The 63,766-nt window shown below is 42.1% G+C and overlaps 1 protein-coding gene across 2 annotated transcripts; it reads right to left on the bottom strand.

Annotated features, from left to right (window-relative positions):
* Positions 1-3,715: 3,715 nt before the first annotated feature.
* Positions 3,716-50,833, bottom strand: ndst3 (N-deacetylase/N-sulfotransferase (heparan glucosaminyl) 3). Of its 2 annotated transcripts, none has more exons than XM_061059714.1 (15): positions 50,373-50,833; positions 47,229-48,502; positions 35,818-35,905; positions 32,782-32,936; positions 30,651-30,836; positions 24,605-24,733; positions 16,011-16,193; positions 14,854-14,950; positions 13,806-13,929; positions 13,088-13,262; positions 12,537-12,707; positions 11,263-11,372; positions 7,410-7,512; positions 6,216-6,326; positions 3,716-4,877 (listed from the first exon to the last, which is right to left on the bottom strand). In XM_061059714.1, the coding sequence occupies exons 2-15, from the start codon at positions 48,225-48,227 to the stop codon at positions 4,848-4,850; spliced, it is 2,661 nt and encodes an 886-aa protein (XP_060915697.1). In that variant the 5' UTR covers positions 48,228-48,502; positions 50,373-50,833; the 3' UTR covers positions 3,716-4,847. The 2 variants fall into 2 exon arrangements, with proteins under 2 accessions (XP_060915697.1, XP_060915703.1); XM_061059720.1 differs by having other exon boundaries at positions 3,716-4,882; positions 50,373-50,832.
* Between the last annotated feature and the right edge of the window lie 12,933 nt (positions 50,834-63,766).

Raw genomic sequence — 63,766 nt, 5'->3', positions numbered from 1 at the left:
CGAGAAGCTGCAAGGAATCATTGCAAAGACCACTAAACTCTTTCATGTGTTTGTCTTATTTAAATATGTGTGATTTAAAAAGAAAAAGACGGCTCGTGCTGTTATCGACGTTTTGAAAATTCCAGATTATTTGTGCAGCACGTTTAAAACAGCCTCAGCTGACCAACGTGCTGCACAGAGAAAGTGTTACAACAAAAGCAAACAAAGAAAGACTTTTTTAAAAATCAAATATTGGATTTTTTAAAGCTTATTTCAAAGGCCAGGTTAAAAGGTTGGGTATTGAGTTGTGCTTTTGAATGAATTGAATGAGTTAGCGTCTCTGATGATGAGAGGCCTGCCACTGAGAAGGCACAGTCGCCTCTGAGTTTCCGTTGAGCTCGAGGAAGACGAGGAGAGACTGCTCAGAGGACCTTAAAAGGGATTCAAAGTTTTGATGAATAAAAGGAGTGACTTAAAAAACAAGTTATAGCATTTTAAAATGGATTCTAAAGGTAGTCAAGTGAAGGCAGGCGAGTACAGGAGTGATGTGCTCCCGTTTTACTTGTACCTGTTAAATATCTGGCAGCAGCGTTTTGTACATACTGCAGACGTGAGAGGGAGGACTGACTGACTCCCATATAGAGGGAGCTGCAGTAGTCCAGGCGAGACGTAATAAAAGCACGTTTCACTAGGTCTTAGGTTCGTAGTTAGAGGAAGCAGCCTTTGACCACAGAGTTTATTTGTTTGTGGAATTTGAAGGTTGAGTCACGCCAAGATTTATAGCAGAGGGTTTTACTTAAGATGACAGTGGGCCAAGTTTTTGGGGGCAAACAGAACTACCTCAGTTTTCTGTTCATGTAGTTTAAACAAGGTTTTGTGCCATCCATTTTTTAAATGTCTTTGAAGCAGTCGAGCAGTGTTTTGTAAGTTATAAAGTTGTAGTGGTTGTGTAGATGTTGTTTGTGTATGTACCAAAGACGTTAAGAGACTACAGATGTAAATAGGCTTAGAGCTACCTCTGGCTACAGCTACTGTCCCTGTCAAAATAAACAAATAAACACATAAATGAATAAAATAAGCTTGACAAATAAACTTGACTTGACTTTGTAGTTGAAGGTAATCAATTTTTCGGGATAGATGGAAATTCATTGGCAGAAAAATCTAAATCTCTAGTATCTAGTGATCTTTAATGATTTAAGTTTATTTTACTTACTGACTGTCACATCGTATGTGTGTGAAAGCATACAGTACAACGATAATCATGGTGCATTACCACCATTTACAGACCATCTCTAAACTTTAAGCGTTCATTCAGCTGATTGAAGTGACACAGCAGTTTGAAATGTATTCAACATGCCGTTGCTGTTTGTCGCACACATGAATACAGTGCTGATCCCAGAATTCAAAGCATGCTCAAAGGGGGTTTTTCTTGGGGTTAACCTGTGTCCTTCTCAACTGTCATACCTAAATTCCTGAGAACTGTTTTCAAACAAGAACGCAGTTGTCCATATTGTCTAATAGCACCCTCCTGTGGTCATTTTCACACACTACAGATCTTTGGAAGTCATTGAGCACCGTGACATGAACCAGGATATTATGTGTAAAACATGATCAAAACAGATTTCAGTGTAATCAAATGTAAACAGTAAAATGTTTATTGAATATATCTTGTCTTGTGTTTCCTTCTATGTATTCTGATTTTTATTCATTTAATGTTTCTATCAAATGATTCAACTCATGAAGATTATAAAGAAGACACTTTGCATGAACATACAGGATAAATAAAGACACCAGAGTCTATTGGCCTCAGTTGTCTTTTTTCAATTTTCTCTCCCAGCCGAACCTCTTACCTCTAACCAGTTTGGGATATCTGGTGTCACCAGAGGTGGAGCAGAACAGAAGGTCTCATTATACATGGATAATTTATTTCTGCTCGTATCTGTTTCCATCCCTTTAACTCTGGCAACACTTGGGAAAAGCAGTTGGGAAAGATCTGAGGAAGATGATTAAACCTGAATGAGAGTGATCTCATGCACATCAAATTGGCTGCTAGAAACCCCCTCCCCCGACCAGCTGCTTTTGAAGCTTTATAGATTTGGGATTTGTGTTTCTTTCAGACCAATTATGTCTAGATCAGCAACCCTTGAGTGATTGTTTGTCTTGAGCAAAAGCAGCCATTTTCCAAACAATAATATAAAAAGCTATAATCTTAACTGCTTTTCATAATACAGATATAGATAAGGCTTATTTTTGTCAACACTGAATATGTTTAATAACTAAATGTACTTACATTTCTCTTAAAAATGGCCCAACCACTACATATGATGTATTTTTATCTTATTAATCAAGAGTTTAGTCTATGCAGTATCAACCAAATAACATCACACCCATGATATCATGTCCAAAAATGTGCTTTTTCACAGATAGCAGAGCAGTTTTGGTTAAAATAATGCTTTGCAGCTAACACCCGCCCCCGTGGACTCTGCAGGAAAGATCGGAGCCTGATTTCAAAGAACATAACTTGAATACCTGAAATCACTCAGTTACTTCTGCCTCCTTTCAAAGACACCAGGCTGGTGCAGGGTTTAAGCTAATGCAGCTAAAGATAAATGAGTATATGTCAGATTTTATCTGTACCACCATACAGGTTTTTAAGTGTCTATCTTAGCTTAAAATATCAAATAACGTTTGTTTTAACATACTCATCCTGTGTGACATTCCTGCGCTGTGAACCTGTCCTGCATGCATTCCTGCCACACTGGTATTTGTCACTATTGATTTATTATTAAGCAGTGCAGTCCTCCGTTCTGGATGCTTCTGCTTAGACCACCAAGGCATAAATCTGATGACGAGATGTCATTGCTCATGTCGTGACCTGTTTCTCTGGTAATGTCAAAGCTCTCCATCACATTTATAGGGAAGTAACCGTCAATAGCTCGACAATCATTCTACCTGGCAGCCCTTACTGCATGTTATTCCAGCACTTTCAAACATCCTCTTACATTGCTCACAGACTACCACCCTACCTGTTCCCTCAGGTCATCAAGTGAAGGTGTGTTAGTCATACCAAGAACTAGATCAAAGTCCGGAGAGGGGGCCTTTAGTTACTGTGCTCCTTCTCTCTGGAACAAACTGCCTGTTGAGCTGAGGTCCATCGCAAACTGTCTCTACTTTTAAACTAAAAACCTATCTATTCTCCCAAGCATACGAATAGTTACTGTGTGTGTATGTAAATATTATCCCTTGTGTCATTGGTTGTATGTGCAGTTTGTCTTTTTTGTGTTTCATTGCTATGTGATGTCTCTGATGTGCATTGGATGTGCGCCTTAAAAAAAGGTGATTTCTGTATCTTATTAATGATTGTTTAAATAACAGTTTTTTTCTTCCATTCCTGTGTTTGAGTCATCGAAGTAAAGCACACCCAGAATCGCCCCTGCTATTCACACGGGCTATTCAAAGATGGCACGTGCTCTGTACATTTCTTCGTCACCCAGAATGGTGAAATGTCCTGGTTTTTAGGCTTGAACACGTTTGTATAGGAGGTAAGCTGATGGGGACTATTGCAATACGTGACAGACATGAATTCTTCACACATCTCACTGTCATGTGTGACAAAAAGCCCATTGTTACAAAGACTGTGGGACTCTATGCTCAGCTGAAGGTGTGTCCCTGCACAACATGTGTCGCTTGGCATGGAAGAACACAAAAAAAAAAAAAAAACAGCTCATGATGTCAGTCATCTCCATGTCTTTAATTTTGGTTTCTGTGTTTGACATTTTGGGGTTTTTTTTGCATTCAAATTGAAGCTCAACAACGTAGGCCACTGGTTTTTTACAAAGGAATAAAAAAAAAAAGGAGGTTAAGACTTGAAGAATGAGATAATGATAAAACAAAGAAAAATAATTGCCTGCAGTTACAGAAGCTACTTAAAGGGTCTTGGAATGAAGTGTCTTTTCCATTAGGCTTGTTTCGGTCCCTTTTCATCCCGCAGAGTCATGTTTCCTCGATCCTTAGCGCTGAAATCGCGAGCGCTCGTGCTCTGCCAGACCGACATGGTGTTCTTCTGCACGCCTCGCCGCAGGAAAAGAATGAGTGGGCAAATGCATCTTGCTTCACCAGTCTATACTTTCCAGTGAATGCCTCGAGTGACATCTGTAAAGGGTGATAAATCTACCAGAAATTATCTTCAATTTAAAAAAAATAAAATAAAACTAAAGAACGACAACTTATGATGGAAAGTAACAGCCTGTCACTCACCCTGAGTCTATGCACTTCTTCTCCCTATTGATTCACTCTCATTGTGACAAAAAAGAGAACAAAAAGAGGAAGTCAAAACAATTCTACACGGGGTGCATTATTCCCTTTTTGAAAATACATGGAATGGATTTTAGTGCAAAGTCATATCTCTGGAAACCACGCACAGCCGACCAGCGCTGCCCTGGCATCGTAACTCAAAGATGAAATAAAACAATAAGAAGAGAAGTCACCATCAGAGTCTCTGCTGGTCTGCGGTTAAAAAGCGTTCCACAGCTCAGAACAGGGTGGGAGTATTGAAGAGTTGCAAAGATGCTTCTCTTCTACCAAAATTCTCTTCATCAGGTCTCAGTTTCTGCTGAGGGTGACCCAAAACTTGCATTTCTTTAGTCCCTCAGATGGTTCATCCACGGTTCAATAGTTCAGTTTCAGCCCGTCTAAATGTCTTTGCGCTCTCCTGACCTCTGTTTTCTCCAGCAGGGTCACAGCTCCTAAGTGAGACAAGGCTCCCTGTCCTTGCCGTCACCTCAGGGTTCACTCAAAGGCCGCAGACAGTCGCATCTGAAGGTCAGGCGCTGCTCCTGGTTTCTTCCTGGTCGTTGACCCATTGACCTTTATCCCCTGTTCATGGATGCAAAGGTTATCTAACCTTCAGAAAGAGGTAAAGAGAGGGATGGGATTTGAGAGGGAAACACGGAGAGGAGAGGGGGGTGAGAGAGGGAAGAATGAGTCATTTAATTCCGTTCTGTTTATTTATTGATTTAAATGTCAGCCATGGAAAAAGAAAGATAACATGCTGTGATGGCTGTGAATGGGTTTGAAAAGCGAGCAGACTTGTCAAGTGGCTCCCTCTGATGCATAAATAGTGAGTAACACAAACAAATCCTCAGACAAAAGAGACAAACCGTGTTGAGCACTGAGAGAGAGCCCTGCAGAGATCAAGGTGAGGTGGCTGTCAGGAACAGCACTTTCACGATGAATGTGCTTTGAATGCTTTGAAAGAATTCTGAAGTAAGACAGTTTAAGAAATATCTCACTTGTCTTAGCAACATCATTAAAATGTTGCCTCTGTTTTGAGTATTACCCCTTAATAATTTGAGCAAAACTTAGTTTTGTTGGAACTCTGTTTGTCTTGTAAAACTTTATTATCATTCACATTGTCACTGTATGTGGAATCCAGCAGTAACACTTTTTATTTCTTCAATGCAAGACTTTAAATATAGTTGTATATTTTGAAAGACTTCTGTTTGTTGTACAAGACAGCCCCCTACTGCCATTTTAGCACATTTTGAAGCAATGCTTTAGTTTAAAGTTTGTCAGCCATCGTGTGTGTGTGTGCGTGTGTGTGTGTGTGCCTTGCCTATTGACAAGCAGCACCTCTGCATAATTGTGTGCACCAATCAAATATAAAGCAGAGTTTTAAAGTCTGATGTCTGATGGGTTGCTTGCTTTTGTTACTAGAACGGCTGATAAAATGGTTAATTTCACGAAGATAGATGGATTAGATCTCGACCATATTCATATCTCGTCTCTATTCGGCTGTCCTATCCAATAAAAGCAAAAATGTTCCAAAAAAAAAAAAAAAAAAGTAAAATTCATTCGGAGAATTTAAAGAGTGCAACAGTTAGAAAAAAAACTCTATTGGTATGAAATGTAGACCTTACACAGACTCTCAGGGTCACGTCAAAAAAACAATTTTCAAAGTAATAATAGTTAACACGAGATCTAAAATGTCTTTTTGACACCCCCTCCACCTTTTTATGATGATCTTTTGAGGGTTAAATACTTCACAAATACGTTTCTACATACTCTAATTGTGACCGACAAAAAGCCGTTCAAGACGTCCTTTACCACTTTTCAACCTTTTCAGGAGCTTCAAGAACTTTTCTTTCACTGTCCCCCTGTTGTAAATTGGTTTATCCAATTTATCTCCCACTGTCTTAAATTGTGTGATGAGTGTCCCAGAGTTTAATGCTGCTGACCTTCTGAAGCTCCTCTCTCAGCCAGGAGGGAAGAGGCTGTCCGAGACGATGCAGCAGCTTTGACAGCTCCACGTTGTGTTCCCTGTAGTACCTGGAGAGATATGCATGAGCCTGAAGAGAGAAGAGAGGGGCGAAAGAGAGGGTTAGATAAATAGTACAAGGGAGAGCAGATATAAATCGGGAAATACGTGCAATGAATTGAGGAAATAAAACAATTAGGGAAATAGTTCAAGTTGGTGCGTTAGATGGCAAAGACAGGAAGAGGAGACAAAGTGACGGAAAGATGGTGGCAGGAGGGATGTAAAAGCGTTGTTTAGAAGGGGTATTAAGTGAAGAAAATAAAGGAGACAGCATGGGAGTAGGGGACAAACAAGAAATTGAGAGAGATTAATGATGTGCCACCATCATTAGATTAGTTTATTTCTCCACAATAGGACTTTAGGGCCGCTAAACGCAGAGCTTCAAGAACACAGCTCCGAAAGTATAGAGGTCAGAGAGAGGGAGAAAATTACATGAAGGATGCATGAGATCCATTATTTCTCTCCCTCCTGTGTGCATCCCTCATCTCTGCCTTTTTCCCCCCGTCGCCACTCCCTGGTGTTCCCCTCCATCCCCTCCATCCCCCCCCCCCACACCTTGTCCTCTCTCCCCTCTCCTTTCTGTCCCTCTGGTGGAAACTCAAATACAGTTTAATTACAGGTGACACATTAGCCATGTGTGATCACGTGTGGAGACAAAGTGTATCCCTGCGTGTTTGTCTTCATGCGAGAGCAAACGTGTGATTCATTGTCCGCACGTCTGCTCTCTCCTCTGTGGAATCAGTGGCCGGGACAAAGATTTATGGATTGGATTTTCTCCTTCTACCTTCTCCTCCCTCCGTCCTAACACCCCCCCCCCCCCCCCTCCTCCTCCCCATCTTCTCTCTTGCGGGTGTTGTGTCACTATTGAGTCCTCATAATTAGGTTGTAACTTTCTGGCAGGATCTGATTGGCTGACAGTTTCCACCCCAACGCGGAGTCCTGTGGGAAATTTTGCCACAGCAATGGAAAGCACTGTGGGCTGTCACTGTCAGTCAGACTGCTGCTTTCTCTTTATTATTTGTCTTTTTCGCCAACATGCCGTATCATTTTTATTCCAACTGGGATGAAATCTGTTTTAATTAAAATGTAGACTTTTTTTTATTTTTTTTTTTACCTCTGGCTCCATAGGAGGGTACTTTCTCCCTTTGCTTTTCCCCAAACACTTGGTCTTTCCTCCCTCAAGGAGCTGGCACCAAAAGCCCTTCTGAGGGTCGAACCTGGGAGAAGAGAAAAGGATGTCACGTCTTTGTGAGAAATTCAAAACGAGAGGGATAGCTCAGTATAAAGCAGAGTTTTCTTCCTTGAAGGAATTAAAGTTGAAAAAGTATGGCGCACGTACATTCACTCACACTCACATAAATGTCAGTACACATTGGGCACACTCTCTGTCTATCTCCTACTCTTTGCTATCGGTGTCTCTGCAACTGACACACTGTCTCCTCTCATCTCTCTCCGCCTCTCTCGCCCCCCCCTCCGCATGCTTCTCCTCTCCGTCGAGAAGCCTTGCTCTTTCTGGCTCTCTATCTGTCTCTCCATCTCTTTCTCGGTTATTTATACCGATGCTCAATGCAGACACGCGATACTGAAGGAATAAGTTCCTCTGATCTTTCGGCCTGTTATACAGTTGTTTTTGTTTTATAGTAACCGAGGGACTCCTGTTTTACTGCAATTGTGACAATGCATTTGAAAAATATTATAAAATATACAGTATAGCACATCTTCCTCGTTTTATCAAAAGCTTTTTTTTCAGTAAGTTTCAATCCATCCATCATACATCCTTTAAAAAAAGGACCTATCATGCAATGAAGACTGCCGTCAGACACACAAGCAGAAAAAGCCGACGATTATCTGACTGCTGCGGTTTCCAGGTAGATGAGCAGATTGAAAATATTGGTCACAAAACAATGAATAATGTTTCTTAAGGCTGTATGGGTTGTGTGTGGGGTGTTCTCCTCTCTCCCTTATTGATGCTGTGTTTTTTAATGAGGATCTTGTGCATAAGGGTAATGTGCATACTGTACATGTTGTTTGTGGTTTTCATTGGTGTGTGCTTCTCTGTTAACATGTTTTGTTTGACAAGTCTCTCCAATGGGAGTTTGAATGTAATTTTATCGAATGGTATCGTATTGTATAGTTACTTATCACATTTTATCGTATCATATTACATCACACTGCAGCGCCAACCGCACCGCAACGCATCCTTATTATAAAAAACATGGCTACCAAAGACATAAAATAGCAATGAGATGAAATCTAATCACTCGGGGATGTACCTATGTGCATGGTTGGGTTGTGTGTGGGGGTATTTCTCATCTTTCCCTTATTTATGGTGTGTTTTTTTTTTAATGAGGATCTTGTTCATAAGGGTAATGTGTACAGGTTGTTTGTGGTTTTTCATTGGTGTGCTTCTCTGTTCACATTTGTTTTTAGTTTTGTTCGCATTGTAACGTAGCATATCGTATGGCACCTCAATGCACCGCACCGCATCCTTATGATTGGAAACATGGACCAAAGACAGAAAATAGCAATGAGATGAAATCTAATCACTTTGGTTGGGAGCTTTTTTTGTGACTATATGTGAAAAACACAAAGTTAATCGTTAAGTAAATCTGCTGCCTCGATAACATTCCATATTGGCCAATGCAAAGCAGCTTAGTAAATATGTGCATTTGTTCTTGTGTTCATGTAGAATAAATGCATATACTTTGATTTATGCAGGGACATAAAGTAAATAGGCTTTATTTAAATGTATATGTGCATGTTTATACAACATGCATTAGCGTATCTGCTAATGCATAAAGAGCTGTTTATTTGTACAGCAATTTATCATTTTTACATTCTGTAATTTTCTATTTAATTATACAGTTCTGCACCTTGATCATGCAGCACAGTTATACAGCTAAATAAGAGGTGAAAAGATATATTACTGTTTCCATCTATTTGGCAGTCAGAGTACAGTTTCTGATGTGAATGTGACTGAAGGACGCAAATATTGTTATTTATCTGCACGCATCACCGGCGGATGAAAGAGAAGAATCAGTTAAGTGGTTCTCCTTCACTTTTCCTCCGACAGGACAGGAGGGAGAAAGGAGAGAGGGGGGATTAAATAAATAGGCTCCAGTGTTGAGGATCTGTCAGACGGCTGCCATGTCAAAAGACTGAGAGGGAGAAAAGAAAGATTAGGCTTTTGTGTGACTCTGTCTTCGCCCCAAAACACACGCACACACAAACCCACGCGCGCACACCTACACACCAACACAAACACGGCTTCGTTATTATTCTGTCAAAAGCATCTCTTTACGAATTATTTGTATGCATGTGAGCCCTGCGATTCAAGACAGAGGCACTCTCTGTCCCAATCGAAGCTATAAGTTCTCGTTGTCCGTGTCTGGAGATTTGAGGGCCTGCGAGCAGATTGCATTTTGATGAGTGGTGCTTGAAAAATAAACTCACTTGCAAAATATTTAATGGGGGACGAGTTGAAACAGAGGCGTATGCTAATTATCGTGACTTGTATTAATGCCCTTCTTATAAACTGAATATTCTGATGCTATATATTATCTGTATTAAAGAGTATGTTGTTGTTTTTCTAAATAATACCTCAAATGTGCCGAACACAAAACTTCTTAATGTCATTTTCTGACTGAAAGTAATACGCTGAGTTCACACAAATTGCATTACTTATTTGTCTTTGCAGCTGACAGCTGTGTCTTCAGGCTTCTTTTGTGATTGACATTGTGCAGGAAACTAACCTTTTCCTGCTATTATTTATTCAGACAGCAGTAACACAGACAGGAAGGCAGTGTATGAGAGGCAGTGAAAGCTCTGTTAGGGTTTGATCCCAGGCAGGCAGTTTAGGGGGCTTGCACTTCGACACTTGGCGGGGTTATTGTTGTCATGACTGGCTCAAAGGCCTTGGCAAATAAAGGAGGAGACGCCAAAAATAACACTTAATTAAGCATATTTTTTTTTTATGTCATTAGAGTCACTAGTGTAAGTGAGTAGGCGTGTGAAAAGTGTATTGTGCATGTGTTGGATGGAGAAGAGAGAGAGACAAAGAAACCAAAAAAGGCGCAGGAAGAAAGTTTCTCTGAGCAGACTAAGGTGGCAGGTTATAAAGTGACTGGACGACCATGCCCACCAATTACATGGACATGCAACACAAAAGAGAAGGCACGACCAATCAGGCCATCACATTGCTGTTTTTTTTTTTTTTTTCAAAAATGAGAATTCAGTTGTTATTTCAAAAAAAGATAACAAAAAAAAAAAAGAACTAACATTGCATATTATAACATGAAGTATTAATGTGTCCAGATGTGAATATCCCTTATGTTGGGAAGTAATACCTTAATAATCAGAATCAGAATAAATCTGAATCAATATGGCTAACCGTGCCATTTATTTATGCATCTCTCGACACTCATCTCCTTTAATGCTGTTTTAAGTCCTTCCAATTTACTTTGCTCTTATATCTACCGATGTCTGCCGTGTCTTCTATACTTCATTGTGTAATATTTCATGTAAAATCAGTGCCAACACCCATCAAGTCTCCAGTCCTTTTTTTCCTCTAATCGTGTCTTGTTTGTCTTATATCTATATCCTCTTTGCTCTCTCTGGAGTGATCACGCTGTTTTTGTAAAGCTGCTGCTGTTAGTATGGATGGTTCAAAGAAAGCTCTGAACTGACCATCTGCTTTTGTCTGATCTTTGGTGCCAGGTGATGTCACTGCCTGTTTCAGAGGATGACGCCACCTGGCACCACAGACGAAGAGGAGATGACCACTTTAGTTCCCAGCTGTTCACCAGTAGATGTCAGGCTTCACATAGATTTAAGTTTGGTGACATGTTACAGCTGGAGTATTAAAACACATTTTCTATTACAGCACATGCAAATGGGTGAACGGTGCCCTTACACTGCAGGACGCCAAAGACTGGAGAGAATAAAGAGGAGAGGACGGAGAGACTTACGTGAGGGCCTGGGAGTAGTTAAAGTGAGGAGTGACTCCCAGGAACTTCTGGACTTCATCCATCACTGCAGCAGGATCCGTTCTCAGCTGATGGCCGTCTATAATCATCACCTACACACAGACACAAAATAGTTACACAAGGTAGGTACCAATAACTACTTAGATAATGAGCTAGCCATTCACTCACAGCGGCCATTTTTCTCTTACACTGTGCTAAAGGTGGAAAGCTCAAATGCTCCTACATGTGGTTGTGCAGTAACCCATGTTAACAGATCCCATAGCTGAGCATACCTGACAAATCGCTCTTACTTAATCACTTCTGATATGATTGGCAACTGAAACTGAAAAATGTGTGCTTGAATAACAGGAAAATGGGACATTTTGATACCTCATTCACGAAGGTAACAGCTAAATTACAACATTTTACGCTACATTAGCAATCAGCCAATTCCTGTTCTAACTGTCAGCTAACATTTCAGTTCGCATTTCAGTTCGCAAACTCAACTAGGAATTTACACACCTTATCGTTGTGACACTTTTTATTTGCTAACGTCAGCTGTTGTCTAACAGTATCTTTTGGGACATGAAATACGTTGTTAACCATGAAATATGGCCTGATGTCTGTCTGGATTTTAAAATAAAACGGACTAAGAAATATTTTTTTTTATAATTTAACACATTTATACAATTCAGAAACCTGGAACGCAGCAGCTTGAAATTAGAACAGAGCAACTTTCTATGGCCGTTGAGGAAGCAGATATTGGGCAAAAGAATTGGGGCCTTCTTCTATCATTTGAACCTCTTTTTTTTGTTGTTGTTGGGGGGGGGGATAACATGCAGGAAAACAGCAACAGGTCAGATTTGATCCCGGGCCACCAGCTTGGAGAATCACACCCTCTGTAGATTGGGCGTGTGCACTAACCACTGCACTACCAGCACGCCCCATTTGATCCTCTTAAATCAACGCTCGAATTCTGAAGTTCTTAAACATCAGACTCTGACAGAAGATAGTATTTATCATTCCACCTTTATTGTGTATTGATACTTATTCCTACCTAACGTGTACAAAGTGTGAACACTACATTTAGATCAGTGAAAAACATTTTGTTACCACTCCAACAATAAACTCACTGACCAATATTTACTTTAGAAGAGGAAGTTAAAGAACAAGTATCATCTTCCAAACCAGTGTAAGGCTTTACCGTTACATACTGTATGAGGTGTGCATGTGTTTTGTCTAGCAGTGGAATATCCTGTGCTTGTGCATGTGCATACCTGGTTGGCGGGATAGTAAGTTAGCCACCTCTCCAGGTGTGTGGAGTAAAGACCCGGGATGAGGCAACGGTTCTGGAGGGAGCGGAGCTCAGCCGGTGCGCCTGGTCTCGCGCTGATGACATCATAGAAGGTGAACTGTAGGGCTGCACGGTCCTCATGAGCTCTTTGATGCTGGAGAGGTAATCAGAAATAGAGCTCACTTTTAACGCAGTCTCTCATCCCATAACTTTTCATGAGAGGGTGTTTTCTTTGTAAATGAGACATGAGGCCCACACACATATCTCCGTAACATTTAAGCCGGCACGTTGTTGACATTGATGTCTAATTAATGATCGAAAAATAAAGCACGTTATTCAAGACCTTGTGACATTTCCAGCATTAAAGCGTATGGATGAATCAGGCTAATTAATTTCACTGCAGACCGAAATCTGAGTGCAAAGACAATGTTCAGCATGTTGAGATAAAGCAAGCAGCTGCAGAGACTTTAAAACATTGCATGTACAGTCAGAGGCATCTAATATATTGTGTGTGTTTTTTTTGTGTGTATGCACCTGATACCAGCTGTAGGCCCTGTCAGAGGGGTTGATGAGCAGGGTGATGATCTTGGCCTTTGGCAGCAGGGCAGCAGCCCGCCGCGGGGAGTCCTCCGACGGAAAGTAGTTAGCGCTTTTCTCGAACAGGAAGTCAGTGCTAACATTAGAAGGCACGGGGAAAAACTCCATGTACCTGAGGCAACAGACAGGCAGAAAATCGAGAATATAAATACACATGCATACACGCAAAGATACACGGCTTACTGCAAACCCTCAAGTGAAGTGTTTGCAGATTTTTTTCAGACACGAGTGACAAAGTCACCAAAGTTATTGTCAGTTAATCCGAGCAAAGGCAATGAGTTTGAAACAAAGTTGACAATGTATTTTTAAACAGTGTCTAATGAAGAATTTTCAGAGTTGAGTCTTTTTCCGATGACTTCAGAGATTGCACCAGCTGTGTTTCTGTCATCTACGTAACCCATTATGGGTCAATTTAGGCAGCCATATGTCTGTTGGCTCATGTTTGCAGTCGTAAAAGATCATTTTGACGACATTTTTTTTTGTAGTTTTAAACTGCTTAATGTAGCATTTAAGTCTACACAAAGACATTACAGTCTGTTGAAATGAAAAAGGGTTGTTTGCAGTCTTTCATTTCACCTTAGCTTCTAGCTCATAAAAAAGGCAGAGGGGGAAATCAAGATGGCTGTGAGTGTGGGTCGGGTGTGTGTGCTCGCACCAGTCGATTCCTTTGTGGTAGTTATTGGTGTTGAAGAACTGGACCTCCTCGTAAGTCTTGGGACTGGGGAAGTTACTGGAGATGGAGGAATGCATGAGCAGGAAGAGATAAAGTGCTGTCGTTCCTGGAAGAAAGGGCATAATTCATAACTGGCTCATTAATTCAACCCAACAGAGATTTCTGTGTGTGTGTGTGTGTGTGTGTGTGTGTGTGTGTGTGTGTGTGTGTGTGTGTGTGTGTGCATGTGTGTGTGTGTGTACTTGATCAGTATGTGCAAGAGCTGTCATCCACTGATCCATACTGGATGATTTTTCCCTCTATGAGATTTATATCTTGCTGAGTTCACACTATATGTGTGTGTGTGTCTGCAGAGATCACAGGCCTCACCATCAAGTGATTCAAGACCATTTGACACCAATCAGCAGAGGGGCTCCGGTTGTGCCCTCTGTCTCACCCTCAGCGGCTCTTTCGTGCCCCATTCCCCTCGCACTGACTCCCACACATCATGTTACAACCTCTTCGACTCCCTTTTTCCTAACATCTCAGACGTGAGAAATTTCGGACATGTTAAAATTACATTTTAATGAACTGATGTTGTTGTTGGTCTGCTAAAGCTGCTATAGTGATCCCTCCTCCCATTTCAGAAACAGTCACCTGGTTAATTAGCATCATTTCAGAACCTCTTCACCTCTCATACTAAACAACAGCAATTAGAATTTCGGCAAAAAATAAAAAATGGAACCAAAAAGCATTTATATCGATTTTTAATAATGTCCTCCTCTTTTTGCCTCTTTGACGGAGACAAAGTAGAGTAAAAAAGGGAGAGGGTAGTGGCCCAGTACTGTATCTCTATGCATCTAAAGCAGAGATATGTGGGTGGAAGAAAGGAGGTAAGAACCTCTGCTTTGTCTTCCTCTGACAGGACCAAAGGAGCAGGGGGGATTAAATGAATGGGGCTGTGATGCTGTGGATTCAAACAACCGGGCACACAGACGGAGGCTCTTTTGTTGCATGTGTAAGTCTGAATGTGTGTTTGTGTGTGGCTCACCTGTTTTCTGTGGGCCTATGACCATAAACTTGGGTAGCCTGTCACATGTTTTCTCTTTAGACCAGATGTCTTTGTGCCGTTTGTCATCACAGGGGTTCTGCAGAGGCAAAGAAAAAAGGATTAGCTGGTTAAAGGGATTGCGTACGGATAATACAAGCAGGAACATACACGCCCATACATCCAGGGGGATTTACCAAGACGTAATGAAGATTATCTTATTGTTTCATGCGTAACACTATGACAATCGCACATGAGAAGACAAGACACCACAAAAAAGATAATCTAACGGTGCATATTTATTTCAATAAAGACAATTAAAAGGATATAGGTTATGACCCCTTTTTTGACAACAAATTTCAGAAATCCCTTAGAAAAAAATTGCAAATATAAATGATATAATGGGGGGACGAAGCCTCTTGGTTTACAAGTGAAGCAAATACAAAACATCTGGGTTTTTTTTCTAAAGGCCTACAGGGGGCAAACACACAGGATGTACATATAGGGGTTTGGATTGCATAGAACAAGTTGAGAAAATGACCCTACTTCTCAATTTGTTGTCTATCTCTGGACATTTTCCTAAATGATTAAATTGTCTCCGTTGCTTTGCGTTTTCAAATCTTGTTTCATACAGATGATATTAATTTAATAAATGATGATCTCATTGAGGGGAAAATAGGAAATAAAGCAAGTTATTCTTTAGAGTGGGGCTTAAACCAGGAGAGAGACATCCTGTCATCCAAGTGTGGTCACTTCTGGCTCCAAAAAGGAAAAGTTGTCAAATGTAAAAAAACTGATGAACTCGAAGCTCCAGTACATTCCTTTTCTAAAACAATGGGTGACGTCAAGAGGGCTGCATTCTTTCTTTTTATAATGCATCTCGTAAATACTTCTTCAGCAGACTAGCTCTTCTTCTTTTCCCGACATTTGAGACAAAGTCAGCAATGCGCAAAATGAACTCATTAAATTATCCCACTTTGTACAGTACAAAAGACAATGGGACCCACTTAGCTCATACAATCTGTTTTTTCTGCTGGATAGTTTTCAATCTACATAATAAGACTATTTTAATGCGCAGAAACGCAGCTGCAGATGCACAGACAGACAAGTGAAGAAACACACAAGCCAACACAGGTGGGCAAACGCCTATGCATACACACCTGCCAGAGTGGGTTCCTTTGTTCGGGAAACAGCTGGAAGTACTTGTGTGCGAGCTGCAGGGGCGGGAGCGTGTGGAGTCTCAGGTTTGTCCACGAGCGGAGAAAGGAGGCCAGGTTTACGAACGTGTACAGACCCAGCCGATCATTGCCGTAGTTAGACAGGTGGGTCATGAAAATACTGATCTAGAGTGGAGAAAACGGAGACAGAGCAGAAAATGGAGAGGGGAAAATAAACTTCTTTTTTATTTTTGTTTTGTGCACAATTGAGATGAAGTCAAAATCTAATTTCCCAAGTTCCAATGTGTGTGTGTGTGTGGGAAAAAAAAAAACGGAGGTAGAGCAGAAAATCTAATTACTCGAGTTGTAGCTGCAGTTGGAAAAGCACACAGATCATTTTTCAGTGTGTGATGGTTTTTAAGTCACTTACGGAGCAGCCGTCCACCGAGTATCAATATTTGCTATCGCTTTGCAAAGTGACACACTCACTTTTGTTACGTAAGAATATGAATTAACTTTCAGCGCCCAAAAAAAAAAAAAACAGTTTCAAGTACAGAGAGGAGGACAGATAAACTGGAGGGGACGCATTCAGCAACTCCTGATAGATAAAGAAGCTGTGGAGGCAGCACAATACTCCTCACACATAGCCACCGAATGATGGGCGAGATGCAGCTAAACACAAGGGAGAGTGTTTTGGGAGTGTGTCGGGTGTTTGTTCATGATGGTTAATGTGTGAGAGGGAAAAGGAAAGACTCAGGGGGGGGGGGGGGAGTGAAGGAGCGATAGTGTGTTGGTCCGGCCTATCTGTCCACGCCTCGGTGCTTTTATAGGCTGATCAAAGAGACAAGCTAAGATAGCTGCTACACACACACACACACACACATACACACACACACACACACACACACACACACGTACACACACACACACACACACACACACACACACACTCGTCTTTTGTGATTTGGAAGGGAAGTTGGGAATGGGAAGAGGATAAAACGGTAACATCAGCCATTAAGATATGAATTATTTGGTGAATGTGAGCATATGTGTGTGTGTGTGTGTGTGTGCATGGATGATTACTGTGTGTCAGTAAACTTGGCCTATGAGAGTGAACACACACACACACACACACACACACGCACACAAGCATGCACAGTGAGTTTCCTGGTGACAGAGGGCTGTCGGTGCTCCGCTCTAATGCTGAAGGTTCCCGTAGATACAAAGCGACACAATGTCGGGGCTTGATGGATCAGCGTCCGGTCGACCTGGAAAGCTGTTCAGAATATTGATGTGAGGATCATGCGTGCGTGTGTGTGTGTGTGTGTGTGTGTGTGTGTGTGTGTGTGTGTGTGAGTATGAGAGAGAGAGACACCGTGGGAGGGAGAACGAGGAAGCAGACGTGTGTGGCTCCTTGTGTGTGCCTGTGTGACAAAGAGCACGACACGGAAAGAAAAGAGAGCAGCAAGGGTATGCATGTCAGAGTCATTTTTTATGTGCCTGTGTGCGTCTGCGTAATTGTTTGTGCCAGTGCAATTGTGTGCATCTGCCACCGCCTTCTTATCACGCGCTCACTCTAAGTAAACCAGCAGTGTGCCCTCCAGCCTCGCCTGCTTCATATCAATCTGGCTGATGTCAGAGCAGCAATGTGGAACCACTGTCAAGGCTTCACCAAGCGCTCAAAGCAGGGGGAAACAACAGCAGCGAGAGCCAGGAAGAAATGTATGTGTCCTCTAAATTGTAATGTCAAAAAACCCAAAACATCCCTCTTTGAAGCATGAATGCAGAGCTTACTCTTGGAGGACGTGTAAAATTAATTTGACAGTGTTTCACTGGAAACATCTTTTCACATTCGAGACTGAGGGGGAACGCTTCCCAAAGCATGCTGCAGCAGTTTAGTGGAGGGAAAGTGAGGGCAGGATAGGCTTATTATAAAATGAAAAGGTTTAGGACTCACGTATAGTGAATTCAGACAAATCTTACCTGCGTAAATAAAGCGTTTAGAAGTCTCCCACCACCCTCATTCTGTGTTGTTTCACGCTTTTTTGAAAGCAGGCAAGGTGATCAAAAAGTGATTTATGTTCCCTTCAAACCTCTCAATAGCCTATGATGTGTGACTCAGGCTGTGAGGGGATGTGGTGTACTATATATACTCATGTGTGACTGTGTGTATGTGTGGTGTATGTGCATGACAGACAAGAGGGGGGGTGGAGGAAGGGAGAGAGTGAAAGAGAGAATATGAGTGTTATTGAACATGGAAACATTCATTATGGAGCTTAAGCACTTGCTGCCAGATTAAACAAAGGGGGGGGGGGGTGAGAGAAGATGATTTGTGTTTGTAATTGGAGGACTGCAGAAAAAGAGCGAGAGAGAGAGAGAAAAAAAAAGAACAGAGAGCGGGGTAACGAAGGGAAAGACAATGAGAGTAACCTTGGCAGGTGAGTCTGAATAAAAAAACAAAAACAAAAACAAAAAAAGGCACTTGAGAGAGTGTTAATCTCCAGATGCAGCGCTAGTCCTTAACTCCTTTTCAGTGGAGGAACTCACCGTGGCTAAGAATTCAATTAACTGAACCTTTTCTCTGCATCTAGTGCCACGTCTCATTTCCTGAATTTTGAATTGCTTCGAGTCCCCCCTTTGTGGCTTTAATAAAAAATACCGCGCTAATAATTTAACACCAGAATTGGGCTTAAATCATACTCAGTACTCGGCTGGGAGAGAGAAGTGCAAAAGAGAAATAAAAGACCCCAACCCTGCAGCGTCCCTCTTTTAATCTTTGTCCCTTGTCTTCTCTCCTCATTGCTCCTACACAGCTTAATTTTCCTCCCTCTTCTCTCATCCTTTTAACATTTTGCTCTCACTCTTTCGTGTGCTCCAAAAAGTCACTTTTTTTTTTTTCTCTCATGCTGACCTAGATGCTCTGATGAAGCTCATGATGTGATGTTCTTCAAAACCCCACGCACACATGAATACGTAGGGGCACAAAAAAATAAAAAATGTAAAAAAACATGCACAAATGCCATGTCTCGGAGGATTAAGAGAGCCACCGGTCATGTATTTGAGTTTGTGACATGGTCCAATCCTCTCTGACATGATTGCAATTTTGGAGAAAATAACTTGTTTCACCGGCCTTTCTGTCTATCTGTATCTATGTAGCCTTTAGCCTCCCGCTGTCCGTTCTCTCACTGCCTGTCCGTCTCTGCCGCTCTCTCTCCTTCCCATTACAGACCACTTAGTTCCACATACATTTCTCCTTGATTGAACTGTTATTGCTACTGAAAAGAGGACTGCACATTCCTCCTCCTCCCTCGCCTCCCTCTCCTTTCTCCCCTTCTCCTTCACCATCATCGTCGTCGTCGTCCTCTTTCCTCTTCATTCTCCTGCACTGTCTCTGCCCCTTTCTTTCTCATCAGGGGATAATTGAAAGTTGAACGTCAATACAGCAAATGATTTTCAATTCAATTTATTCTGCCTGCTCCAGTCAACATCGTCTGGCCCTTTCCATTCTGCCAGTCTTTCAGTGCTTTACTCTCATCTTTGTAATTTCTCCTTCTGTTTGGATTGCAGCTTATTGTGTGTGTGTGTGTGTCTGTGTGTGTGTGTGTGTGTGTGTGTGTGTGTGTGTGTGTGTGTGTGTCTGTGTGTGTGTGTGTGTGTGTGTCTGTGTGTCTGTGTGTGTGTGTGTGTGTGTGTGTGTGTGTGAAAGAGAGAGAGAGAGAGAGAGAGAGAGAGCCTGTGTGTGTTGATGAGCTGTCAAAGCCTTCAGTAGCAATCAGCACGACTCCAGAGAAAGAAAAGAAAGGAGTGGAAATGAGAAACAAAAAAGAAGCGTGGAGCGGTTCACGTGCGTGGGCAAAGTCAACATTAACAGGTTGAATATAAGAAATAGAAAGAGGTACAAAAAAAAAAAGAAAGAAGAAAAGAGGGAGGGAAGCAAGAGAGAAGGCCACCAGAGCTCTAGACAGGAGGGGAAAGGTGGGGGTTGTGGAGGAGAAGGGGGGAGCAGTGGGTGAAGAAAAAAAAAAAGGGCTGGAGAGGGGAGGAAGATTGTGCTGATATTTGGTGTTTGGCTAATAAGCTTAGTGGCAGAGCTAAGCGCTAAATGTCAGGCCTGATATATGTCTACAGCTCTGCTTATGTCAGCTCGACACACACTTAAACAAAACGTACACATGCGCACAGGACGCAGATGCTGGGGTGCTGACACACGAACACATGCACTGGTGTGTGTGTGTGTGTGTGTGTGTGTGTGTGTGTGTGTGTGTGTGTGTGTGTGTGTGTGTGTGTGTGCACACGCGCCTGTATGTGCATCGCTTCCTCTCTGTATGTGTCTGGATTCTCAAGTGACACAAGATGCCGTGACCTGAAAATTAAATCTCAATCTGTCTGCCACCTTCTCACCCCGCTCCTCCTGTTTGTCCCCCTCCCCCTCCCCCCCCCCCCTCTCTCTCTCTCTCTCTTCTCCTTTTTCTATCTCCCCCCGCTTTTTTTCTCTCTCACCACCTCCTTGGCCATTTATTGGGGAATGACTTGTGCCCTATTGGCTGTTTGCAGAGTCGAGGTCGTCAAATCGATTGCAGAGCTTATGCGAGACGGGGAGTTCGATGATCGCTGACGCAGGCCAGAATGATGCAAAAGTATCCAAACGCACGTAGACACATGCACACACAGACAGTACATGTATATCTGCACACACACACACGCAATGATTTGGTCAGTGGTTAACTGTCACCACGGGCCAAATGTGATTAAAAGTCATTGAATGGGAAGTTACAATGTTACCGATGTGCAGATGATCAAACAATAGGAAACTCCCGCGGGACCAAAGCAGTGAGCTACAAAACAGTATTGATTACGCACACAGAGTGCACACTCTAATGAAGGCGTTTGCAATCTGCAAATAGAAACATATCAGAGAGAAGTTAAAATAAAGCATCAGCCTACATGTGAGTGTGTGGATGTACAGTGCATCGCGGTGGATAGCTCTCATTTCATGCTTTCATGTTTAATGGGTCTCTTCATTAAGAGATAAAACAAGAGGAGGGTTTCATCTCTTGTTCAGCTGATGACGAAAGGGAGGCGTCGAGAGAGAAGGACAAAAGCGTGTGAAAACAGGGGAGAAAATGTCATTAGCCAGAGAAACTGTGTGTGTGTGTGTGTGTGTGTGTAAGAGAGACACAGAGAGGGACAGTAAGTGTGCAGCGGTATCCCTCGTGGTTTATGAGCTCATGCTGAGATGACATCACTGAAGATGAGAGCAAAACTCTTGTAAGGTCCTTTGTCATATGAGCTAAACTCACATTCACACACATGCAGGCCACAAAACATGCTCCTGGCTCTAATAGTCCCCATGGAAACACACAACTTTGACACAGTCAATATACTAATGACATTAGCCCTTTTCAGGCTCTTCTTTTTTTCTCACAAAAGGGCCGTCTTCATATTGATTCCGCGAATCGTAATATTGGTGTCAATTCACATAGGGTTTCGGTGTTGCGGAAGCACGGCACAGCGTGGCGCACCGTCTCTGCAATTCTACAATTCACTTAGCAGACGCTTTTAACTAAAGCGACGTCCATCGAAGAGAGTAAGTACAACACAAGCAAGGATCTAGAAAAGAGGAAACAATGTCATTAAGAGCAAACGATCAGCTTTGAGTCCGATTGGACACACAGGTGCTGACGGGCATTGCACAGAGGCAAAGCACAACATTGACGGCAGTTCTTGAGAGCTCTAATCAGTATAGAAATTATCTTAAAAGTCGCCGTTATCAACAAAACCATCTTCATTACCATCATCATCATCAATAATATCGAGACCGTCGTCGTCATCATCATCATTAAGGTCGTAGGTATTCATGAAAGAGCTGGGTCTTTAGCTTTTTCTTAAAGGTGCCGAGGGACTCTGCAGATCGAATGGAGTTTGGTAGTTTGTTCTCTCCTCTGGTACTACCTCCAAAGACGCTACAGAGGGGGGATCACTTCGTCCCCTCATTAAGCCGCAGTGACATTCCCGATTGAAGGCAAAACGTCACAGGGGCGCAAAAAAAAAACCCACAGCTTGAAACAGCAGTCTGATTAGAGCTGATGTTATAGGCTGAAATTGGTTGACATTATTTTTGATGGCGAATGGGAGAGACGCTACCTTCTCTTTTGAATTGTTGTGGGAGTTTCTGAAATGAAAACAGATTGCGTTGACTCAGTCTCAACAAAGTCTAGAAACTGTGGTATTAGGTTATGTATTTAGAATATGATTCAATTCTAAAGAACTCTTTGAAATTAATCAACAAGCTGTTTTGTTTGCTTATCTTCCTTTAACTCTTTATCTTATCTCATCAAGGAAACTTTATTATCACATATCATTTTTTTTATTGAAGTTATATATTATATATTTCACTGTATGATTAAAAGCAACATCAAATCATAATCATAATAGCGTCATTCTCAGATTCATTATTAGATCATCATCAACCATGTGTTTCTGCACCTCCGAGGGATTCTCAGAGACTGTGTCATGATGACTGAAAGGTGTCAGAATTCCTTCATAAATTAATAGACATTTTCAACAGCAGTCAAACTCACAGATTGAGCTTGATTAATGAATTCATGCTCATGTTCACATACAGTCAGAGTGTGTGTTCATATAATTACAAACAGTCCTGAAGGACATGTAGCAGAGGGAGAACAAAAGAGTCAGGGTTCCCTCTGGAGAATTTAAGGAGTATTATGACTGTTTAGTAAATGAAGCCTTTGGACAATCCTCTGTTGGACCATAGGTTTCTTGAGATTATGGCGCAGGTAGCACCTAGTCTATGAAGGCACTCCTGGCTTCTTATCAGGTGGTCTTAGGTCGGGAAAGACCTCCTGCGACCACCTCGTGCTTCTTTTGGACCGGTTTAAAGGGGCCGTGTCAATAATAGTTAATGGACTGCCATGAAGACTTGATGTCTTTTTTAATCTTCATCTCTCTAAATCCCCTTTACAAATATAATAAAATGGTTAACGTCACAGCTATAGTGCCCTATTGGAATTGAAAACCTTGGCATTTCCTTTTTACAGGGCACTCGAGGAAGTCTTCACCTCAGTTATCTCCGACCTTGAGCTCGAGTTTAGTACTACTGCCATTCTGCCACATTGCGTGTGTTTGTTCAGCCATGTTGACTTGTGCTGCCTGCTTACAATGTTCACGAAAGGTCACATAAGCATTAGCTGTTATCAGAATTCATCCAGTGGAGCATGTTCAAGCAGCTATGTGGAGGAACTTTATGGGCACAGGTAACAATTTGACAGGGACAATTTCCCCACTGATTCCTTGTACTCATACAAATCTGTGCCACTTATTGGAAGATCACCTTACAGGAAATGACCCGCATTCGACCACAGTCGTATTCTCTCTGTTTACCTCATTACTCCCATGCAAACCACAAATCTATCTTTTCTTAGAAAACAGTTGTACCATCGACATCTGAGAGAATTTGGGATTTCTCTTCTTTTTAACTGATATAAATGAGTTATTAATTCAGTTGAGAAACATGTTTCCTAGTACATCTATGCATATTACATGCGTTACTATAATTTAAAAGCAGTCAAAACAGTGTGTTACATGGAAGACACAGGGCTTCGCAGAGACAGAATAAAGGGGGGAAAAAATCTGAATAAATGAAACAATAAGAATGAGAGACAAGAAAGAAAGAATGAAAGAAAAAAAAAGAGAGGGACATGTCAGGGGAAACAGAACAATTCAATAAAAAATAGAAGAATAAGAAAGACTAACAAAAAGAGAGAGACAGAGACAAAGTGGTGCAGGGAGAAGAAAGGGCTAGATTGCGTTGTGCGAAGCTGTGCTCCACTCTATGATGTTCCCTGAGTTCTGACAGCTCCTCTAGTTCTGCACTCCTCCACCTGACACTTCAATACAGCCGACTGCTGGTCTGTGAGCATTTTGGTGCGAGTCTATGCATGTTCACGTGTGTGTTTTTTTGGCTACGAAAGACATCGGTTGGGAATATTTCCTTGGAATTTTTTTTGTTGTGCCTATACCTCTGAAAGCGTGTGTGCACGTGCTCACTTGGATGTGCATCTGAACTGCCACCAAAACCTAATTCTGTTAATTCAAAGCAGAATCGAGTTGAGGTGACACACACACAGCAGGGGTAAGCGAAAGAGGGAGGAGGGTAGTTTGAGTGTGTGTGTGTGCGTGCATGTGTGTGTGTTTGTGTGTGACAGCAAACCCCCTGTGGTGAGACCTAATTTAAAGTGGGGAGATGAACACAGCTACACGGTGAGAAGCAGCCCCAGACAGGAAAAGAGACAAACACACGGGCACTTGCACATACACACACACACACACACACACACACACACACACACACACACACACAAAGCAAAGAAAATAAAAAAGAATGAACCAGACGTGAAGGAAGTTACCTTTACACAGAGAGAAGGAAACCAAGTTGGTGCCTCTTTAGGCACAAAAATCAAAAGAGAAAGTAACAGTTATCCGGATTTCTTCTTCTACTTTACATATGAGCCTGTGTAGGTGTGTGTAGGTGTGTGTGTGTGTGTGTGTGTGTGTGTGTGTGTGCTTCTCTGACTCACTGGGTTGAGTAGCACAGTGAGAAACAGCTCTCCCCCACGGATGCTTTTGTCCAGCTCTTTAGGTCCACCGGGGTATTCCTTATAGTAGATGGTGTGAGTAAACAAGCCACACGTCTGGCGAGGCAGCACCTACACAAACACACACACACACACACACACACACACACACACACACACACACACACACACACACACACACAAAAACAGGAGTAGTTAATTGCCTTCAGATCTTTAGTTTACACAGTAGGTGAACATTCAAACATAGTGTATGGATACAGCCAGGCTCGAAAAAGTAGGCAACAAAAGTTTGACCAGCTGGTTCACATTTTTACAACACTGGGTTTAGTCAAGCAGCAACCTCTTGTGTTGAAAACTTAAGACAATGCAGAAAGGCATACATCTGCAGTTCCTTGACAGTCCAATATGCCAGCTGCAATAACCAAGGAATTCCTATTAGGTACCATGTTAATATGTTAAACATTCCCAAAGACCGTCTAATACACTTTGATGTGTAAAAACTTGAACTTGTGTAAGTCACAGTGATACAATGAGTTGGGATTAAACAGGAAACCAGAACAGTCAGTGCTAGTCACCTGCCTACTTCAAGGCCAAAGAAGAAAAACCCCAAGTACAAAGATAACTCAAATAACAAAAAAAAAATGATTAAGGATGAAGCTGGCAGCATTCAAAATGAAGACTGTCAGCTGAAATGTACTGCCACACTGCAGGTTTTAAATATTAGAAGCAGACAGCAGAGCGGGTCAGAGATACTCTGATGTATTGTGTCATCCAGCATATGGTACAGGTATCTGTTGCAGATGTTTTCAGTCATAATCTCACAGAGTGTTATAGGTTTTTAATTTTCCAACTGGCTGCGCGGTGGTGCAGTGGTTAGCGGTTGTGGAATCCCAGCTTTGGAATCGGCTCCAGCCCCAAGCGACCCCAGATGGGAAAGGCGGTATAGATAATAGATGGATGACTTGGCATAAAGAGCAAAGTCAAGCAATGATTGACATAATGGTGGAATCATTCTATTTCAGTCCTGGATAAACATAAACAAAATATTTGAAAAGTCCCTTTCCCAAATGCACTTCAATAATATTTCAGGACAACCTGCCCCTGACATTTTCCAGAGTTGCCCTTTTACACATGTTCCTCACAATGGGAGTTTTTTTTTTGCGAGGGTGTTTGTAACATATTCAAGATGGCTTAGTGAGCAACAGAAATATTACCGGAAGGGAAAAGTTTCGATAAAGTTGCGGTGAAACGTGTCCTTTTTTTACGTTCATGCAGCCCACCAGAAAGAAAAAAAATGTGGGACATTTTCAGGAATGAAGTGCATATGTGAAAAGGGCTTTGGAGTGAAATTTGGAGATTTCAAAGAATACTGCATTAACAGCTCTCCCGGCGTGATAACTCCTCCACAAGCTGCTGAGACCTTATTTTCATTCAGGTGCATAACATCAGACATCGATTTACACTAGTGAAGTTAAGTCTTTCTAGGGCAGTGTTTGATTTTTTTTACCCCTCACCTACACCTGTTTGGTATTTCGGTGACTTGCTGTTTACCGGAGCGGGAGGAGATGAAAATGGATTACTTTTAATCCCGCCTCGAGCAGTTGGGCCTAGCACCTTTGGCCATGAAGATACCAAAAGAACACCACCATCCACGCCCTGTGTGGGATACACACTATGTGCATGCACTGATGAAAGCAAGGTCAATTTCACAGATACTCTGTGTGGCCTCTACTGAGTCTAACAATGTTAAGGTTGGAGTAACTCATTTGTGTTATTTATCAAAGAGACTAAGCTTAAGAGTCAAACAGTCTTTTGGATGATGTAATATAAAAATGAATGCATGCTGTAAAGAACCAAAAGCAATAACAAGCATTAAAGACTAAGACAGCATTGGGTCTATTGTTGAACAGCTGATGAATTAATCGCCTTTTTATGAGGTCATTAAATGAATTAAATGAGGAAAGGACGAGCGGAGAAGAAGATGGTCTTTATTGGGAACTCCTTGTGGAGCACTTCTCAGTGTGAAATAGAGAGTAAAGGCTGGAAGCGCGGATATTGGTTTATCTATAAAACACTGCAGACTCGTTCACACTCACACACACAAACAAACACACACACACACCCACAGAGAGAGAGGGAAGGCCACCGAAGCCACAGACACTCAGCACTATTTCACCAAACCAATTATCCACAGAGCTATAGCTCAAACTGATATAGTACATTTTAAAAAGAAGTACACACACACACACACAAACAGAGACACACACACACACAAACAGAGACACACACACACACACAAACAGAGACACACACACACACAAACAGAGACACACACACACACACACACACACACACACACACACACACACACACACACACACAAACACACACACACGTGTCTCACACCCTAACACACACACATACAGCACAGTCCCATATCTCAGTCTGATTTGTTTTGATACTGTGGGTTCAGTGGGTGGCTCTCAATCTGCTGACAGAGACACACAAACACCAATTTTAGAGCCTTAAGACAACTTCCTGTCCTCCTGAGAACAAACAAAGATGAAGAAGGAAAAGAAGAGGAGAGAGAGATTAAAAGACAGACATCGCAAGAAGGAAAGCAAAAGGTAAAGGAAAATGGGACGGTTGCAAAGAAAGTCATAGAGAAACTCGAGGAGATCAGGGAGTCAGGAGGTGAGAGATAACTTATCAGAATGTGAAAGCTCACCAGCTTCAATGTGTCATTCATCCTGCTCATATATTTATACACAGCCGCACACAAACCACTGATAAAAAAACATCATCCGTCTTTATTTCATGAGTTATGTTCTGATGATGGCATCATTGTTTGTATAACTCTCCAACTAACCACCAACCGAAAACTCCTTATAGGAGCTTTAATATAATAAGTGATGGCTACTGATAAATGTTTGAGGATATTTTTCAGTTTTTTTTAAGGGAATTGGGCAAAGCAATGACACCTCAAAGTCACTGTTAAGCTTTCTATCACTTCATAGGGCTTTCATCGGCAGCTGGTGCTGATTTCAGATGTTCAAATTCTGCGTTTTTAACTGAGTACTTTAAAGACTTTTAAGTCTTTAGGTTAGGAAGTTACGTTTTAAAGTTAAAAAAATCATGTCAATCCAAGATCGATTAAGTAGGTATTGTGAAACTGATCATATCGCATAATGCCTTTATTTTGATGACATTGAGGATAGAGTCAGAAATGGGGTTAGAGAGAGTGGGGGACAACCTGTGGGAAAGGAGCCACAGGTTGGATCTTCAAGGTTGATAGCCTCCATACAAGATGCCTGCGCACTAACCGCTAGGCTACCAGAGCCCCGATATTGCATTTTTTTTTTAAATCTGCTGTCATCTGTTTATGAGGGGGAGGAAAACAACTTTGAACTTGAAAATAAGTGCTCAGAAGAAGAAAAAAATGTGGACACGCAGTACTTCATGAAAACTCAACATCCTCCATGTGCACATCAGGTTCTTGTTCAGGAATAGTTCATAAGTGAGACCGTTGTTTCTAAAATTTAAGAATGAAAATTGATCAGCAGGGTGTGTCGTCAACATTCATGATTTTTGAGATTGGTGTGAGCTAAACGTAGGATTTACTGCATAGCTCTGAGATATTTCTAATTCATACAAATGAGATCCGACCATTCTTTTCATTACAAGATTTCTCAGTGTTATCAGTGTCAACTCTTCCATCAACTTGAAGTGATAAGAATGATTATCAAGGCCTTGGAAAGCCTTGTTTTTCTTGACAAAGTAGAGGGACAAGAGGCCCCGTCATACAATCTGTACACTGTACTCCTGAACGTACACACACACACACACACCACATGGGGTGAATGTGAGAATGCAAACGTGCAAAACCATTGACCAGGACAAAACTTATAAAAAAAAAAAAAAACTTCAATGAAAGTCTCAAGTTCTTTCTGTCAAACAAATGTAACTTTCAACAGCTACTGTAGCACAAAACTAAAAGTTTCTGCGAGCCAATAACAAATATTTATTAGAGGAAGTTTACGCCTATTTGAAGGACAGTGATGACAAAGTTAGACAAACAATGTTCAGCAAACATCTGCAACCCTCACTGCTGTCAATAGGAAGATGGAGAGTTTTATTTGTGGGGATTTAATTATATTACAGCCTCCACTCCCTCTCCATCTTTTGTTCCAAAAATCTTTTCTTCTAAGACAAAGAGGAAAACTTTTTTTTGTGTGTTATTTCTGCCAATTGTTCTTTGTTGTTTCTTCTGTTCTCGGCCTTTCTTTATGATGTATCCAGTCTTTCATGTGTGTTTTTTTGTTCAGTGGCTTGTTATTTACTTTAGTGATTCACTCGTGACTTCAATACCTCACTATTGATAATGTATAATAACACATTATAACCTGTCAAGCTGTCAGCGTGTTATTGTACTGCATGGAAGCGGAATTAAGTGGCTGTCTTTTATGACGCTGTGACAAAATGTCAAGAAATAAAAGCAGACTCGTGGGACTGATTAGGAAATTGACAGAGCTGTCTGCTCAAATTGTTTGCTCAGGATCCAAATAGGGCAGAACAACATGGACTGGTAATTTCGGTGTCAGATGTGATTGGTTCTTTTGTCAATACGGGAGCAGTTGTGGGACACTGACAAAGAGCATGACTGACACGTGAATGAAGAGGAGGAGGAGGAGACGGAGGAGGAGATGGAGGAGGGACGGGGGGGGGGGGGGGGGGGGCGGGGGGACAACTTACTTATAGGTGAAATGGGGGACAACAAGAGTTTTATTGTATTGCTGTCTTAAACAGTTCAGTGACTGATGATTATTGTACAATAACACACACCCTGCAAATACACAGATGCACACACACATGAATACACATAGCACAGCTCACCCCTTTGGCCGCATTAGGAAGCCATTAAATATTTAATCAACATGGAGCCGTGCTTGCTATGGTGAGACATGGGTCAAAGGAATTCATATGCCACAGACATATAGGTACGCACACACACACACACGCACGCACGCACGCACACACACACACACACACACACACACACACACACACACACACACCGGTCACACACTATGCAGAGAATCATTGATTTTCTGTTTAGGACCGCAAGAAACAATCAGCACACAGTTTACTATTCAGCAAACACTTATTTGAACAAAGAGACAGTAGATTAAAAAAAAAACAGCTTTTCAAAGTGAGATAAAAGGACACAGCAGATACAAACAGACTCTTTTGACTTAATGAATCTGCATTTTAAAGCTCCCTTTGATTTAGCCGCTCGAAGAATTTACATTTCATGGTTTTAATTTCAGTCAGACGAATTAAGCAAATCATTTCCCCTCCCTGCAGCAAAGACACAGCTCAACGTGCTTAAAATGTTAGGTTTGATTCAGGACCTATTCTTGATGAATGTTTCTTTTTGTTGCAGGTTACAGAAAAATAAAAAATCCTCAAAAATGCACCTCGTCATGATATTTTTATCATGGCTAGCTGACGAACCTGTCTCGCTTCCTTTTGTGAGACATACAAAACACATCTATGCTTTTATGCTTTGTCTGTCGGGGCCAACATATTACTCTAAGTGCATTCACACACAGCAGCAACAGTGACTTGTGTCTTGGGAAAACCTCAACCACCAGCTGTGAAAAAACATTCACTAAATTATTACTATCCCAAGCCCTACTGAGATAAAAAAAAAAAAAAAAAGCAGGGACAGGAATCAAAACAACGAAAAGTCAAGAAATATATGAAATAATCATGGAGATGTTTCCCTTGAAAAACATTTAAAAATGGAGACTTGCAGAACTTTTTTGCTACACAGACGTACAAAAAAACAAGATGTTCAATACTGAATATCCTGCAGTGAGTTGTAGAGGTGCTAATCAATTTCCATGTATGTGCAGAGAAATGTCGATAGATCAAAGAGCATTTATGGATGAGCACATTTGCATCTGTGTACGCTTGCAGCAATGCTTTGCATGGACGTGCGATTACAACAGTGTTGTCATCTCACCATGATGTTGTTGTGGATGAAGCCCTTGCGGTAGCGGGCAGGTTTGAGGTGGGGGTACTCTTCAGTGCTGGTGACCTGGATGTTCCACACACGCCTCCATGCCTTGTAGAGCTGCAGGTGAACCGGATAGACGCCCGAGTGGTGGGGTGCCACGGCGTAGCCCATGTCCACCGGGATGTTGTGCTCCTGGAGGCGGAGGTCACAGACACACATGTGAGGGTTGTGTACATAAAACGCTCAAGTTATAGCATACACACGACTCCGAAAAGGCAGAAGACATGTAGGTACATAAACACACACACGGTCCGACCTTGTAGGAGAAGCACATGCTCTGTGTTGTTTGTTATGATGCCGGCCTTCAGGGGTGGAAATTAAAAAAAAATAGATATATTTTGTGTGCGCATGTGTTTGTGGTGGATTGTGAGGGTGGATGGTTGCCGGGTGCATCTTGCAGACTGATGGTGTTGTCCTTCGTTCTGACACACACCTACACACACTGTCAAAGCGAAGCATCAGCGGTCAGGGGATGAGCGAGTGGAGACTAGATGTGTGTGTGTGTGTGTAAACTAGAGGTTAGGGATCGCACTTTATGATCACACTCACCTTCAACAACATGACCCCCCCCCCCACAAACCCCCCCCCCCCCCCCCCCCCCCCACTGAATCATGTTTGTGCGGTCATACAAATCATCTCCAACCACTCATACACACGCACACGCAAACACGCACACACACACTTATTGACAAATCACAGGAAAAACAAGGCAGAGCAGAGGAACAAAGGCACTCGACCTTGCGGACTTCCGATTAAACGCGAGGCGTTAAACAGGGCTCAGGTGTGCCCATTAAAATAGCAGCATAACTGCCCGATAGGGACGTAACACTTTGCTTGTTTTGTTTGTATAAAATTAGTAAAGCAAAAAAGTAGACTCAATAAAAGTATTCTTATAGCTCGTGCTTACAGAAGTGCAACCCATTTGCTGGATGTTAGTGATGTTCATATGCAGCGAATTTGAATTCATAAATATTTTATGAAAAATATAAATCCACCCTGATTCTGTTTTTTTTAATCAATATACAAACGGCATATTTTGTCAATACATTTATATGACTTACCTAGAGTGCTAGCATGTGGAATCTAAAGCTCTCCTCACACATGAAATGAACTCCTAAAACTGTCCTGTAATTGTCAGGGTGAGCTGCATGTGTGAACTCAAATGTCCAACATTTTCACCCCGACTTCATCTGGAATTTTTCCTGCCGGCCCCTTTAGTCAAATGTGTAAAGGAGTTGGAGTGAGCCGACGTGTCAACGCAGCAGGAAATATTCTGGAAAATTCATCACTTGTGATTGGGCGAGAAGGACGATGACGTTTATGGTACCGGTGTGATCGTCATGCACGTAATAAAGCCGTTTCATAATCTTTTCTGCGGTCAGTATGTTCTTTTCCACTCTTTTGTTTATACCATAAATAAATGTGATTACTATAAGCATTGATATCAAGGCTCATAGCATCAGACTCTGTTGTTATATCATGATCTTAGTTATGGTCAACTCAGCAGCCTTCTTTTTCCTTCATGTCTTGCCTCCTAGGACCCCTTCCACCCCGTCCGACAGGGAAAATGTCCTGCTTTGATTGATATGTGTGATAGAGCAATTTAGGAAAACAGTCCTGAAATGTTCCAGAAATGTGCATATGTGAAAAGGAGTTGAAACCACGATCCAAGAAAAAAACTACCTGAAGGTGACCTGTTGAATAATGATGTCAATCTTCCAGAAGTGGAGACAAAAAGTGAATGTTATCCAGCCTTTAAAACATGTAGAGAATGTGCAATAATGTGTTTACAGCCTCTTATTACTATTAAACCACTCAGAACAGTTCCAGCTACGTGCCCTGCAAAACATCATGTCTCTAATTTGCTGCAGCGAGAAAATAACAATAACTAACAAACGACAGACGTCCTTGAAGGAAATGCAATCATGGGAAGCGAGCATGATTAAAAGGACACACGAAAAAAAGAAAGCAAGAACAAAATTGACAGCTGCAGGAAATGTGTGTGACTGATTTGGCGTGTGAATGTGTGTGTGTGAATGTGTGTGTGCGTGCGCGTGCGTGTTTGTGTGCCTCTCACCAGAGCAAACTCCTTGTTGAGGACCATCTGCTCCAGCAGTGAGGACTCGTTGTGGAAGAGGTGAGGCTGCATGTGGCTCCACATGTGGGGGAACCACCAGAACTCATCCACGTACTTCAGCAGCAGATCGTCTCCTTCATCCTCCTCAACTGTGCCTGCACACACACACGTACACACACACACACACACGCACGCACAAGGACAAAAGGACGAGTAATTGAATGTATATAAATATATGACTCCACACATACACACACACACACACACATGCAGCTTTGAAGCACATTCAAAACTGTCTACTTCTCCGAGGGTGCAATAAAGCATCACCAAGCAACTGAGTTGTTTTAAGGTCCTGTTGCTTAAATAGGTAGCGGCGAATACCATGGTGATGGAAATGTGATGCCATAGCAATGACAGATGCTAAGGCAATATGTTCTGTTCTCTATTTGATTCTAATTCTAATTATGTCTCACCTTCTTCTGGGTTACCCGATGCTTTGTTCTCCTGGTGCACTTTAACTAGACAATCAATAATATGTGTCCTTGCTGTCACAACATAGTGTAGTGTTGTAATGCAGAGCAGTATGTCAACACCTCACAAATATGCCTGTATAATCATTACTTTGTACCATAACGATCCGGAGGCAGAGTGACATTGAAAGGGAGTCGTTTCATTAGTGCTGCCTTCAGGTGCTACGGTCTTTCTTTGGTTTATTCAAACACATTTTTCGTTCCCTGTGAATTAAACGTCAATGTGCATACCTAAATACCTTTGTCTCACAGTAACACACCCATTCATTGTACACCATTAAAGACCACTAATACTACTATCACTACAAAGTAACTGGTATTTTCTTATGTTGTGTCGCATGTGAAGATTCACAACAGGAATGTATATCCTGTAATAAAAACAAATGGTCTGTATTTAAACTGTGAAACATTTTGTTTACATGTTGTGGCAATGACAGCTAATGCAACCAGTTATTAGTTATTCTAAATGGCCAACAGGGTACCCCGTGCACTGCCTATACAATCTCAGCTGCACACGTTGCAGGAACATACAATGAAAAATAAATCAAAAAATCTGTGGCGCACTGAAAATAACTTTATTGTATTTTACTGTGAGAGAACAACGCCTTTCGCCTGTATCATTGTCAGTGCGCCACAGATTTTTTGATTTATTTTTTCTTTATTTTTCACAGTTATTACTTTTGTTAATGTGGCACAGATTTGCCAACACAACTACCCCTCGGGATTAAAAGGAAAAGGACTTTTTTTCCTTGCTACTGTATCTTTGCTATGATGGATTAATGTCAGGTCTTTGTAGATAATACAATGAAGAGTGAGGTCTTGAACCTGCTCTTTTGTGAAGTTTCTTGAGTTAACATTTGCTACGAATTGGGGCGATATATAAAGATAAAAATATATCAAATATTGCTGAATACACTTCTACATAATGATAAGCTATATTCCTAAACGGAGTCACATCTCAATACAACGGATGAAGCTCCCTTTATATGATGTTCATGGTAGGTATGATGAACATTTTCCTTTCAATAGATGGATTGTGGGAGGTTCGTAATAGAAACGTTACCTTAATTTTATCATTACACTTAAACACAACACTAATATCATGTTGTGTTAAAATTGTAGTTTTTAATGCCAAAGGGAAAGTCAATATACCATAAAACATACTGTAATCATATGTTAAAATAAATGTCTAATGCATGGGCAGCTCTGGTTTAACAAAGGCAACGCATTTCATCCAAAGATCGAAAGCTTTCCCGTTTTCACCCAATCAATCAATTCGATTTTGATTTGTATAGCGCCAATTCATTACTAATCTTATCTCAGGACACTTGAAAAAGAAGCCAGTCGAGACATTATTCTTTTGTTTTTTTTGTTCTTTGTCATATTACAGTGTTTAGAGAAACCCAGCATGAATCCACCATAAGAAAAACACTTAATAATATATTATTTTAAGCAATATTTATCAAGTAACAGTAGACACAAAAAGTCATTTTTTTCACAGGCAGACAGAATTATTTAATTATATTTCACAAAAAAATAAACATCTGTGTATTGGCAGGGTTAGTATTTTGTATATTTGGGTTTAATAATTGTTTATTTTGGTTTTAGCATTTGTACATTTCTTCATGTAACTGATATTAAGCATCTACAGGTTTGCTCCAACAGTGGTTCGTTGTACTGTACAGTGACAATAAAGATATCCGATCTGATGTTAAAGTATGTTTAGTCGCAGGAACAGCAACACTATGACAGACTGATCTCAGTAATTATAAATCAACAGGTCTAATATGAGCCATTACTGCTACAAAGATGATAATATGGGGAGGATAGATATATTCCCCCTGAATATCCAGTTGGAGTTACGCATCTCTAAGATTAACATTAGCATTATAACAGTGATTATAAAAGCTTGACTGTTATTAACGGTAGTAGCAGTGAAAGAGAGCGGAAGAAACTGTTGACTTCACTTGAGGAAGATCAATTAGTGGAAAAAACAGTCTCAGGTTTAGGAGCAGTTTCTATGGTTTCAATGTTTGAAGAGAGATCCCCACCAGTCGAGGGCAGGAGGTTACTAATTTTGTCTCTAATCTTTATCACTTTATCATCAAAGACGACTCATGAAATCATTACTGCTGAGATTTAATGGAATACGTGTCAATGGAGATGTGACGCTCGGTCAGCCGGGCTACAGTGCTGAACAGAAACCAAGGATAGTTTTTTTTTCATTTTCCTCTATGGGGAGCAGGCAGCTCCAGCCTCCATGTATTTATTAAGGTTATCTTGCCAGAGTTAACAAGTGTTTTTTTTTTCCATTTTGGTGGGGTGCCATGTTCTTTCAAATTTTCATGATGTTTGCTTCAGTTCAATTGCCACATGTAAAATAGAAAAACAAGGAAACAAGGAAAAAATGTGAACATTTTTTTATACTTTTTTACACTCATTCCATGGCATCCTAAAGCTAGTGCTTTGTGTTGAAGTGGTGTAAAATCAGATAAACAGAACAAACCTGTGTGGTAAAACTTTCCAGAGAAGCCCAGGTTGAAGGTGAAGTTGGAGATCTGAGAACGCAGCTGTTTCTGAGTGTCGAGGAGAGCCTGCAGACGGACAGAGAGACACAGACGGATAAATAAAATATTCCAGTGTTTTTTTTTTCTCTCTGTTCTTTCTCTACATTGTTCCCGTTGATGTCACTGTCCTTAAAGTTACCTCAGTCTCTGGTTTCAATACTTGAATCAGGATTTCCTGCACTTATTTAATGACTTCATTAGTTTACTGGCCTTTAAACAAAGACACTGTAATGAGTGTTAACTAAAGAGAGTTGCACTCTTGCGCACACAGTCACACACACCGACAGTAATGCGAGTTAATGAAGGTCAGTGCATTAGTAGCCTCTGGAGGCCGGACTAATAACCCCCGCACACACTCCTCCCTCCTCATCGCTCTCTCCATCAGTCCCTAACATTACCAAATGAAACCCTTCATCCCCACCACCCCCTCTCCTCCTCCTTCCCCTCTCCTCCTCCTCCTCCTCCTCCTCTGCTACTGTCTACTTTCTCTCTCAACCTCCCTCTATTCTTCCATCTTCCCGCTTCTGAGAAACCTGCAGCCGCCTCTGTGCCCCCCCCCCCCCCCCTTCCCCCAGTCGTTTCCCGCCCCACCCTTCTCTGAACCTCCATCTCTCCCTCCCTCCCTCCCTCCCTCGCCTTACTCCGTGAAAATGTCACACTCTCAGGAGACGGGGCTGTTTTAATTTGAAAGGAAGGCTGAAGCAGCATGGAGGAAATATCGCTCTCTCTCTCTCTCTCTCTTTCTATAACTCTCTCACTCTTGCTTTTTTTCCCCGTGCACTCTCTCGCCCTTGTCTTCCTGCTACCGTTGCACTCCTTCGCCATTTGTTTCCAACACAAATATTTTGTTTATTTATGGAACTTTTAAAATCCTCTTCATCTTTTTCGATTTGGGGCAATGTGCCACGACTCTATTAACAATCTTTGTCATGCTGCTCTTAATCGATCCCAAGGAGCCCCACCTGATTTACAAGACCTGAGCAGCCGATGTCAGAGCGAAGACTTACTTCCAGGCAGAATGTCTTGTCCTGCATGAGTGTGTGTGTGTGTGTGTGTTTGTGTGTCACAAACTAACAAATATACAGACACATGCACAGAGTGTCTTCATTAGCTCTAATCTAATGGTGTTGAAGATGGCTGCATGCTGACAGATGTGCACAGCTCCCTAATCTGATCTCCTGTCTCCTCTGTTCTGACATCCTCTACATCTTACACACACACACAGACACATTCAAACATGTGGATGCAAAGGCTTAAGCATTAAATTAAGTTTGTAGCTGAGTGCTTTGCATTGTAACTCAATATTCACTCCCCGATGCACTTGGTTGAAATGCATTATTAACGTGTGTGTTTGTTTCTGTGTGAGTCTGTGTAGGTATGTGTCCTGGTGCGCCGTATATTAGTTTAAACAGCTCATCTGTATTCTGGGATCTAATATCCAAAGCAGGAAATAGAAGAGCTCTGCAGACAATGTTAGTAATCTTTCCAAGGAGGTGGTCTCACATCCTTTGGCCCCCTTAACTTCATTTTGTCCGTCTTCAGGAGGTAATCTTTTATTAGGGAGCAATCCCGGTTTAAAAGTCTATTTTGGTGCTGCATTTATGGACGCTATGTCACCCAAGTCCAAATAAAAACAAGTGCAGAGCAAATGAGCTTGGTGACTTCTGGCATTAGAAGAGGTGTTAGTGTGCAGCTACATCTTAACAAGAGGAGGTGTTCAAGACTGATTATGAAACTTTCCCAGGCTACAAATTAGTCACCGAGATGGATCAACTATGTCAAGCAGGCTTCAAGCCTCTGCAAAGTGGTTTTCAGACCATTCAAAAGAAGCATTTGGTTTAACAGACAACATTTAATAGATACACCGTACAGTTTAGCCTCTCTTTCATTTCACTTTATAAAGCTGGAGAAGATTAAAGTGGCACACTACAGAGGAATTATTTACTGCTTAAAAAGATAATAATGTCTTTACACTTCGCTGGATTTTACTATTTTAACCTGCTTGATATTTGTTCAATGATCTTCAGGGGTTTAGTAGAGTGTGTGGTAACTTTGATTAACCCAAACTTTTACATGTGATGAATGTATCTGAAGATATTCTAATCTAAGCGTGATGTTTTTATATCAACTTCAAATTTCAGGTGACTTTTCAAAATTTTATTCATGGTTTCTTCATCATATGAAATCTTAACGTACTCAGACTTCGTCAACATCCTTTCTGTATTAGTCATAGCAGGAGGGTTATGGGTATATTCTTCTTCTGTATCTTCTTGACCCTTGGTGTAGGACAAGGAGATGTTTAGGCCGACCACACATACATGAAGGCTCACAGTCAAAGTTAAATCTCCTATAGAGAGGGAAAACACTATATAACATGGATACTAGGGCTGGGAATCTTTGGGTGTCTCACGATTCGATTTTGATTCTTGGTGTCACGATTTGATTCAGAATCTATTTTCGATTCAAAACGATTCTGGATCCATGGATGCAAAGTCTATTTTTGATTTAATATATACTTCAGGATCTACTCCAGTCTTTTTTTTGAGACTGGCTGAATTTATTGCTGCTCCATTTGGCATTCTACTGCATTAAAGAGCTAGCCTTAGCACTTAGCAGGGAGTGACTTAAGAGCCTAATTTTTTTTTTATGAATCTATTTAAAATCTCAGAAGATAATAATCTTGATTTTTACATAAATCGATTTTTTTCCCACCCCTAATGGACACATGGGAATATATTTTTAAAGAGAGAAGATAAAAGAGAGACAAAGGGTTGGTAATTGGGATCATTTCAAAGCAGGGCTCTTCACTGCCTCCTGCACAGCTGGCTAATGGCATCATAAATTGCATGTGAATGTCAGATTGTTGGTTTTGGAAAGTTACAGAAGTTTTTCGGACACAGCTCCTCCAATAGGATGATAGAAAGGCGGGATCCACTCATGGGTGGGTGGGTTTAAAGAGCTATACAACCATCAGACAATTAGCTCTGAAGAAATACACTGTAAGTTTAACAGCCTTCGACAGGTGGATACTATCCTAACGGTTACCTCCCGGCTTTTACAAGCATCCACAGAGAGTCACTATGTGAGAGCCCGATTTAGAAATTCCTCAGACAACTGAGATAAGGTTTGTTTGCCAGGTGTGTCACAAACCCGAACAAGAATGATTGATTCATTGAACTTTTAGTCATCAAGTCTTTCTTGCATCACAGTTTGCTCCAATTTGCAACATAAAAATGAAGACACGATATAAAGATACAGAAACATTAGAGACAACATTTAAACACTAAACAAATATTCAGAGGCCTTCAACGCACGTTGATCTGGGATTCAGCCACATATAAAATGTTAGGATTGACTGTTGTACTGTGGAGTGTTTCAGTCTGACCTCATTAAAACACGGGACCCTGCGTCTCAGGTTTGATGGTAGTAGTTTAAATGATCTGCTCAGAGCATGGTTACGGTCAGGGACAGCGACGTTAGCAGGTTTTTATAGCGGGCTGACTCATCGAGTCTCTGGAGTGGTCGGCCTACAATCTTTGAGCAGATGTTTAAGAGAAGTAAAACCTGCACATTATACACAACCACACCAGGATACCACATCCAGCAATAATGACAGGATGTTTGTTAACACCTGAGTGAACCACAACCGTAGGCGGTTAACTCCCCTCAAAGTCACGCCGTGAGAAAATCTTACTCTTCTCATGGCTATGGGAGATCCATACATTGTCAGGAGGAGACAGAACTGTAGGTGAAAACTTTGAGAGTACATTTCTTTGGCAGGGACACTCACTATGCAAATTACAAAAAAAAAAAAAACTTAAACTGACTCTGACGGGCGATGAGGTCCCTTCCTGCTGTTTGTCTGAGTGTGACGGCAGCAGATCTGGGAGAATGGAGGGCTTTAAACAATATGGAGCCAATCTGTCCACTGTTACTAAGCTCAAAGCTGGATCTGGTTTTTAAATGGGCCATAAGAGATACTTTAAAGAAAGAAGGGGGGGATTTGGATTAGCAGGAGGAGGGACTATGTAGCATGCGGGAGATCTTGACAATCCTGGCGATGAAGGTAAACACACACTGTGATTAGCGGTTAGCGATAGCTCTCGTTCCTGTGCCCAATCCCACAGCTGCCTAACATTGCTGGTGTCAGAAGTAATGCCAGTTTGTTTTCTGTGTACTTGAGAGCCACAGTGTGTGTATACATGTGTGTGTGTCTGTGTGTGTGTGTGTGTGTTCTTGCACGTGTGCGTGGTAAGCACTGGGTGAGGTGCCAACTAGATGTTGGGGTTCAAACAGATGGGAGACAGGCATCTGGACAGCTGGCATTCAGTGCTTTTCACAAACCCTTTACACCAACCACCTCTCCAATCTATCCCCATTCTGTCATCCTCGCCTTTGCACTGTTTCTGTTCTTTTCTTCTCCTCACTTAAGCCATGCTGGGCCATCTTCAATAACTGAAGTCATTATTAAATAATTTTGCGAGTGGGTTTCATGTGCAGACAGATTAGCAACAGGATTAGCAAGAGCAAGAAAAATAAAGACGCCGAGTTCAATTTTTGGTGCAAAAGAAGGTCAAGGGTCTTGATTCATCTACACGAGTGCACGTGAAGTCTCTGTGCACTTGCGCATGTAATGTGAAAACCAGACCAGCAAATTTAACTGGGTCAGGCATCTCTATTTGATGAGCAGGAGCACTTCAACAGTAAACGCCAGTCTTCTTCTTTTGCTTACTCTTCCCTGCTCTGTCTCACTTTCAGTCTCGCTTGTCAGATTCAAGTCACTGTAGCTTTTATTTTTTTAAATATTGGAGCGTTTCACAAAAATCATCTATTCACTTTGCATTTACAGATCCAAGGTACTTGTGATTGCTTTGGCATCGCTTTACTTACGCTAAATTCTACTTGGCAGCACCTCAAGGATTTTGAGTTTCAGTGATTGCTGTGACCGCAAAAAACCTGCCTCATTTTTTTGTGGAGGAAAATGCATGGCACGCAGCCACGCTCTCAGAGTGAGTCTGGAGTAAAATCAAGAGCGCTGACAAAAAAAAAAAAAATATTGTTAATTAAACCGAAAAGTTATTAAGATAATTTCCTTCTCCACAGATGCTTTCTTTAGAGTATTCATGATGATGACACCGTTCTTGTATTTATGTCAGAAAGAAAGAAAAAAACATTACAATTAAATCTGACACACAACATTTATCAGCCCTTTTTCTCTCTCTAATATCCAAACTGTAAAACATCTCCTTCCCTGCAGGGCTGCCTGTGATAATTTTCCCCTGTCCAGATCAGGAAAGATGAATGAGAGCAGATGTCAGTAAGCATCATGCTGGAAGCGATACACAAGCCTCTCTGTCGTTTTATATGCCATCTCTTGTTCTCTCTTTTCTACCTGCAACTTTCGCGTTTAAAGAGAGAGAAAAAAAAAGACATCTAAGACTCTCGCTTTCAAGCGTGCCAGCCCTGCCATGTATTAAATAAATCATGTGGTCTGACAAGAAATCTGTGTGCCTCTTGTAAACGAAAATGAGCCTCCTATTCTCCTCTCTCCTCATCTCTCTGCTCTGGTTTTCAGATGTTTTCTCTACACTTCATGTATACTTCATTACTGGTGTAATACAATTTGGCAAAGTCATAAAAAGATAAGAAGCTCAATGCCATTGACTTTAGCTGCGGAAATGCACCACACTTAATTAGGCCTAAAGATTAACTGTAAGTAGGACTGCACAATAAACTCCACACTGCTAAGCCAGAAGTCTGAAAAGAACTTTAAGTATTACCAATTTTGTTTAAATCCTTTTTTTTGTTTTCAGCTTTAGGTCGCAGCCAGACCAATCTTGATCTTTAGGACATGAAAACACACTTTAGAATTTCTCATAGCAACTGAGTGAGGTGACAGAAAAGGCTATTCGTATTGTTATAAGGTTAATATAGCACTTTTATATCATATTAGGCGATGTAGAAGTAATGATTGTCTTCTAAAAGTACAGAAAACAGGGTATTGATGTGAAATCAACGGCTTCATTGTGTTAGGAAAACACAGGTTTCAGTCTCATTCAGGTCATTCAAGGGACACCTAAGAGTGACTGCCACATTATAAAATGAGCAAAGTGCAGGTGATTTCCCCTGAAGAGACCACAAGTGCGTCATTGGACAATTAAACTAGCAGAAACAAATAAAGGTTCAGCAAATACTCATACTTTCCTAAACATAATTTGTCTCATTTCTAGTCAAAAACATCTCATTACACTAAATAAACTTTACATGACATGTCCAGGTACGCAGCTTCATTTAATGCCAGCAAAAAAAAATAGGGCCCGAATTGTTTGTAATGTAAAAGTGACTGCCAGTGCAGCAAGAAAAAATGTACTTAAAAAGACATAACATCTAATTTTAAAGACTTCACCAGACAATTGTCCATGCTGTGTTGGCAGCTAGTTTAACTCAATACAAGCAATGCAGGCCTTTTTTTTTTTTTTTTACTTCTAATATCTTGAAATAAGGTGTGTCAGGATTTGTGATGTTAAAGTTGCTTGTATTTAGTGTAATGAGATATTTTATAAGTAGACAAATAAACTTGGTAAGATATGAGTTTTTGCAGTATGTATGCATCACAGTAGGACATCCATCTATTTTCGTCCACTTATCCGGGGGCCGGGCCGCGATGGCCCCAGACGTCCCTCTCCCCAGCAATGTTTTCCTGGAGGAAGCCTAAGTGCTTCCAGGACAGAAGCGATGTATAATCCCTCCAGCGAGCTCTGGGTCTACCCCTGGGTCTCCTCCTAGCTGGAAAACCTCCAAAGGGAGGCGACCAGGAGGCGTCCTGATCAGATGCCCTAACTACCTCAGCTGGCTCCTTTTGGATGAGAAGGAGCAGCAGCTCTACTCCAAGCTCTAGTCGGATGTCCAAGCTCCTCACCCTGTCTCTAAGGCTTAGCCCAGCCGCCCAACTCATTTCGGCCGCTTGTATCTGCCAACTCATTGTTTCGGTCACTTCTCAGAGCTCATGACCATGAGGTGAGGTTTTGAACGTAGATCGACTGGTATATCGAGAGCTTTGCCTTCCGGCTGGGATCACAGTAAGCCACACAAATATTTTGTTTCATTAAAAGATTAATATTTAGTCTGACGTAAAGGTTGCATGTATTCTTGCCTGATTTGTACAGCATTTTAGCTTATCAGTGTGTGTCCTCTCAACTTAGATGGCACCCCTTCAGAAAGCTCCTCAGGGAGGAAAAGAGTGAGAAATGGTTTGAGAGAGAGAGAGAGATTAGGGAAGAATACAAATAAAAGATATGATCAATGAGTTGGAGCGAGGAAAGGGGGGGGGGGGGGGAGAGAGAGGGTGGAGGAGGAGGAAGAAGGTGATAAAAATGAATCTGAAGATGCCAGTTGGACACCTCTTTTTACCAGCCACTCCAAGCAGAGATGTGGAGGCAACCTACACACGTGAATTTAAAAAAAACCCACAAGAACGGGCACACTTTGATCATTGATGGGACTTTTTGACTGGCATCATCCCTCATTTTGAGAAATGTCATCGGCAGGGAGTCTCCCTGTGAATCATTTTTAATAGAGGAAATACAGCTGTGTGTGCGGGAGAGTGTGTGTGTGTGTGTGTGTGAGGACAGGAGGGGGGTGTAGGTATTGTTTGTCACCAGATGAACTCGTGGGGTGAGACTAATGAAGAGTGCAGCGTGAAGGAGGGAGGCATTTTAATTGGGCTCTTTCTCTCTGTCTCCCTCCTCTCCCTTCTTCTTCTTCTTCTCCTTCAGAATGCCACAGGAGATTGAATGTTGGCTCTGCAGAGGTAAGAAGGGATTTCTGACACTGACACAGCTCTGGCCTTGTCCTGCTAATTGGTCAATAACAAAGACTCTGATGCAGTGATACGGATCACTTTTTCTGAATGAAAAGAGTGGGGAGGTGACTGACATTTTCATACATAATCATGAAGTGCTGAATAAGGAATCAGAATGAGAATATTTTGTTATTGTTAAAATCAGTTTGCAACAACATCTAAAATATAATTCTAATAATGAGGATAGAAAATAAAAAACCTAACATGCTCGGTCTCAGATGTTTTTTTTTCTTTGTAATGTCAGTCTGTTCCGACCTAATTTCAATCTACGGCAGTGTGCAAACATTTTGACTCCCTGATTAAATAGCTCCTTGTATTCTGCACGCAGTCGTCTGATTAAAAAAAAACATGAAGAGGAATCTTTTCAGTGGTGACCTTCACCAAAAGCTCTATGTGCGTATTTGACATATGGTCAGTCCAATATGAGTCATCCTTTCAACAGCTTTTCAATGTCACTTTGCAAGAAGCGAAAGACTTTCATGTTGGAGCCCATTTCAAAGTAATCAACAGGATTCACAAGAGCTCCCCGCAACCACAAAATCGTTTCCATTTAAGACTAATAAAAATGAGTGGTTGTAACCACTGATTATCAAAACACATGATTCACTTGGCGTACAGGATGGTCAATGAAATCAAACTGTAATCTGGCTGATGCTACCTGATGCTCATCTACTCTAAGGGAAGGGATGCAAATCGACATATTCCTGCTCTTCCACCTCCCCTCCTCTGCTTCCTCATTCCCTCCAGCGTTTTGTTTCTCTGAAATCACAAACTTAGCTACTGGCTCTTCCCTGAGGTGCAAAACTCCACCTTTCTCTTCCTCCAGTTTAGCTTCCTCTAGTCGTCCTCTCCACAATTGCCAACTATGCTGAAGGAGAGCAAAGAATGTGGAAGGAGTGTATTTTTAAATGGCATCAATCTCTCTTTTTTTGACCCTCCCTCTCTCTCTCTCTCTCTCTCTCTCTATCTCTCCATCTCCCGCTCTGCACCTCTTCCTCTTCTCCCCATCTCCCGTCTTTCTGTTATGGCACTGGTTCATCCTCATGTATATTTATGCTACAAAGCTGAAGAGTGAGGCAGACTTAAAATGAAAACTCAAACTAGAGTGGGCTTGTGTGCTCGTTTTGTGAATGTGTATGTGTGTGGCGGGTGTACGTGAATACGCACTCGTTTGCGCTTTTAGGATACAAGCCTCTTTTTTACATTCAAGGGGGGGGGGGGGGGGGATTCCACTCCACTCCAGCACCCACTGCCCTTCCTCTTTTCCCTCTACATCCACATTCCTCTCACCTCGTCCCCAAGCTGTAGTCACACAGACACACTGCCTGACGGGACAGGTGTCAGCCATAGACGGAAAGTGACATTCTAATCTAAAGTAGTGATTCAGAAAACACACATGCACAAACACAAACACACACGCACATTTCTCTATCATGTATTTCTAGTGGCTGCAGGGAGACAGGCAGGCGCCTCAGGGTTTAGCTCGTGCAACAGCGCAACAGAGATGCATAAATCTCACCTGTCTTTAAGCCCCCTGCCACACACACACACACACACACACACACAAACAAACACATACACACTATGTGCCACACATGAAAAACCCACAAAACACAATTTGTTTCTCTTGAATGGCCCTGAGTGGGGACGCAGCGGGAGAATGTGACCACAGTCTTCAAACAAAATTCCTGGTGCAGAAGCGTTTCATCCACACTCCAGCAAACCCCTTTTAAAAAATGTTAAACTCCCAAAGTTTATACGCATGTGAGCGTGTGCAAAAACTTCATCTGTTTGGGTGCACTTCCCCTCTGTGTGTGTGTGTGTGTGTGTGTGTGTGTGTGTGTGTGTGTGTGTGTGTGTGTGTGTGTGTTTGCTCACGCAAGCGTGTGTGTTGAAACAATAGCTGTCTTGAGAGGCGGGCTGCATGGCTGACTCTCCTTTAGTTTCCCCTTCGAGGAGGAACGTGGGAAAAGAGGAATAAGTGCCATTCATCTTTTCACTGGCTCATTCACTACCTCTCTTTCTCTCGCTCACCTCTCTTCTTGCGCTCATTCACTGCACGTCTTTGTTCCCTTAAATGGCCTCTTTGCTTCTGGCTTAAACCTTCCTTTGAGATAAATACCCTCGCGCTGTAGCCCAACACATATGCCAATGGTGCACAACACACAGAGCCATTAACACGCACTCAACATAACATGAGCTTTCCAAAAAATACCCACTTGATGCACACATGCCTGAGCTCGAGTCTGAGGGAAGGCTCTTTAAGTAAAACGTTACACAGCAATAAGTAAACCACATTTTTTTTCCATTAATGACTAGTTTCATGAGATGATAACAGAATACAGAATCTATTCATCCATCACCGTTGACCCAATATGAGTCATCTTTAAACTATATCCAGCTCCTTTCCCACATGAACCCCTGACTATTTGCAGACAATTGCACGACACTCAGGTCAATGCATTATCTTGGAAAACCTTTCACACATGTACCGCTCAGCCGCGGAGAGTGTCAGTGTTTGACCCGCTCTCAGAACTGGAAATGCTTGTGGCATGCAGGAGGAGTATTCTTCTCTATTTGTGATTCTAGAGTTTAAATCACTGCAGAATGTATCAGGATTTTTCCGCACCACAAATACGACAGTAGAAAACTTAACGCCGACATACACAGACTTCTCCTCGAGGGCACGCTGGAACAGTCAGGGTTAACACATCCAGACATGTTGCATTCAACCATGCAGCCCAGCTTAAGGTTTTCAAAATTGACAATACTTTGATACTTTTGGATACCACACATTTAAAATGATACAATCTCTGTTGTTTTTCTTGTCAATATTATCTTGAAGTACCAAAGGAGCTTCTGTCATGTTCTTAACCCACAGCTGCCACTAAAGAAAGAAAGGGGGGGCGTCATTCTTTGGATGAAGCCAACCCCTTTATATTTATATAGGCATATAGTATATCAGTGCCCCGTGTAGTTTGACATATTCACAGGATCAGGAAAAGAGTAGAGAATTAAGATAATGCATCAGCTCATCCTGAGTTCATGCAAAAAAACATGTGTGTTGTGTTTACACGTGCAGCTCATCCCGAACATGTAAGTTATCAGGAGTGTGCAATGTGTGAAAGCACTATTACAGACAGATAGGGGAACAGAGGAGGTGACAACAATGTGGCCTTAATTACACAGAGTTACCAATCGATTTGTGCAATGAGACAGTGTGCAGGAGATTGTTTTCAATTTTAGGTAAAAATAGCAACAACAAGGAATTACCCAATATTCTGTGCCTATGACTTCTCTTATAGTTGCCGTGGCATGCAACAGGTATCCATGTTGATGATTTTTTACTTGTACCATTTTCTTTCTCTTAAATCTGCTATTGTGACAAACCTCGCCCACTCTGACAACGTCTGGTTGAGTGTATGCATGACGGGGGGTTTCTTTCTCTCTCTGAAATCCACATACTCACACGCCCATCATCCCAATTACCTTTACATCCTTTGTGTTCATGCGCGTTCCCTCCTTCCCAACGAAAATGTCATCTATATCCACCAGTATGTGCCGGTCCAGACCCAAAGTTAGCTTCCTTTCTGTGAGGTAGGAGATGGCGTCCACCAGGATGAGTTTGTGCAGCCAGTATCCCAGTCCCTGGCCAAACAGCACCCTCCTTACCCCGTCATAGAGCCCCATGTCCTGTACCACAGTGGCTTGGAGGCCTAGACTAAACCCAGGCCCTGGATTATCGCCGCTGCCTGCCCCTGCGCCCTCCTTGGCCCGTGCATGCAGCACGGCCTGGTATGTCGAGTGGTTCGAGGAAAAGGAGGTCCAGTCCTCCCCTGGCAAAGCCCCTCGATCCGTGCCGGGTTTGGTCAGCTGGAGGAGAGGTGAGCTGGAGACCACGCAGCAGTCCCACAGCGCCTGGTTGGTCCTGAGCACCAGAGGGAGGCCTCGAAGTTTGAGTAGAGGAGGCGAGTTCTCTGTGGAGCGGTAGAAGCCGATGATGCCCACTCTGTACTCTGTGCAGTATTGATGCAGCAGCTGTCTGTTCCATGTGTCCGCATGTGCATACTTTAACAAGTTCTCATAAATGATGAGAGAATAACGTCCTCTGCCTTTCTCCGTCAGCGGCGGCAGGTCGCCCTTCCCTGAGGCAATCTCCATGCGGAACTGAAAGTGTGCCGACTCCAATATAGCCACAATGTCCTGACCCAGCTGGGAGTACTGAGACTCCACCAGCACCAGCACCACTGGGTCAGTGTGGACGTGGGTGTGTGGGGGATTGGGAGGGTACGGGTACGGGAGTTGATGGTACGGGGACATGGAGAGAGGCTGTGCACAGGCAGGTTCCGGAGATTGTCCCAGCTGCATGGAGGGAGAGGAGTTTGTGAACAGGAAGTACGCAGAAAGCAGGAGGGAGAGGAGACAGCAGGAGGCCAGCAGGAGCAGGAGCCTACGCAGGTGGCGGCGGAATCGCACCGCCACTGTCATTGCGGAGAAGAGTTGTTGTGCGTAGACGGGTTGGTTGTGTTTCTCAAAGAGTGCGTCCTCTGGATTTGGGATTTTGATGAGATTGTCTTTGTGTGAGGAAAAAAAAGGCGGCACAGACACTCAGGGGTGTGTCATGTCACCATGGCAGGTGGAGAGGAAAGCTGCGTCAGATGTCGGGGAAGAAGAAAGGTCTCCATTTATGAGAAACGCAGTCGAGGTACCCTGCTTCCAGCTGAGGACTCACATGCAGAAAGGCAGAGAGCGATGATTAATGTCTGCAGAGAGAGAGAAAGGGGACAAGGAGAAAAGAGAGAGTGAATTTGTTGGGCAAGGTTGAAAAGTATGCTGAGTTCTGTTTCTCTGTGTGTGTGTGTGTGTGTGTGTGTGTGTGTGTGTGTGTACCTAGGTTGTGCCACCCTAGGGACTGTGAGGGCACAGCTGGTAACTACAGAGCTGATTGAAAACAACTCGCTTCCTTAGGGCTTATCCAACCTCTGGCACATGCACGCACGCAAAGCGACGCACCGGTTAAAGGCACAAACAAACACAAAAAGTCAATCCTCAGGAATAAACAACAGCTGGTTGTGTGTTAATATGTGCGATAGGGGGGAGGAGGATGGGAGCACAACTAATCAGTCCCACAAAGCTCTGCAGAGAATTTCTCTAATTGCGCCAAACTCTATGCACTTCTGTCCTATTTCTGAACCTAATCATCTGAAATACCACAAAATTAGAGTTGGAATCCTTTTGCCAGGAGCACTAATCTGAGGGGGAGCCGATGACGGAACAGAGGAAATGGAGAGCAAGAGAGAGAGAGAGAGAGAGAGAGAAAAAAAAAAGTAAGAATAAGAGAGAGAGGGAGAGTCGGAGAAAATGAGCAGAGAGAGGAACAAAATGCAATGAATTATAGAAAGAGACAAAAAAGAGCAGGATTAGCATCTTAATGTATGTGCCGGGAGCCAGGGAGAAGAAAAGATCCCACAGCATCTCTTTCTCCCTCTTTTCTCTCTCTCTCTACGCCTCACTCTCCCCCCTCTCTCTCTCTCTTTCCACACCCCCTCTTTCTCTCCCTCCATCTGTTTGAATATCAATAGTCTTTCCTCTCGTTCCCCATTCCCCCCCCCCCCCCCCCCCCCCCCCCCTTGTTCCTCGCCTTCAGAGAACACACGCGAAGAGAAGGTCATAGAGGAAGAACCACCAGTCATATTTCTTCACTGTGGAGCCGTAAGATGAGAAAGGGCAGGAATATAACTCTGAACAGCTTCAGCCAAAACAGAGTCGTAGAGATGTTAACAAATGTGCCATATTTGTTCGTTGTCTACATAACTACACTAATTCTGACAAATACCTTTACTGTGTTTCTAGAGTTTCATCAGACCTTAAAACTGTTTCTTATTACAGTGGAACTTTAAAAAAAAGGAGTGCAGACTTGAAAATAAAACTAAGATTTGTTAATTGAACCTGATGTTTTGAAATTCTAATTCTGATCCTTGGGTGTCTGCCTTAACTATAGGTGAGTGCTGGTTTAACCTGTTACTACATACTTGCAGGTCTCTTAGTATTAGGAGCCACATGAGGGCGCTGGAATTGGATGAAAACAAGACACTTCACGTGGAAGTTTCCCTCAGTGCCTTAAATAACTAGAAGTCTCCCCCCCCCCCCCCCCCCCCAACAAAGCCGAATTGTGCGAAAGGAAAGCTTGAAAAATCTACATCTTCAAGTGTTTTTATATGAACTTTGTAAAATGCAACTTGAATAACTTATAATACAAATACATTGGAAACAAAAGATGTAGTCAACTTCAAAACAGGCTACCAGTTTTTCACATTTACTACAATTGCATTGTTATGAATCACTACAATCATTGTTAAAAGTTTTTTTTTTTTTTTAATCGTTGTCAATTGTTGGCTAAATAAGACAACTGAATAAACATTATAAATACACAAAAATGGAGCAAAGGGCGATATTTTCTTCTACAACTGAGTTAATGTTTCATTAAATCTGCGATAAGAAAGAAAGACGCTGTGCGCACGAGCAGGCTTCAGTATTAGCTGTCTGAACGATGAACTCAAACGAACACATTTCCATGGAGTTTGTGTGCTGCTTTCTGCCGCTAAAGTTTGCAACATCGACTCGTCCACTTACCTCTGGCCGGGGCTGAGGCGCTGTCTCTCGGGCAGTAGGCGCGACTGGAGCGCGGTGAGTCTGATGCTGCTGCGGCTGCAGCTGCTTCGGGTGGGTCCGGGGCTCCGGTCTCGGTGGCGCACCACTCCCGTGTGTTGTGGATGCTGAAGCGCTGTGCCATGTCCTCCTTGCCTCTCCTTCTCTCTCTCTCTCTCTCTCTCTCTAACCCCTTCACTGGAGCAGCAGATGCGGGCAGCCGGAATGATCCGCTCTCCTCCCCCCTTTCATCATTCTTGTCTTTCTCTTCCTCTCGTCTCCCCCGCTGTCTCCTCTCTCCCGCTATGCTCACTTGTCCCCTTAATCTCTGCTCTTTTAAGGTGGAGATTAGGTGGAGGAGCACCGTTATCGGGCTGCCCGTTAACGACTGACTGCCGTGCGTAAATGCTCTGCTTTAAAAGAGAGCGCCTACACAAGTGGAGGCGAGCGAAGGAGAGGGAGGGCAAGAGAGAGAGAGAGAGAGAGAGAGAGAGAGAGAGAGAGAGAGAGAGGCAGAGGAAGGAGGGAGAGATGGGGAGGGCAGGGGGTCTGTTTGATTGACACAAACAGCCTCTTTCTCGGGCATCAGCGATCACGGGCCCGGTAAAAGCTCACGGACCGTTAGTTGGTGTAAGTCGGTTGAGGGATGTCACACACGGATACGCACCGGTGCGAGTTAATGGCGCGGCTTGCTGATTCTCGCGCGCTGCTTGCACTAAAGGCTAGTTGTAGTAGCCAAAGATAAAAGACACAGACAGGGATAGATGAACACAACCCTGGCTAAAGCTGTTGTGCAAAAATACATTTTCACATGATCAAGAATGGTATCAATCACAAGGCTAAATGCAAAATTCTCTCATTCATGAATGTTCATGAAGCAGCCCCATTAGGCTTACTTCTGCAGAGTGTCAATCAAACAGGCCCAGATTGTCAATCATACAGTGTTTTAAAGTTGATTAGGTGTTCCCGTCTGCCTTCTCACTAGTTCATCAATCTCTCTAACCTATTTGCACTGACACACACTCACTCACACACATCTCAAAAGGAGCCTCTGGGCCCCCTCATTCACATTGTAATGACCTAACAACAGAGCTTATTTAGTGAGAGTGCATGTCCTGCGAGCTTGAGAGAGTGGACAAATGTATTAACACACAGAAAAGACAGATACGCAGTTGTGCTGTCGGGTGACGCTGAGGCCAATTGTGGGTTTGAACAACTTTAAGACCCTTAAAAACACACAAAGAGGCATGGAAATGATGCAATAATAAACAAGGAGCAATGAGGAAGGACCCCTGTTTCCTTTTACTCACCACTTACTCTGTATGAAACATTTTAGACCTTCATGGGAGACAGTCTCAATGAAAACGTCCATACTCATGGCTCTCAGTCAGTGTTATGACTAAGCGGTGCAGCTGAGAAACAGAGCTTGAATGAAATATAACAGCCAGATTATCATGCCCTACAGAATGGGATCCAGAGATAATGAAGGTTTTGGTTCTGGAGTGCGATTGTGTTTGTATGTAAATTAGTGTCAGTGGGTGAAGTGTAATTAGAGAGGCTGTTCACCCATTTCCTCCACATTACAAGAACCACTTCTGCAGCGCTGCTAGCAGGAGACAATAAGCCAGAAATGAAAAGTAGACAACGGCACACAAGCTGCATGCAGTGTATAGGCAACAATGTGTGTGTGTGTGTGTGTGTTTGAAAGCATTTGTGTGTAGACGGTGACGTAGACATTCAGCGCAAACAGCAGAACAATAAAGCACAAACATATGGTCACTTTTACAACTCCTTCCAGCAATTTGCAGTCTTCTTGTAATATTGTTGTTGGACAATTTTGGACTTTGAATTCCTGATTTTGCCACAGCTTAGGGTCAAAAAGTTGAAATACAAGTTGCAATTATTTTGCTCATTTTTTGTTAATGAACTTGCTGCAGCATGTGAATACTGCAAAAAACAAAAAAAATGAAACCATGAAAAATGGTGAGTGTCCATCCATCCATAGTATGCTTATGATAAAAGGCTCAATCACAACATTGACAACAAACAAAACAGGATTAATTTGAAGATAAAGAAGTGCACCTGCGTGGAATTCTTGAGGAAAATCTTACTTTATTTGTTTCCTTTTCAGTTTGAATAGGAAAAAATATATAAAGTTTAAAGTGCCAATAACATTCATAGAGATAAGTATCAGTTTCAAACTTTTTTTTTCAAAGGTTAATGGAACACACTTTTATCGCAACTTTCTCCAAAGCGCACATGGACAGGAGGCGCCGGGGAATCGAACCACCGACCCTGTGGTTAGCAGACGACCCGCTCTACCTCCTGAGTCGCATCCGCCCCGAGGGGATCTACACAACATTTGTTAGATTTCAGTTGTTAATATTTTGGGTGCCATGCAAGTATTAAACAAGAAATAGAAGAAACAAAGTCTCGAGCATTCTTTGTTATAAAGTTATTTAAGATGTGTAGGGGTGCCGGTAGCCTAATGGCTAGTGTGCGGAGGCTAAAGTCTTTCAAGCGGGAATCCCGGGTTTAAATCTGACCTGTGGCTCATTTCCAGCATGTCATTCCCCATTCTCTCTCTCCCCGCTCTCTGATCTTATCTCTAAAATAAAGGCATAAGTAGCCCAAAAACGAAACCTTATTTGTATATATTTGACGTTGATATTAGACATTGATGAATAGTTTAAATACATTAAGTTAAAACAAAGTGAGTAACTAGCGTAGCTGGTTGTATCTAACAAACGTTGCGGTTATTTTTTGAAATGCAAAGTCTCAGAGATAACAGGGATTGGGTTTGAGTAAGTTGTGGATATCACGACATTTGGACTATCAAGAGGAACCGTTTTAACAGACTCACAGGCCTTAAAATATACAACGCACAGGCGCTGGCTAACAAGTGCAGAGACACTAGCGATTCTGTGCTATACACAAACATATGAGCGTTCACGCACATGAACATACTGGAGCACACACACACACACACACACACACACACACACACACACACACACACCACAAAGGGCTATAGATGAGAAAAGTGTCTGAGCTGCCATGTTCAACTAGCTGTCTGACAGTGAAACAGAGGAGAGCAACAGTCCAATGAGAGAGAGCGAAAGGGGGGAGAATGCTTGTTGTCTTCATCAGAGGCTTTTGTTAAGTGAAAGATAAGAGAGCAGGAGCGACTGATTCCCTCTCCTCCCCCCCCCCCCCCCCCCCCCCCCCATCCCCTCTCCTCTCTTCTCCTCTCAGCCTGCTGAGAGCTAAATGGTGGCTCTGCGAGTCCCGGGTCCTGTGTGCGGGGCCTGAAGAGAGCAAATGGAACTCGAGTGTTAAAAACAGGGAGAGACACTATCATCACCATGCATCACATCAACCGAGGAGTGAGGGCATGGGGGCGTCCAGACAGAGCACACAAGTCCCCTCCTTTAATTAAAAAAACCAAACAAAACGTTGGACAGATTGTTGCATGCTAACGCTGAACAGATACAGGACCCTGAGTTGGCACTTACAATGACTCTCTTCTCTGTTGGCTGTTTTTGTTTTACAAAGTGCAGGGATCTATGGCTCAAGCAGCTCTCAGAGATGTATCAGCTCTTTGCCTCCCACAGTGTAAACAACAACAAGCCTCAGCTTTGCTTAGGTGTGTTGGCTGCTTGATGCTGTTGCTATTTTAATGATTCCTGCTTCTTCTTCTCCTCTGTGTGTTTGTGTGTGTGTGTGTGTGTGTGTGTGTGTGTGTGTGTGTGTGTGTGTGTGTGTGTGTGTGTGTGTGTGTGTGTGTGTGTGTGTGTGTGTGTGTGTGTGTGCCCGCATGCGTGATCGAACCATCTACCCGCTCCTGAACTCTCCCTATGCATGCCTGGAAATGTTGATAGATAGATGTTCTCTTAAGAGCTCGGAGGCTAAGTGAAAGCTGCCCCCCCCCCCCCTCCTCCCTCTCCCTCTCCCTCTCCCACTCCTCATCCCTAAGCACATTAGAGGGAATATCTTTTGGCCAATCAATAGAGCGCTTACAGATTGATAAGGCAATGATACACACACGCACACACACACACACACACACACACACACACACACACACACACACACACACACAGTAAAGAGAGATTTTATACTTCCTTCTTTGGGTGTAGTGTATAGAATAACCAAACCCAAATCAATCTATTACTGGAATGTTGCCAGTTGCAGGATTACCATAGCAACATACACCAGCAAACTCTCCTGCAAATACTATCAATCATGCGTTCTTTATTTATCAGGAGCGGATAAACATCCTATTTCTATCTAATCCATCCCTCAATATAGAATGACACTTCTATAGTAGACCTATATGCAATGATTTGATCCTAAGCATAGATGGATTTAAAGCCAGTTTTATTTTTGGAATGTTTGGTACTATGATGCAACACAATCAGTTTCATGCTCTGTATTGAAACGATGTGAAATTGCATCGTCCCTTCAAAATAAATCAAATCAATACATGCAGGAAATAAACTTTTAGTTTAATTGTTTTTTTAATTATATACATAACTGCTCTGTGTGTTGTCTTTTAGGTCATGTTTCTGAGCCTGCATGGAATTAAATAATTCAGATGTATATTTATTGTCAAAATAAAATGTATTTTATTCTTTTTTCAGTCTTACTTACCAGAGGGGATCAGCAATAGTTTATTACTTCACTGATTTTTAACTCTTGTTCATAATTGGACGTTTATAAGTACAATGCATTTTAAAATTACAGCGTTCAGCATCTTAAAACCACAATAAACTCAAAAATATGGAATTACAATTAAACAGATTGAAATTCAATGCGCCCATGCAAGTTTGTAATTTAAAGGTCACATATTATCCTCCTTAAAACAACAACATTATAAACCCCTCTATTTCAGCCCTGCTCAGAAAAGGCAGTTTTTTGTCTCTGTAGCTTTAAATGCAAGTGAGCTGTGTCAGACCACACCCCTCTCTGGACGGGCTTGGTTTGCCTGGGCTTTCTCTCCCCATGCCCTAGTATTTATGGTGAGAAGGCAGACTCAGAGGGCAGAACAAACACCTAGCTGTGGGAGTGTCACCCACCTGGGGGAGGGGTTACTGCCCCTTGTGATGTCATGAAGGGAAAGTCTCCAAACGGCCTGTTTGAGCACATATTTTCTGAATAGTGGAGCAGGCAAAAGCAGAGAGGGTGGACTTTTCTAATAAGTGGGGTTTGTGGACAGGCTAGGGAGACATATTAGTGTTAGTAGAACATGGTGAAATGTATTTTGCATAATATGTGACCTTTAAAGAACAAAATATTCAAATATGTAAATTTTTAGGTTGGCTCTTAAGTTAGCACTTGACTTTTGTTTTGAAAGATTTTATGCACAATATTTAATTTTTCTAATAAACAGAAAATGGGGATGAATGTGTCAGAGTTTTTTGTGGTGTAAATGCAATAAGAACGACACTATTCAGGCCAGAACTGAAAAGCAAGTTTTATAGGGGAAAAACACATTCTGCCACGTGTCTCTAGCTGAACCAAACACATGTTTGTCTGATCGTAGTAGCGTGTTCCTGTGCTCTTTGTGTCTCAATGAAAAGACAGGATGTGGTTCACCAATGAGAACAGAGTTTTTCTGACATATTCAAGAGCAATATTGTAACAGCACAAACAGAAATACACACATAAATGCGCTCGCATACCCACAGAATCATGCTTACCGCCCACACATCTCTGTAAACAACCCAGCACTCCCACACTTTCACAAGCCCCAAACACTGGCAGGCTTGTTGTTGGAGTGACAGAGTGCACCTTCATTTCATATCATATCAACACTTCATCTCTGCACTGATTAAAAGTGATGCTGCTGACATGCAAGACGGCTCCCAGCATGGAAAGCCTGAACGTATGCAAGAGTGTTCAAGAGAACATACATGTGTCTGCTTTTGTTGAACATTCAAGGAACATGTAAGGGGTTTAAAAAAAAAAAAAAAAAAAAAAACAGGAGATGTGTGTGGAGACAGAAAGGACAGGGAAGGATGTCAGAAAGCACAACAGTGATCAGATCGCACAGCACTCAAGGGAAGGAGCGGGTAAAGTGATCTATCTCTGTCTCCCTCTGACCTTGTTCTCTCTCACCAAAAACCTGACTTACAAACCCAAACTAAATATGATACCTCCCCCCTCAGATTCTCCCCCTCTCTCCCCCCGTGCTCTCCGGTAATAAATCGCGCTGTAATTACCAGGCAGGATCGATAACAGTCACATCACTCCTCTCCTGTGCTCGTCTCCCTCGTCTGCATCTGACACTAACGTGTTCATCCCTAGCTGTGTGCCACTGTTATAGATCCATGAGTGATAGATTGCATCCTGTTTCGTCTGTGCATGCAAAACACAGGTACACACTCAAAGGTTGGACACCACAAACACAGAGGGCTGAAACCATGCAAACACACACACACACACACACACACACACAGACAGTAAGAGAGACATGGACACTCACAAACACAAGTATGAGAGCTGGACGCCACAGGGGGGAGGCCAGAGGTCTCAGTTGCCATTGGAGACGTCTCTTCAGCTGAGAAACCAACAAAGAGTTCCCGTTCTCTCCCAGAATAGCTCACTCGGCCCCCTGTCTAATGAAATGGAGGACAAGGATGAGCATCACGTGGGCAGTCACGCAGTGTGAACTTGGAGAGTTTGTCTTTGACAGACAAAAGAGTGTGTGTGGGCGTGCATGAGTGTGCAAGGGTGTGGTTTTCCCTGCAAAATCATGCGAGTGTAATTATGTTTAATAGGAAATTAAAAATATCCCGGAGAGCGAGAGCAATTTTCACACCTCAGAAATGCTGACTTGCAAGATTCACTCACACCCACACTTCCATGCACACTTGATCGGTGTGTGTGTGTGTGTGTGTGTGTGTGTGTGTGTGTGTATGTGTGTGTGTGTGTGTCCAAAGGCGTATCATATAAGCTTGAGGGAAAATGAAAACTTACACAGTCAAACTCTGCAGCTTTCAGGTCAAAGGACATGAGAAGAGGAAGTGTTAAATTAGCCATGACATAACTTAACTCTTTCATATTCATTTTATAGAAGAAAGCCACCAAAGCTCTTTAACAAGCATTTTATATCTGACAAACACAGATTGAATCAGTGCAAGAACGGAAAATGTCATCATAGTTAATGCCAAGAACAACAATATTTTTGGTCTCTATATTGGATTTCTTAAAAAAAAAGAAATAAACGTTGAAAAAATAATTATAATAACTTTATTTAACGAGCACTTTTCACTCACTTTTCAAAGTCCGGGTTACAAAGTGCTCTTCAAAAACAGCTAAATAAAACAGAGAGGTCCTAAGAAGATAAAGACAGCAAGGATTATGAAATAAATATATCAAAAGACATCACATTTATTTGAAAGAAATCTAAAACTATTTAATTCTATTGAATTTCATGGAAAATTGAGGAAAGACTTTCTGCTCAAAGAGCTCACTGACTCAGCTGACCAATCTCCTAACAACATTCATTTATATCCCAAGTCAGTGATTCCCAATCTTTATATTCTTGAAGCCCCTCCTTCATATGACTTTGAATTGGACTTGATAACTTACTGTTCTTGTTATATATTTACATGTATAATTTTGAACGAGCGTTTAACTTCTTGTGAAATCATGCTTCCCATTATGTAAATGAAATGCACATAATGCATAGAATCAGAATTAGCATTAATGGGCAGGTAATTTTACATGTACAAGGAATTTGACTTCCTGCTCTCTATGACCAAACATTAAATATGTATCTAATATGTACAGGCTTACATTAGATAATAGTGCAGGGGTGAGGAGTGCAAAGGATGCATGCTGAAATCGACATGATACAGTAGCTAGCCAGTGTAGAAACGACTGCTGTGAATGAAACAGTAACAGGTAGCACACTTGAGTCCAGCGCTGTGTGTGTGTCCTGCTCTGACTGTTTGCCGGTCCGGTGGCAGATGTGTAGAGAGAGTGAGCAGTGGTGGGCAGTGCTCAGACAGCATGAGGTGATGTCTCCAGGGACCAAACTGTTCCTGAATCTCAATCTGCAAACAAAGGTGAGGCGGCAGCAGCAGCAGCAGCAGCAGCAGCAGCCGTGGGCTAGGTCTGTAGGAATGTTTGTGGCTTCTCAATGTTATAACTGTCCTTGATGTCTGGAGGCAGTGATCTCACGGTACTCTGGGCAGCTTGTAACGTGTATTGTATCTGCGGCAGAGGAAAGGGATGCAACCAGCAGCATAATAGAAATACTTTAAACTCTATTCTATTAACAACATCATAGGAATTACAGACATATTGGACCATTTTGCACCTTATTATTTAGCCTCTGTGAGAACGTTAAATATTAACCTGAAAAAATAGTCTTTGCGTAGAATTTTATTGCTGTAAAATGTAAATCTGTTATCTAACCATCACTAACTCAAAAAGTATTTTGGTTGCCTTTCCATATATGCTCTGAGTTAGTTGTAGTTCTAAAAACAGAATGGTGTTGGGACGGCTCTGGGATGCAGAGATTGGTTTTGGTGGAGCATTAGCACATTGTGGAGGCTAGAGCAATCCAAACAAACACAAAAATCACACAATCACAAGTCATTAAAATACATATCAAATATGACTAAACAAGAGAAAGTACAACCTGCATGTGTCATATGTAGTTTGCTAGCTTGGAGGATGGTGTTTCAGGTAGCTTGGGGAATTTGATAACATATCTGCAGACGGCTTGAAATAAGAAGAATGTCATTAAAAACAGACCCACAGTGGGTCACCCTACCTGACCTAATGCTCCTGTTAGGACCTCTGTGTTGATTTTGGCGAAAGGGGTCGCTTCTTACTCTTTGCTGAATGTGTCCTGAACATATGTAAGCAGTATTTTATGACAAAAAAAAATCTTATCCTGCTGTCTTTTAACGACCACATGTATAATCTATGCCAATCTATGTCACTGAAAATTGTTAAATAAACGTTTTCTACAATGTGCTGTTGATTACTTAGCGTGCCACAATGTTTTCAGGCTTTATAAACAACTAAATAAAATCAGCAAATCTTCATTGGTTTTAGTAGCTTACATGTATAAAGAGGGATCAATATTCATTTCAATCTGTTCCATAATCAGCTAAACAAAACTATTTTGCAGGAACATGTCTTTCATTTTTTGCTTTGAAATAAATGACGGGTTTGACTGATATCTTAATACCAATATTATGGCTTTGAGGAGTTTGTTCGTTTCTGAATTTTCAACATGTAATTTTAAATAGACAAAGCAGCTTCTGTTTTGCTTGCTTAGGGAAACAGTGGAGCATCCCGTGCTCTGCTCACAGCTGTGGTTTGTGCCCTGTCCACTTGGATGGATGGATTTTCACTTTTGTCACACTGTCTTGATTTGCTTATTGCAGCTGTGCGTACATCTGCCGCCTTGCTTCAACTTAATAAAAAAAAATCATCATGTAGAATGTCGTTTAAGGGTCATAAATGCTGCAATGAAATGACCTTCTTGTCTATCAAACAAACTGTTTTCAAATGTAACATTGTTAAGATGTTCACTTTTCTTTATTATGACGGAGAAACACACACGGCATCCCATAAACCATGGGTGTAGAGACTGTAGTCTGCAGTTGAGCTGATCAGATAGTCGTGACTTGTCATGTTGTTCTTGTCCATGCTGACAGTGCCAATAAAGTCCACTAAGAACTGAGCCAGCGTAGTGGAAGCGACACATTTCTCACCACATTTGTAGTTTCACGCATCAAAATCAAACATAAGCCCAGTAGGTTCACACTTCACTAGCTGAGATATTTTCCAAGTCATGCAATGGCGGATTCACATAAAAACTGCAAGCTTCCACGCCAACCTTTGATAACAACTTTGTTATCTGTGCTAGAGACCTCTCAACAAACGGGGAGGGGGCGACAATGTGTGGAAAGTTACAGAAGGGCTGTTTATTAAAGGAACAATAGTGACAGAAAAAAAATCCCACATACAGGAACAGAATCACACACGGTCCAGAGTTCAAGACATAGTGCTTGTGATTAAAGAAGCAGTCCAACAGTTTTACACATTTGGGTCAGTTTACTCATCATGAGGAGTAATGCTCAGGCTGTGAGCAATGGCTATGGGATGTTGGCAAAGGCTTATCTCAGTTTTGGGCTCGGAGACAATAAATTCTTATCATACAGCCTGCTTTGCAAAATATGTGCTTCAAAATGGGAAATGTGGGATATGGCTTTTTTTGTATCTTGTCTCATATTGTGGACTGATAGTCTAAGAGTTTATTTTAAATCTAATATTTGGGTCCATCAAACTCAAGGACAAGTATTACTAAAGGCTATAATTAGTTTTTTGACATTGCTTTCTGTAATTATTTCTCCTTTTCACACTGGATTTAAAAATAATCTTTCCTCATGGCCTCTAGAAAATCCACAACATTGTGAACATATTATTTAAACTACAGGAGTACATTTTCAAACGTTTTCACACCTTTGCCCGCCAAGCCCTAAAAACAGTATTGGTTTTAACTATCTGGCAATCAGCAAACCGTTTTAAAATATTTTGTACAATACAATACAACCGGATACAGTGCAAGACAGCATGATGCAATACAGTAGGATACAACATAGTTTGATATAATAGGGTACTGTACAATACAGATAAGATACATACTCTTTATTGTCCCCACAGGGAAGTTTGTTTTGGATTTGAATTGCTGTGGAATAAATTTAAAACATTAATCCGACAAACCAAAGTAATATTACTTAATTAGAATCTCCAATCATGCATGGGTCTTCAATAAGTGAGACTGTTTTTCCTTTGATACTTGTCTGTGTTGTCAATAATAAAACAGGATGGATACAGAGCTGCAAAGGTGAAAAGAAATGAGTGAAAAACAAAGATAGATCTTCCATCTTACTGAAAATGATGGGGAATCTCTGCACATATGCATGCACACACAGACACACATGCACTTGCACAGACACAGTCACACATAGGATGAGACCTGCAGAGAGTGTATGATTAACTGTTCTGTCAGAAGTGAGAACTCTCTGGGGCGGGAAGGGCAGAGGAGGGGGAGGAACGAAGCAGAGGAGAGAATGAATTGGAAAGGGATGGAGGCACATTAGGAGGGAGGCTGAGGTCTCTGGGGTTTCTGAAAGGAGGTCTCGAGGGTTTGGTGAGAAAAGCTACAGCAAACTGTTGCTTCTGCCGCACGAAATGTGTGTGTTGCTTTTCAGAGTGTGTGTGCAAGAATGTGTGTGTGTGTGTGTGGGGGGGAAGTCTAATTCCTGTGACACCTCTGTAGAAAACTTCTTGAGGAAAATCTTCCCTGCAATCTATATGCAGAGAAGTCAGCACTGCGGTATGCAGTTAGGTGAATAGTTGTGTGTCGAGTGTGTGTGTGTGTGTGTGTGTGTGTGTGTGTGTGTGTGTGTGTGTGTGAGTGTGTGTGTCTGTGTGTGTGTGTGTGTGTGTGTGAGTGTGTGTGTGTGTGTGTGTGTGTGTGTGTGTGTCTGTGTGTGAGTGTGTGTGTGTGTGTGTGTGTGTGTGTGTGTGTGTGTGTGTGTGTGTGTGTGTGTGTGTGTGCGTGTGGAGGGGTCTTATCACAACTCTGCAGTGCAAAACAGTCAGAATGGTGGACTGAATCTCCTTTCTTAACAAATCAGAATGGCATACGTGTAGCTGCGGACACACACACACACACACACACACACACACACGCACACACACGCACACACACGCACACACAGCGCCTCCTCTATTTTCTCCCATTCGTCACAGGGCTTGTTGTTCTAATGCAATGGATAGGTCTGCGTTCAGGGTCCCATATGCTGGGCCGCTCTGCTGCTCATAATGACCGACGTCTCAACAATCCGACCAGGCAAAGAGAAAGTGAAAGGTAGACAGAAAAAAAAAAAAAAAAAAAAAGGCTTAGATATGTTAAGCAAATTTAAACCTAAACATTTCTAGTTGGCAAAAGCCTCTCTTTATCAAAGTGGCTGCCGTGTTAGCTTGTGTCCTTACTGTTGGAGCGGTTGGAAAGTGCTTTAAGGTGCTGAAATGTAGCTCACAGCTTTAAAGGAAAAGGCAAGCTAATCTCTGGGAACCTGCAGCCAGCAGAAAGTGCTTGCAGATTATTTCCAGTGCTACCACAACCTCCCCGCATGCACACGAAAAACAAGCAAGAAAAGTCAGCCTTGTGATAGATTCTGCTGCACAGTCTCTTGTTGGTTCACCTAAAAAAGATCACGTTTCACACTTTCAAACAGGGTCAAGATGTGATCAACACGTTTGTTAGGAAATATTGCAATTAAGCTAAAACAAGACAAGCAATATGGCAAGTTCAGTTTCACTCTCTGTCTCTCTTTCTTTCGTTCTCCTTCCTCTTCGCTGAAGTGTCTTCTTAACCACAGCCTTCAAAAGCACTTCACCCCACTTTAGATCCGGAATAGCACAGCTCTACATGCTTCTGCAAGCTGCTGAATGTTGTTTATGAAAGGGTATTGTTTGGCCACTTCAGCTGATATGGCCTCGGAGCTGTAAATCACCAGTTACTACTTAGCTTACTAACACTCCATTCAGGAGCCGGGCACAATGGATCCACAACACATTCATTCATCTGCTCTCCCGCTCCCGCCCTCCTGCTATTCAACCTCAACTCTCCTCCCGCGTTCTCCCTCTTTCTCTCTCCTCCCTCCTGCTACGCTAAGCTGTTTTCCCTCCTTCCCCTTCTTTCTTCTGTGTTTCTCCCCCCATCAATTTCCGCCACCTTAGTTCCTGATGTGGTTTTGTCTGTTGTGGGGGGCCAACAGTTTCCCATGCACCTGCCTGGGCGTAGATATGTCAGAATGCACACACTCACGTTTACAAACAGTCAGCTTCAATCTGTCCTTTGACAATGAAAGTTCAGAAAATAAGCTCACTTTATGAACACATTTTAGCCAGTAGATTCCATCTGTTACGAGTGTAAGCGTGTAACATTGTTGTGGTTTGAGACACAAACAGAGAGATCCACACTGCACAGCAGAGAGCAGCATACCTTCTTATTGGTCTTGACATTTCAACAATCTTTTCTTATTGGCTGTGGCACTTCCATAGTATGCAGTTTCACTCCCTATCTGTTGGGTGTAAAAGCAGTGATAACTGCACACAAACTCACACAAACACATGTGCAAAGAACACCAGCGAGGACTGTCAGACGCAATCAACTCAAAGTATGCTCTATGTCCACGCAGAAGGTAAGAGCAAGGGAGGGAGGAAAGAGGAAAGAAAGAGGGAAAGAGGGAGAGAGATACAGAGAACGAGTGAGACGCCAAGTAGTGATTTATGACCTGAAAAGACAGATTAACTCCACTGGCTGCCTAACTGGCCCT

This window comes from Labrus mixtus, chromosome 2 (genome assembly GCF_963584025.1).
Source record: "Labrus mixtus chromosome 2, fLabMix1.1, whole genome shotgun sequence".
Classification (NCBI taxonomy): domain Eukaryota; kingdom Metazoa; phylum Chordata; class Actinopteri; order Labriformes; family Labridae; genus Labrus; species Labrus mixtus.
The sequence above is the reverse complement of the archived record's forward strand: the minus strand, read 5'-3'. Positions and strand labels throughout refer to the sequence as shown.

Bases quoted from the DNA above. Each gene is read 5' to 3' on its own strand.
- ndst3 (XM_061059714.1), bottom strand. From the start codon at position 48,227: ATGACAGTGGCGGTGCGATTCCGCCGCCACCTGCGTAGGCTCCTGCTC. The intron at 32,937-35,817 runs GTTTGTTCTGTT...GTGTGTGTGCAG, and splicing joins TGGAAAGTTTTACCACACAG to GCACAGTTGAGGAGGATGAA. The intron at 12,708-13,087 runs GTGCATACACAC...TTACCTCTCCAG, and splicing joins GGGCCTACAGCTGGTATCAG to CATCAAAGAGCTCATGAGGA.